Source organism: Nicotiana tabacum, chromosome 20 (assembly GCF_000715075.1).
Source record: "Nicotiana tabacum cultivar K326 chromosome 20, ASM71507v2, whole genome shotgun sequence".
NCBI lineage: Eukaryota > Viridiplantae > Streptophyta > Magnoliopsida > Solanales > Solanaceae > Nicotiana > Nicotiana tabacum.
The window spans coordinates 68,434,845-68,506,933 of NC_134099.1; the positions used below are offsets into that span (position 1 = coordinate 68,434,845).

Below are 72,089 nucleotides of genomic sequence, written 5' to 3' on the forward strand. Positions count from 1 at the left end.
TCCTATGGGTAGAACTCTAAAATTAACTTAGGAGGAAATGCATCTCTTATGGGTAAAAACTAACTTAGGAGGAAATGCGTCTCCTATGGATAAAACTAAACTTAGGAGGAAATGCGTCTCCTATGGGTGAAACTAAACTTTTAGGAGGAAATGCATCTCCTATGGGTAAAACTTAGGAAGTGCGTCTCCTATTGGTAAAACTTGACCTAGGAAGTGCGTCTCCTATTGGTAAAGGCATGGAATGTATCCCCTTGTTATACAGGTGGGCACCTAAAATATGCAATGGACAGACAAGAAAAGTATTCCTCTCGTTATTTAGGTGGGCGCCTGGTTTCAACAACAACTTTGAAAATAAAATCCTATTCGAGGGCGGATGAACCCAAAATATCCTATTCGAGGGCGGATGAACCCAAAATATCCTATTCGAGGGAGGACGAACCCAATTCGAGGGCGGACGAACCCAAAAGATCCTATTCGAGGGCGGACGAACCCAAAAGATCCTATTCGAGGGAGGACGAACCCAAAAGATCCTATTCGAGGGCGGATGAACCCAAAATATCCTATTCGAGGGCGGATGAACCCAAAATATCCTATTCGAGGGCGGATGAACCCAAAATATCCTATTCGAGGGCGGATGAACCCAAAATATCCTATTCGAGGGCGGACGAACCCAAAATATCCTATTCGAGGGCGGACGAACCCAAAATATCCTATTCGAGGGCGGACGAACCCAAAAGATCCTATTCGAGGGCGGACGAACCCAAAAGATCCTATTCGAGGGCGGACGAACCCAAAAGATCCTATTCGAGGGCGGACGAACGAACCCAAAAGATCCTATTCGAGGGCGGACGAACCCAAAAGATCCTATTCGAGGGCGGACGAACCCAAAAGATCCTATTCGAGGGCGGACGAACCCAAAATATCCTATTCGAGGGCGGACGAACCCAAAAGATCCTATTCGAGGGCGGACGAACCCAAAATATCCTATTCGAGGGCAGATGAACCCAAAATATCCTATTCGAGGGCGGATGAACCCAAAAGATCCTATTTGAGGGCGGATGAACCCAAAATATCCTTAAGACTTGAAAATATCTTATCTCGAATACTTGCTGGGGATTATTTTGCTTGGGATGAATTTTCCCTTTCTACCTTCCCCAAAAAAAAAATTTAATTTTTTTTTTATTATTATTAGCTTCTTTCTTTGAAGACTAACTCCCTTGAGACTCGTTTTGCCTTTCCCCGAAAGGAACCGCTGAGGATACCGATTTTCACCAAACTCGTGTTGGACTCCTCGAAACTGCTAGGGATAACACTGTTGGGGAATTATTTACTTACCTGTTGGGGGTAAAATGTTATCAGCTGGGGATAACGCTGTCGTGGATAACACTGCTGGGGGATTTTGATTCCTTTGATGGGGAACAACTTCCTCCATTGAAACTTATTATGTTGGGGCAACACTGGTTCTAAGACCACTTCCCTTGAGACTGGTGTTATATTTATTTTTTCCCGCATGGGTACCTGACTTACAGAAAATTTTCTAAATGGAAGGAAAATTTTCTGCCCCAGTTTGGTAATATCCCTTGTGGCATGCATTTCTGGCGTCAATGCCCATTCCTTTACCTGTTTCAAATCAAACAAAATTTGTTAGTTTAAAACATGGTGGTTGGTTGTGATACTCCTACTGGGATGGTTTTCCCTTTCTCCTTCCTTGCTTTGCGCTCCACAACTTGTTGGGGATGATATTATTTGCTGGGGATAATTCCTTTCTGGGGATATCCCTCTTCTTTTGTGGCATAGCTCGGAAACTGGCATTTCCCCGACCTTTTAGTCTAGTATGAATTTCCCAAATCATGCTCATTGCTCTCCTTGATTTGCCCACGGGCTTTGGCCTTGAGGTTTATAACCTTTGATAAAGGCAATGGTATCCCTCTTGACACTTGTCAGTCCTTCTGTCAATTCCCTTCTGTTGGGGATATCTTTTGACACTGGCCTCGCGTTTGTTCCTTGCTGACTATACCACTTGGATGTACTAGTCAGATCTCATTTTGGAAAGCTGATGGCCTATTTTGAAGTCAGTTCACACTTGTTCTGACCAAACAGACTCTATTGGGGATTTTTCTATGAAAGGAAAAAGATAAAAGGGAACAGAATAAAGACAAAAGAAAAGATGACTCTTTAACAAAAGAAACTATAAATGAAAATCTATCAAATGGAGATACCAGCTCTAATGGTCATGACATGCACATGTGGCCTATCCTCTACCGTCAATCATCTTTCAAGATCTTCAATTGGCGATTCCCCATCTGATTCTCAATCTTATTCGACTTGTAGTGCCCGAAGGGTTTTCACTATCAAGTCTCTCTCATTTTTGGTTTTCTCTCAGCTTTCATCGCCTTATGGTGCCTGTGAAGGTTTTCACCGATAAGACTCTCTCATTTGTATCACTTTCTAGCTGGGGATTTGGAGTGTCGCCGGTATGACTCTTTCTGCTGGGGATTAGAGTCCTTTCTGCTGTGGAACAGAATGTTATGCTCACCGGGGAGACTCTCATTTGTCTGACTTGGCATCTTTTGAAGACTGATCAGAAGGTCTTTCTTTGGACCGTAATGTGGGTTTTGGATAGGGCTAGAAAAAAAGGTATTAAAGGCTCAAAAAATGCATTAATTTTGGGTTATTAGTTACAACCTTCGGAATTAGATTTATTTACAACAAACACAACTTTTGCCCCAGTTTCTTGCTTGGGGATATTTTAATTGATTTTTCTTTATATTTTTTTTTTTCAAAACTATGACCGAGCCGTAAAGCGCCTACGTATCCTCTTTGAGGAATCAGGTCAAACGTAGTTCCCAATTCCTCTTTTTCATTTGACTTTCTTTTGTTTTTTTTTTGTTTTTTTTGTTATCATTTTTCTTTTTTCTTTTTTTTTTCTTTTCTCCCTTTTTTTTTGTTGTGTTGTTTTCTTTTCTTTCTCCTTTTTTTTCTTTTGTTTACCTACCGCGCTTGCGTTTTCTATTCATTGCTACTAATTCCGAACGAGGGGTATGAAGGAAAATAAATAAGGCTCAAAAGGGGTAACGAAGGGTAAAGTGTTTAGGTAGCAGAACAAACTGCCTTCGTCATTCCAGTCTTCAAAACATGCCAAGTGCAAACAACACAATAAAGATTTATAGTCTCTTCCGATGATGCTGGACTTGACAATTATATTCACGCGTTTGCTTTTTCATTTGCCATTTCTAAAGCACCATTGGGCGACACTCTTACTTCTCATTATCATGAAGACCCTTATGTCAATTTGGCAAATCTTGCCTTTAACGGTTTTCTTTATGTTTTACTTTCCCCAGTTCCACATGACTCGAGCTCCGAATAATCTCAAACCGTTCTTATTTCCTTTAAATGTTCTGATCATCTTTTCGGGGTTTTATGATTAACTTTAAAGATTAGGCCCAAACTGTGTGCGCATGTCATGTCACTAGAATCGGCGCTGAACAAAATGATAAAAAAACTAAACAAAAAGATGAATGGAAATAATAAAAGACTGGATTTTGTGCTAGACTACCGGTGAAATGGTTTGAATAACAAAACAAACGAAATAAAATCCTAAACAACCTGGACAAAACTTAAACAAACCGCTATGACAAAACGGAAAGATAAGCGGAAAGATATTGACACAAAACAAAATCCGAATTACAATCCTAATAATCCGAACAAACAGAAATGACAACAAAATAAGCCACCAACTGCTTCTTTCTTGTTAACCAAGGAACGGAGCGTCCTCCCACTTAGCGAAACTGGCATCTTAGCCATTTTGCTTTGCAATCAGTATTGCCAGACCGTTGCCAACTTCAATATCATCACCCGTCAACAAGTTCCCAATAGGATTCTTCGCGATGTTCTGGGTGTCATTGTTCGGCTTACCACAAACCAACCACCTTAACTTTGTGATTCAAAACAAAACAGGTTAGAATGGACTCAGTCGGTCCTCATTATTGACAACATCTTTTTTTTCTTTTCTTTTTTTCTTCAAATTTTTTCATTTTTCTTTTTTTTCTATTTTTCATTTTTCATTTTTTCATTTTTTTTTTCGTTTTTTTTTCATTCTCTTTTTTCTGTCTTTTTTTTCATTTTTTTTTGTTTTGGTCGAATCTTATGGAGATTGCCTACGTATCATGACCCCGCATGAATCAGACCTTGCGTAGTTCGGACAAAATGAAAGGTAAAAGCAATGAAACATTTTTTCTTTATCAATTTTCATAATAAAACAAATTGGGTTTCGAAGGTTTAAAGATGACCTACAAACTTGAAAATCAAACAACCCGCATATTCTAATCAAAAGATTTACAAAAACAACGGCCAGCTTCCTTTCCCAGTTTGTCAAATGCAACCAAACGGTTATTTTTGCAAATGTGGCCCCTGTCAAACTTCACATGAATTTTGAGGCTGGGGAGGATTATTTTGACACTTTACCAACTTGTCCATTCTTTTACGAAAACAACCTTTCGACAACTGAAAGATACTCTAAGGCTATTTCGGCAAGAACGGTTTAAGACGCGGCCGAAGCTGGCTCGGCTTATTATGACAAAATTCAAACGGTATTCACCTGACCGCCGACTCTTTGTTTTTTTTTCAAATTATAATAAAAACCTGATGTTGCAAACACGGCCCTTCAGCACCTCGGGGACGAAGATTTTTAAGGCTGTGTGGGTCCATATCTCAAAATGACCCAAAGGTGGCTGTTTATGCCAGGTCAGCCTTCCGGCGTCCCTTTCGGGAACATTCGGCTATTTATGACAAAACAGCATCACCTGACTTATTTATAACTCTTTTTATCGTTTTTCAAATTAGAAAAGTCAATATTGCAAACACGGCCTTTCAACGTCTCGGGGACGAAGATTTTTAGGCTGTGGGGGTCAACTGGACCAAGTCTTAAAAAATGACCCAAAGGTGGTTGTTTATGCAAAGTCAGCCTTCCGGCGTCCCATTCGGGAACATTCGGCTATTTATGACAAAACAACATCACCAAAATTAAAATTTGACATATATTTTTTGTTATTTATTTATTTTTGGCTTTTTTAGCAAAAGGTGGGGTTGGACCCGATGAGGGTTGCCTACGTATCTCACATCCGGTGAGAATCAAACCCGCGTAGTTCGGGCAATCAAGAATAAGTAGATGAACTAACTTCCTTTTTTGAATTTGTGAAAGAACTACTTTAAAAGGAGAAAGGAAATATTTTTGATTGATTTTCTTTTTAAAAGAAAGACTTCTAAGATATATATATGTTTTTTTTAATTTCCATTTGTTTTTTTTTTATTCTAAAGGAAGAAGAAAATATTTTTCGGAATTTTACCTTTAATAAAAGAAATGCTTCTAAAAAATATTTTTTTTTTGAATTTTGAATTTTCTTTTCAATTTTGAAAGAAGAAAAATATTTTCGGATTTTTTTCTATCTTATTATACATTTTTTTTAAAAAAAATAGTTAAAAGACTTTCTAAAGAAGTTAATAATGGAAAATATTTTTGGATTTTTTTTTGTTTTTGAAAATTGGGGGTCTAAAAACCTTTCTAGACTTTTTGGCAAAACAAATATTTTTGCAACAAATAAAGACATATATATATATTTTGGAAATAAAAACTTTTGGATATATATATATATATACATGTATATATTTGTGACAAATAATGAAAGACTCTTTTTTTATTATTATATGTATATATTTGTGACAAATAATGAAAGACTCTTTATTATTATTATTATTATTATTATTATTATTTTTTGAATTTTCATAAAAACCCCATTTTAAAAAAGTAAGACTCTTTTTAATTTTTATTTTTATGACAAGACAAACTATATATTTTTTTGAAAAACAAAACAAAACAACGATTTTTTTTTCTATTTTTCCTTTGCTTTTAATAAAACAAACTAATAAGACGTTTTTTTTCTTTCCAAAATTTCGGCAGAGTTTTGACAGTATTTGGGTATTGGGTTTTTTCAAAAATAAACAATCAATTCCCTAACCGCTATTTCCTTTTTTCAATTTCACAATATTCATAATATTCAAACACCGGTCAGCATGCGGGCACGAGACAAATAAATGCACGAAAAACAAATAGGATGCATCAGGATGGCCTTTTCATATCAGGTTGCTAGTCCTAGACGGACCCAACCCCTGTGTTGAGTCCCCTAAGTCAAATGCAACGTGATGCAAATAAGCGTTCCTACTAGGGATTCGGCATGAAGTCACGTTATTCTATGTTCAAAACCTGGGTCGGTGTTCTAGACAGTGTACCCGAGCGGACCACTCGAGTTGAGGAAGGAGCTCCTGTCCGGGAACCAAAAGGCCAGCCGGCTTAGAAACTTTCCGAGCCTCTTTTATTTAGGGTATGACACTAATAGAATAGGGAGTCTTAACCAGTAAGCACATCCCTGGAGGTAAGAAGAGTAGGTTTCGGCACAGTTTATATACAGTTCAAATAATATCAAAGCGGTAAAGGCAACATTTAGCACATTAGGCTCAAAACATGTAAAAATCAGATAAAGCCAAACATAACAATTTATCTAAGCTCGAATTTCTAACCCAGAACCAGTGGTTCTGGGTCAAAGTATTCCCCAGCAGAGTCGCTAGAGCTGTCACACCTCCTTTTTCCGCACCCGCGATGGTGCAAGGGAGTTTTTTCCAATTAAAGGACAATCGAGACGGGATTGGTTTATTTATTTCAGAGTCGCCACTTGGGAGATTTAGGGTGTCCCAAGTCACCAATTTTAATCCCGAATCGAGGAAAAGAATGACTCCATATTACAGTCTGCGTACCAGAAATCCGGATAAGGAATTCTGTTAACCCGGAGAAGGTGTTAGGCATTCCCGAGTTCCGTGGTTCTAGCACGGTCGCTCAACTATTATATTCGGCTTGATTATCTGATTTTATACAAATATGAACTTATGTGCAAATGTTATCTTTTAACCGCTTTATTATTAATGTTTTTAAAAGAAATGTGAACATCGCTTAAAACACGTCTTTGGACTGCGTCACATGAAATGCACCCACAATCCGGAACACGTTTTATTTGATGTTTTGGGATTTGGATTCGGGTCGCATGAAATGCACACCCAGGCTTAAGAAAGTAAAATATTAAACACGCGCCTAAAGAGACTATCGCGTTATTATTTGGGGGAAGACCGTGAAATTCGCTAAACGGTTCTTCCGAATTCTAATTAAACCATACATTTTGTGAGGGCCCCGCAATCTATACGTTTTATTTGGCTAGGCTCGTCCCATTTTTATTTTTAAAGGATAAACCTACAATGACTATATTTTCTATTAAATTCATCTCTAAAATAAAAGAAAATCTCTTAATTATTTACATGCTGAAAAACGTAACTTATTAGTTATTAGTTTACGGCTAATGCGAATGGAAAATTGCGATCGAGTTTGTACAAAGAAAAACTGCTTTCATTTTATATTCTGTTATTCAATAATACTAGAACATGAGATTGACCATAATATCAAAACAGATTAATTATTCTCCGATTAATTTAAACTAACATTATTAGATGAAGAAAGTATACATATGCAACCTCATTATCCATTAATCATTCAACTACATCTTTATACGAAGAAAGAAAAATTATATTCAACCACAAATCTAAACAGGAGGAATTCAACAGGAACAAAGCATGATTAATATTTCATTTTTTGCTTCAAGCCGAGATTGTACAAATGTATACCTGGAAACAGCAGTACAAGAACAAAAGAAGGAGAAGTCAGCAGCAGTAATAACACAGCAACAGCAGATTCAGCAACACCGCAAACCAGTACAGTAGGAATAGCAGAAAACCCAGGAGACTATAAACGACTCCAAGTATAGAGAAGAAGTAAAAGGCAGGAAGGTTTTGACTATTTCAGATCTTAAGCGAGGCAATGAAGCAGTAACTATTCTTTTTCAACTTCAAAACTCTCCAAAATGAATTCTGCCCCTGTATATTCAGTGTATCCAGAATGTATATCGGGTGTATACTTCTCACTCCGCCCCCTCTTTTTTCTTCTCTCTATCTAGTTTTTCCTCTTTTTTCCACCCCTTCTTCCTAATTTTCTCTTCTATTTATAGCAAAATTTTCGAAATTTTCAGATTTGTTTTTTTATTATTTTATAATTATTTTAATTAAAAGAAATCCCACTTAAAAATTGTTTTTATTTTTTTAGAAAAAGAAATCCCACCTTTATTTACTTTTATTTTTAAAATTCCAACTTTAATTACTTTATCTTATTTAAAATCCCACTTTTTATTTTTTTAAAAGAGAATCTCACTTTATTTAACTTTTCTTTAAAAAACAAACCACTATCTTTTCTTTTTCTTTTAAAAATGCTACTTTCAATTACTTTAAATTTTTTTAAATTTTCAGATACCTTTATATTTATTTTTTAATTCCAACCTTATTTTACTTTTAAATTTTTTAAAACTTTTTACTTTTTATAAATTTTCTACATTCTTTTACTCTTTTTTATTTTTTTATTTTTTTTATTTTTTTAAAATCATTTCCGAAATTACTATATATATATATTTTTTAAAATAAAAATAATAAATAAAATAAAATATTTTCGGATTTTTTTTATATATATAAAAAACAAAAAATAAAACTATTAATAGTGATAATTCACTTTTTATTTTTTATTTTTTTGGTTTTGTTTTTGTGTTGGACAAAAATGAAGAAGGGGTGTTGGGTTAATGGAGTGGACCGGATCGACCCGGTTTGAAACGGACCGGGTCATGGGGAAAGTTGGGCAATTATTTGGGCCTGTGGTTTGAAATTGAAGAAGTGGCCCAATCCGATTTTTCTTTGTATTTTTGTTCTCTTTTCTTCTTTTATTTTTCTAAAACTAAATTATAAAAGTACTTAAATTATTATTAAGAACTAAATTAAGTTATAAAAGCGCAAATTAACTTCCAATAACAATTAACGCACAATTAAGTAATAATTAAGCATAAAATTGTTCATTTGGACATTAAATGCTAAAAATGCAAAAGATGCCTATTTTTGTATTTTTTATTAATTTAACAAATAAACATGCATAGACAAACATACAAATAGTTACACAAAATATCACAAAAATTGCACACCAAGAAAAATTATTTTATTTTTCTGAATTTTTTGGGAGTAATTCTCATATAGGGCAAAAATCACGTGCTTACACCTATTACAATAGAATAGAATATTTAGCTATAAAGTAACATTTTATTTATAATACTCCTTACATATCTATTTAATAGATAGTAATATGTTTAGTTAAAATTTTAACTAAAATAAAATTTAATGAGAAAAAATTTTAGTGAAGACAAAAGAATACACATATTTAAAAATACACTTTAAAACTATATAAAGAAAAAAGAGTACAATGTGTATTAATTTTTCTCATGCATCATCTTCAAAATATCATTAGTAGAGATTTATCATTCTTGATAGATGTATTGTCTTCATATGATCTTGTTGGAAACGTCATTTCAATATCTTCACATAGGGGTAAAACTCTTGCTATCATATTATCATGCTTATAGTTATAGCACTTCAGGACCAAGAATTATATATGGTTTAAGCATTTTAAATGGTTCATGGATTGTCATATAAGTATAGTCAAATAAGTCATATAAATAAACTTTAGATTTGTCATATAAGTTAAAATAGAATTTAGATGCATATCAAGTTTTCATGTCATGCTAGACATATAAGATAGATAATTACACACTCTGTTAACTTTATACTTTCAAGCATTTGAACTGCAGATCCAAAACTACATGTATTTTATATAAAACCAATTCTATTTAAATTATTTTTCCATACTTCATATCCTCATATATATTTAGTGTATCATAGATGTAGTCGACGAACATTTTATATCAGCTCCAACCTCCATTTTTCATAAACACATAACATAGAGATCTTTTCATTCATATTTTCAGGTACCTGAACTTCTCTGAGATTTTATGATGTGTTATGTCATGTGATCTTCTAGATCACTTACCTCATTATTATGATCATTTGCTCATCTTATTTATCAAGAATTTTATTTAAAATCGATTTGTCTATACGCGTTAAGTGTACCATAGACGTTGTCCTTCTAGGACTTATTCTAATAGGAGTATTTGCAGTGAGAATATAGTTACTTTCTTTAGGGCATCAAATGCGTCTAGCATGCTTTGCAATATATTGCAGATGAATTATATTTTTATGAACTTCAAGTTCATATTATCTTATTCAAAGATCTAGATGTACAAATGACAATTCATTCTATGTAACTTTTTCTCAATTGTTTATCTTGCCCCCCCCCCTCATGTTAGAAAAACTAACTTGCTTCCTCAACTTTGGAAACTCATCTTTGTGCATTATGATGTTAATCAATATAAAACGCACATCAATAATAATAAGATGGAATTATTTGGTTCCCGACTCTGAACCACTTGTGAGGGGAGAATGTAATATATTTTCGTATATAACGTGTATCAAACTGATATAGATAATTTTGTTCTCATAAGCAATAGTTTAACTATTAAGTGGAGGTACTCAATAAATCATGTTGCTAAACCAACTGTGATGTAAACCAACTATCAAGATGAAATGTCTTGAATAGAAAATCATAAAATTATGCTCTAAATTAAATTATTGAGTAAGTTACCTCGCAAACACTAGGTTGCAGGTTAAGAATAAACGCACATGTAATCATTTTATAAATGCATCTTATGTGATATACATGACAGGTTAATGAGCTCATATTCACCTTTGATATTTTCAGCAGTCATGGGTTCAATCCCAGTTTTAGTGGTCTATTAATTAATGAGAACAAGCAACATAAGAGAACTCGTAACGAACTTTCTAATTCTTTAATATTTACCCATGTGAATTCTCTTTTATTTTTGCATATCATACTTAAATTAACACGGCTAAACTAATTATGTCAACTGGATAAATTATCAATATTGATAAACTTTAGGTTTATGCCATGGCATGTGCAATTATCAATAAACTCAAAGTTTATTATGAATATGATTGGGGTTTTTATATCAATAAACTTATACTTTATTGTAGAATTTTATTATTTATGTAGTACAAACTGGAGAATAAAGCGATAGTTTTTTACATACATATTATCCCGCTAAATGATATAGTAATAGAAGGTATTAAATATTTCTTTTATTTATAGTCTCAATATAACCAGCCGCTTTCGAAAATACTTTAGAAACTCAATAAGTTTCTTTGAGATTCACTACGACACAATAACTTATTGATATAATTTTATTTCTCCAAAAATAGTATAATTGGCTCCTCCAGAGCTCTCGGTTAATTGTGTACTACCACATATTCATCAGCATCCATATGGTGAACATCTCGTTGAAGGAGAAAGTTATACCATTATGGTCATGGTCAAAATCATTATAGGCAAGATATGTTGCTTCCATTACTTTAGCCCTGTAATAATCACATTACCATAATATTTTGGCATAATCACAATAGGTACATGATCAATGACCATTCATGCCATAAATAAAATTATTTTCTTATTTCATCTCAAACCTCTTTCTAGAGGTGAGTGTGACATATTCATTACCATTAGCGCGATTATATTCATAAATAATTTCCTTGACTTCTAAGAATGAATATGTATTCATAATGATTATCCCATTGTTTCCGTATTCACTTCAAGAATGAAATATAATAATCTATAAGTTCTTTATAATTGACTGCTTTCCCGTATTTGTTTCTGCTATTGTGAGTTGCTGGGAGGATTTTTTTGTGTTTCGGAGCGTTTTGGGACACTTAGTCCATAAATGAGAGATTACGCTTTAGAACTTAGACCGTAGTTGGAGCAGTGTGAAGATGGCCGCGGAATGGAATTTCGTCGATTTCTTAGCTCCGTTGGGTGATTTTGGGCTTAGGGGCGTATTCAGATTGTGTTTTGGAGGTTCGTAGCTTATTTATGCTTGAAATGCCGAAAGTTAAATTTTTAAAGTTTCCGAATCGAAAGTGAAATTTTTATATTGGGGTCGGAATCCGATTCTGAAATTTGGAATAGCTCTACAGTGTTGACTGTGACTTGTATGCAAAATTTGGGATCAATCGAACTTGGTTTGGTTGGTTTCGGCATCGGTTGTAGGATGCTTGAAATTTCAAGTTCTTTAGGCTTGGATTGGAGGGTGATTCGTGGTTTTAGTGTTATTTGATGTGATTTGAGGGTTGGACTAAGTTCGTATGATATTTCAGGATTGGTTGGCATGTTTAGTTGAGGTCCCGGGGGCCTTGGGTGAGTTTCAGATGCTTAACGGATTGGAATTTGGGCTAAGGCAAAAGTTGAGGCTGCTAAACCTGTCATAACCGCACATGCATGTGTGGGACCGCAGGTGCGCACCGCAGAAATGGTTTGGGAACCGCAGGTGCGGTCTAAGGCTTGAGTAGAGTTGGTCGTAGATGCGGCCCAAGGACCGCAAAAGCGGACCGCATCTGCGAGTAAGTGGGCGCAGGTGCGGGTTTTGGACGTTTAATGAAATATCATAGGTGCGGGTTATTTGCCGCAGAAACGGGATAGCAAGCGCGGTCCCATGATCGCAGAAGCGGAAATCGCTGGGCAGAAAAAGAGAAAAATCGAGGGTTTGAGTTTATAAGTTGGAAAATCGATTTGGAGCTCGGTAGAGGGCGATTTCTGGAGGGATTTTGAAGGAGGAAGATCGGGTAATGAATCCTAACTCTAATTTGGTTCTAATACATTAATCTATTGTTAGTTTTATCGTTTAATTTCGGATTTGGATGAAAAATTAGGAAAAATTGAGAAAAGTTCTTAGGCCTAATTTTGGAATTTTGATTGAGGCTTTGGTATCGGATTCGAGTGATTTTGGTATGGTTAGACTTGCGAGTGAGTGGGTGTTCATAATTTGTGATTTTTACCCGATTCCGAAGCGTGGGCACGGGGAGGATTTTTTGGCGTTTTTTCTATTTTCTTATCCTAGCTTAGATTCTCTTAGCTAAATTCGTTGGTTGTAGTTATATTTACATTATGAGATCGATTTGATTAGATTTAGGCCACTTGAAGTTGAATACTCGTGGCAAGAGCGTGATTTCAGATTGAGTTTGAGCTGGTTCGAGGTAAGTGGTTTGCCTAACCTTGTGTGGGGGAACTCCCCTTAGAATTTTGGTACTGATATTATATGAGTGTCGTGTACGTGAGGTGATGAGTGCGTACACATGCTAATTGTTGAAAAACTCCATTTTAATTTAATAAATATATGTGTTTTTCTTGTAATTGAGCAATAATTGTACTTGAAGCCTCTTGTTTAGTTTAGGAAAAGTATGCTTATATGATTTAATTGTCTCACCTACTTAAATGCTTACTTGTACTCTGCGCAGCGTGTTAGGGTAGAATTTCCTGTTTAATTCTAGAATAAAACTATAAGTTCTTTCTGAGATTGTTGTGTGTTTACTTTGGGACTACGAGACGATATCCCGGGAGATCCCCATGCGTGTTTAATTTGGGACTACGGATCGGTATTCCGGGAGATCCCCCTGCATTTTTACATTTGGGACTACGGGACGACACCCGGGAGATTCCCCGGTACTGGATATTTACTTTGTTACTACGGATTGGTATTCCGGGAGCTTCCCCTGCATATTTATGATTTGGACTATGTGACGATATCTCGGGAGATCTCTGTACATTTACGTTTGGGACTACGGGACGATATCCTGGGAGATCCCCTGTTGCTATCTCTGTGTACTGAGTTACATTCTTTCTATGATTTTGTTCTCTTTTAACTGTTAGTGCTGTAATTATAATGTCACATTTCGTACTGTTTTACCTTGTTTTATGCATATAACCAGTAAGGCTCTGACCTTTCTCGTCACTACTCGACCGAGGTTAGGCTTGACACTTACTGAGTACCGCTGTGGTGTACTCATGCCCTTTCCTGCACATGTTTTTCATGCGCAGATTCAGGTTCTTCGACTCAGTCATACTATCAATGAGGCGAGGCGATTCTCAGAGACTTCGATGTATATCTGCCGCGTCCGCAAACCGAGAAGTCCCTCTCTATTCTCTCTCTATGCTATAGACCTTCTGTAATTACTTTGTTTAGACTTCCGGAGTTAGACATTATGTATTTCCTCTAGTTTTTGATTCATGAGATTCCGGGTTTTGAGTGTTAGTATTGATCGAGAGTGATGTTATTGTATATGCCAAGCAACATCTTAAACTTTTCTATTATATTACCCGTAAATTTCTAGTTTCGTATCTTTGTTTCCTTTTTCCGCAAATTGTTAGGCTTACCTAGTTTTAGAGACTAGGTGCCGTCACGACAGTTCACGGAGGGAGAACTTGGGTCATGACAAGTTGGTATAAGAGCTCTAGGTTCATAGGATTCATGAATCACAAGCCAGTTTATTAGAGTCTTGCGGATCGGTATGAAGACGTGTGTACTTATCTACGAGAGGCTATGTAACTGTTAGGAAAATTCCACTTCATTTGATTTCTTTGTCGTGCGAGATTTTTGCTATCGAAACTCTTAAACTTTTGTCTTCTATTCTCTCACAAATAATGAGGACACGTGCTACCGTAGATGACAAGGCACATGCGCCCCCTACTAGAGCTGTCAGAGGTTGGGGCCGGGGTAGAGGCCGAGGACGCGCACGTGGTGCAAACAGAGCACCCGCTCAAGCTGCTACCGAGGAGCCACCAGTAGCTCCAACCGAAGCCCAGGCACCTGATACGCCTACTGCTACTACAATTCCAGCTCTTTAGGAAACCCTTGCACAGTTCGTGAGCATGTACATCACTCTAGCTCAGGCAGGGTTTATTCCCCTTACTACAGCCACATCCCAGTCCAGGGGAGGAGCACAGACTCCCGCCGCCCGCACTCCTGAGCAGCGAGTGCATGTTGATCAGTCCCAGAGATTATTCCTGTATAGCCTGCATCCCCAAATCAGCCCCGAGGATAGGGCAGCGGCTTCCGAGGATGAGCAGTGGAGGCTTGAGAGGTTCAAGAAGTACAAGCCTCCTATATTCAGTGGTCTAGCATCAGATGATGCTCTAGGATTTCTGGAGGAGTGTTACAGTATGCTCCACACTATGGGTATATCAGGATCGAGTGAGGTTTCTTTCACTGCATTCCAGCTTCGAGGAGCAGCCTATCAGTGGTAGCGCACTTTTGAGTTGGACAGTCCAGCTGAGGCAGCATCCCTTACTTGGACCCAGTTTTCAGATATGTTTTTGAGGGAGTATGTTCCTCAGAGCCTCAGGGACGCATGGCGCGTGGAGTTTGAGCATTTGCGCCAGGGTACTATGACTGTTTCGGAGTATGATGTCCGTTTAACTGACTTGGCTAGGCATGCACCAGCCTTGGTTTCTACAGTTCGTGAGAGAGTTCGTCGGTTTATTGAGGAGCTCATTCCCAGCATTAGGTCTAGCATTGCTCGGGAGTTGAAGATGGATATTTCTATCAGCAGGTGGTGAGCATTGCTAGGAGTTAAGGGTATGCATGCTCGGGATAGAGATGAGATAGAGGCCAAGAGGTCTCGAGAATTGGGCCATTATTCTGGTGCCCGTGCTCCAGCTAGCCATGGTAGGGGTTATATGAGTCACCCCGTTCATTCAGCTCTTCCAGCAACCAGTGGTATTCTAGCTCCTCCTAGACCTTAGGAACCTTATTATGCACCTCCAGTATCTAGTGCGCCTCCTGCATGGGGTCCTTTCAATGGTCAGTCCAGCAGACCTAGCCCGAGCCAGCCACAGCCGCCACATCCTCCCAGAGCTTGTTTTGAGTATGGTGACACACGCCATATGGTGAGGGATTGCCCCAAACTTAGGAGGGGTGCACCTCCTCAGACTTCTCAGCCACAGCGTGCCCCGCAGAGTTCTCAGGCTATGGTTACGGCATCAATGGCTACCCCACCTGCTCAGCCAGCTAGAGGTTGAGTTCGGGGAGGTAGAGGCCGCCCTAGAGGGGGAGGCCAGGCCAGATATTATGCCCTTCCTGCTCGTACTGAGGCTGTCATCTCTGATTCTGCCATCACAGGTATTGTCCTAGTTTGTCATAGAGATGCATCGGTTTTATTCGATCCAAGCTCCACTTATTCTTATGTGTCTTTTTATTTTGCCCCGTATTTGGGTGTATCTCGGGATTCTTTGAGTTTCCCTATTTATGTTTCTACTCCTGTGGGAGATTCTCTTGTCGTGGACTGCATTTACCAGTCGTGTTTGGTTGCTCTTAGTGGTTTTAAGACCAGAGTCGATTTATTATTGCTCAGCATGGTAGATTTCGATGTTATCATGGGCATGGACTGGTTGTTGCCCCATTATGCTATTCTTGATTGTCACTCCAAAACCGTGACGCTGGCTATGCCAGGTGCACCGCGAGTAGAGTGGAGGGGTACTTTAGATCACACTCCCAGTAGAGTTATTTCTTTCCTTAAGGCTCAGCGAATGGTTGAGAAGGGGTGTGACGCGTATCTAGCCTATGTGAGAGATGTCAGTATTGATACCCCTACAGTTGATTCAGTCCCAGTAGCACGGTATTTCCCTGATGTGTTTCCAGCTAATCTTCTGGGTATGCCACCCGATAGAGATTGATTTCGGCATTGACTTGTTGTCGGGCACTCAGCCCATTTATGTTCCTCCGTATCGTATGGCCCCTCTTGATTTGAAGGATTTGAAGGATCAGTTATAGGAATTGCTTGATAAGGGTTTTATTCGGCCCAGTGTATCACCTTGGGGTGCTCCTATCTCATTTGTGAAGAAAAAAGATGGTTCTATGTGTATGTGCATTGATTATTGCCAGTTGAACAAAGTTACGGTGAAGAACTGGTATCCTTTGCCTCGTATTGATGATCTGTTTGACCAGTTACAGGGTGCACGAGTGTTTTCTAGATTGACATGCGTTCAGGTTACCGTCAGTTAAATATTCGGGAGCTAGATATCCCGAAGACTGATTTCAGGACTCGGTATGGTCATTACAAGTTCCTTGTTATGTCATTTGGGCTGACCAATGCCCCAATAGCCTTCATACATTTGATGCACAGTATGTTCCGGCCATATCTTGACTCATTCGTCATTGTCTTTATTGATGACATTCTGGTATACTCCCGGAGTCGGGAAGATCATGAGCAACACCTGAGGATAGTGCTACAGACTTTGAGAGAAAAGAAATTATATGCAAAGTTCTCAAAATGTGAGTTTTGGTTGGATTTTGTGGCATTCTTGGGTCACGTGGTATCGAGTGAGGGGATAAAGGTGGATCCGAAGAAAGTGAAAGCAGTGCAGAGTTGGCCCAGACCCTCCTCAGCAACAGAGATCCGTAGTTTTTTTGGCTTGGCAGGTTATTACCGTCGATTTGTTGAGGGATTTTCATCTATTACAGCACCTATGACCAGGCTGACCTAGAAGGGTGCTCCGTTCCAGTAGACGGAAGAGTGTGAGAAGAGCTTCCAGAAGCTCAAGATAGTTTTGACTACAACCTCAGTTTTGATATTGCCTTCAGGTTCAGGGTCTTATATTATCTATTGTAATGCCTCGAGGATTAGCCTTGGAGTGGTATTGATGCAGGACAGTAGGGTGAATGCCTACGTATCCAGACAGTTGAAGGTACATGAGAAGAATTATCTTGTCCATGATCTCAAGTTAGTTACTATTGTTCATGCCTTGAAGATCTGGCGTCATTATTTGTATGGTGTTCCTTGTGAGATCTATACAGATCACCGGAGTTTGCAGCATCTGTTCAAGCAGAAGGACCTTAATTTGCACCAGAGGAGGTGGTTAGAGCTGCTGAAGGACTATGATATCACTATCTTGTATCACTCAGGCAAGGCCAATGTGGTGGCTGATGCTTTGAGTCATCGGGGGAGAGTTTGGGGAGTTTGGCTTATTTACCAGCAGCGGAGAGGCCCATGGCGATGGATGTTCAGGCCTTAGCCAGCCAGTTTGTGAGATTGAATCTTTCAGAGCCCAGTCGGGTTCTAGCTTGCGTGATTTCTCGGTCTTCCTTGTTTGATCATATCAGAGAGCATCAATATGATGACCCTCATTTGCTCATCCTCAAGGACAAGGTTCTGCATGGTGATTGATGTGACTATTGGTGATGACGGGGTATTGAAGATGCAAGGTTGAGTATGTGTGCCCAATGTTGGTATTCCATTCATCCGGGTGCCCTGAAGATGTACCAGGATTTGAACAGCACTATTCGTGAAGGCGTATGAAGAAAGATATAGTTGGGTTTGTAGTTCAGTGCCTCAATTGTCAGTAGGTAAAGTATGAGCACCAGAGGCCGGGTGGTCTGCTTCGGCAGATAGAGATGTCGAAGTGAAAGTGGGATCGGATCACCATGGACTTCGTAGTTGGACTCCCACGAACTTTGAGGAAGTTCGACGCCATTTGGGCGATTGTGGATCGGCTGACCAAGTCTGCGCATTTCATTCATGTGTGTACTACCTATTCTTCGGAGCGGTTGGCAAAGATTTATATCTGGGAGATTGTTCGTCTGCATGGTATTCCAGTTTCCATCATTTCAGATAGAGGTACACAGTTCATATCACGGTTTCGGAGGGCCGTACAGCATGAGTTGGGTACTCGGGTGGAGTTGAGCACAACATTTCACCCCCAGACGGACGGACAGTCCGAGCACAATATTCAGATTCTTGAGGATATGCTCCGTGCGTGTCTGATGCAGTTTGGAGGTTCTTGGGATCAGTTCTTGCCATTGGCAGAGTTTGCCTACAAAAATAGTTATTAGTCCAGCATTCAAATGGCACCGTATAAGGACTTGTATGGTAGGCGGTGTAGATCCCCAATGGGTTGGTTTGAGCCGGGTGAGGCTAGATTATTGGGCACAGACTTGGTTCAGGACGCCTTGGAGAAGGTTAAGGTGATTCAGGATAGACTTCACACAGCCCAGTCCAGACAGAAGAGTTATGCGGACCGGAAGGTTCGTGATGTTTCCTATATGGTTGGAGAGTAGGTCTTGCTTCGGGTTTCGCCTATGAAGGGAATTATGAGATTTAGGAAGAAGGGGGAAATTGAGTCCGAGGTTTAATGGTCCTTTTAAGGTATTGAGGCGCGTTGGGGAGGTTGCCTATGAGCTTGCCTTACCTCCCAGCTTGGTAGGAGTTCATCCGGTATTTCATGTTTTGATGCTCCGGAAGTATCACGGTGACCCGTCGCATGTGTTGGATTTCAATTCAGTCCAGTTGGACAAAGATCTATCTTATGTTGAGGAGCCAGTGGCGATATTGGACAGGAAGGTTCGAAAGCTAAGGTTAAAGAACATTGCATCAGTGAAAGTTTAATGGCGGGGTCATCCGGTTGAGGAGGCGACCCGGGAGACCGAGCAGGATATGCGCAGTCGTTACCCTCATCTTTTCACTACTTCAAGTATGTCTCTATGCTCGTTCGAGGACGAACGAATATGTTAAGAGGGGGAGGAGTAACGACCCGGCCGATCATTTTAAGAATTTACACCTCGATCCCCTATTAACTGCTTTCCCTGTGTTTGTTTCTACTATTGTGAGTTGCTGGGAGGATTTTTTTTGAGTTTCGGAGCGTTTTAGGACACTTAGTCCCTAAATGGGAGCTTAAGCTTTAGAATTCGGACCGTAGTCGGAGCAGTGTGAAGACAGCCTCGAAATGGAATTCTGTCGATTCCGTTAGCTCCGTTTGATGATTTCGGGCTTAGGGGCGTGTTCGGATTATGTTTTGGAGGTTTGTAGCTTATTTAGGCTTGAAATGCCGAAAGTTGAATTTTTGAAGTTTCCGGATCGATAGTGAAATTTTGATATCGGGGTCGGAATCCGATTCTGAAAGTTGGAATATCTCCGCAGTATTGAATGTGACATGTGTGCAAAATTTGGGGTCAATCGAACTTGGTTTGGTTGGTTTTGGCATCGGTTGTAGTATTCTTGAAATTTCAAGTTCTTTAGGCTTGGATTAGAGGGTGATTCGTGGTTTTAGAGTTGTTTGATGTGATTTGAAGATTGGACTAAGTTCGTATGATGTTTTAGGATTGGTTGGCATGTTTAGTTGAGGTCCCGGGGGCCTCGGGTGAGTTTTGGATGCTTAACGGATTGGAATTTGGACTAAGGCAAAAGCTGAGGTTGTTGAACCTGTCATAACCGCACCTACGTGTGTGGGACCACAGGTGCGGCACCGCGGAATCGATTTGGGAACTGCAGGCGCGGCCTAAGGCTTGGGTAGAGTTGGTCGCAAATGCAGCCCAAGGACTGCAGAAGCGGACCGCATCTGCGAGTAAGTGGGCGCAGGTGCGGGGTTTTGGGCATTTAATAAAATATCGCAGGTGCGGGTTATTTGCCGCAGAAGCGGGACTGCAGGTGCGGTCCCATGATTGCAGAAGCGGAAATCGCTGAGCAGAAAAAGAGAAAAATCGAGGGTTTGAGTTCATAAGTTGGAAAATCAATTTGAAGCTCGATAGAGGGCGATTTCCGGAGGGATTTTGAAGGAGGAAGATCGGGTAATGAATCTGAACTCTAATTTGGTTTTAATACATTAATCTATTGTTAGTTTTATCGTTTAATTTCGGAATTTGAATGAAAAATTTGAGAAAAAGTTGAGAAACGTTCTTAGGACTAATTTTGGGATTTTGATCGAGGTTTTGGTATTGGATTCGAGTGATTTTGGTATGGTTAGACTCGTGAGTGAGTGGGTGTTCATAATTTATAATTTTTACCCGATTCCAAGGCATGGGTCCGGGGAGGATTTTTGGGCGTTTTTCTATTTTCTTACCTTAGCTTCGACTCCCTTAGCTAAATTCGTTGTTTATAGTTATATTACATTATGAAATTGATTTGATTAGATTTGGGCCACTCGGAGTTGGATACTCGTGGCAAGAGCGTGATTTCAGATTGAGTTTGAGCTGGTTCGAGGTAAGTGGTTTGCCTAACCTTGTGTGGGGGAACTCCCCTTAAGATTTTGGTATTGATGTTATATGAGTGTCGTGTACGTGAGGTGACGAGTGTGTACACGTCACCCCATTTTCATTTAATAAATATATGTGTTTTTCTTGTAATTGAGCAATAATTGTACTTGAAGCCTCTTGTTTAGTTTAGGAAAAGCATGCTTATGTGATTTAATTATCTCACCTACTTAAATTACTTACTTGTACTCTGTGCAACGTGTTAGGGTAGAATTTCCTATTTAATTCTCGAATAGAACTGTAAATTCTTTCTGAGATTGTTGTGTGTTTACTTTGGGACTACGGGACGATATCCCGGGAGATCCCCCTGCATGTTTAATTTTGGACTACAGATCGGTATTTCGGGAGATCTCCCTGCACTTTTACGTTTGGGACTACGGGACGACACCCGGGAGATTCCCATGTACTGGATATTTACTTGGGACTACGGATTGGTATTCCGGAAGCTTTCCCTGCATATTTATGATTCGGACTGCGGGACGATATCCCGGGAGATCCTCTGTACATTTACGTTTGGGAGTATGGGACGATATCCTGAGAGATCCCTTGTTGCTATCTCTGTATACTGAGTTACTTTCTTTCTATGATTTTGTTCTCTATTAACTGTTAGTGTTTTAATTATACTGTCACCTTTCGTACTGTTTTACTTTGTTTTATGTATATAACTAGTAGGGTCGTGACCTTCCTCGTCACTACTCGACCGAGGTTAGGCTTGGCACGTATTGGGTACCGTTGTGGTGTACTCATACCCTTTCCTGCACATGTTTTTCTTGTGCAGATCCAGGTTCTTCAACTCAATCATACTATTAGTGAGGCGAGGCGATTCTCAGAGATTTCGAGGTATATCTGCCGCGTATGCAGACCGAGGAGTCCCTCTCTATTCTCTCGTTTAGTTATAGACCTTTTGTAATTACTTTGTTTAGACTTCCGGAGTTAGACATTATGTATTTCCTCTAGTTTGTGATTCATGAGATTCCGGATTTTGGGAGTGTTAGTATTGATCGAGAGTGCTGTTATTGTATATGTCAAGCGGCATCTTAAACTTTTCTATTATATTACCCGTAAATTTCTAGTTTCGTATCTTTGTTTCTTTTTTCCGCAAATTGTTAGGCCTGCCTAGCTGTAAAGACTAGGTGCCGTCACGACAGTTCACGGAGGGAGAACTTGGATCGTGACGTTCTCATTACCACAATAATGACGATTATAATTTTGTCAATTTCCATGTCAACATCCATTTATACCTCAACGGTAATTATATTATGTTTTATTTCAGACTTATCACATACTGCTACCACATTTCTTTAAAGGAATTGAGCAAATTCAATGGGACGGATTTTTATTATTGGTGTTCACAATCATATATGAGTTTGCTCATGACAAGACATCAAAATTTTATCACTTCAGGTGGTGATAATTTCTTTCAAAATCTATTAGAGTACAAGCATATCTTTTAATACAAGAAATTTAGTTTATAAAATTATTGTAAAGTAAAATCAATAATCCAATTCGTAGCGACACTACAAAATAGCAACAGGATTTTCTGCATCAAAATCTTTCACATACCTTAAAAAACACCACACTGCTTGAGCTGGGTAATAAGGCAACAAGCAAGAAAATGCAAGTGGACCATTCCCAGCATCACTCTGAAGACATCAAGAAATATTCTCCTTGCGTGCCTACTGAACTTGTTCAGAGTTTAATGATTTTGAGGTTTGTATCAATTGACCATTGTTGTCTTGACAAAATTATCCCCGGCCTGTATCAATTTCATATTCATACTTCTTAATTTTGAAAGAACAAGACCTCAACTACACTTTGATCTTGAGTATTGCAAAGAAAAGTCGAGAGAGACAATTCCTATTGTTTTTAGGATGAATTACAGTAGAATAGAACTTCTCTATTTATAGAGAAAAAGTGATATATTTACTGTATCCTTGTGTGAAAGAAAGTAAACTTCGACCCTGACTTCAATTCCCAGTTCCACAGTCAGTCGTAGGAATGAATTTTTTTTTTCTTTTTTACCTTTTTTTGGGGGGGAGGCACGAGTGGAAAAAGAGTGAGTTGCACCAGTAATATTTAAGATTACTGCAATGTATGGCCTTACAGGCAAATGCAGTTGAAGCTGTACGGTCAATTCAAGGGAGAAATGTCCAACAAAAAGAAAAAGGAAATGACTGACTAGCACGTTAGAATGCTGAAAATTAAATATTTGCGAGGATTATCAGTCTTTTTGTTGCTAAAAATTGAATAAAGTTATGATTCAATAACTCATTTGGAAGGTAAGTGACAAAGCAATTTTACTGAATTGTGACATGGTCTTCATGAGCACATAAGGTTGGATGTGATTTTGCTTTATCTATTTTTTGTCAACTTGAGGTACTTTATAGAATTAGTGAAAATTATGCAAGAACTAAGATTCCAATCGACTGTAAGCGACATGCTGCCGAGTTAATATTTATTTAAGGAACGGACTGCACAAGATCATTCAACTTAATCACATGAAGAAAGACGAATGAAGCAATTAATATTTTACAGAAAAATGTGGAACAGTATATAGATGCATATTTTATACCTTGAATATGGAGATGTGACACATTTTTTTATGAGCGAGAAATCTGTTTGGAGCCGACCCTTTGGGCCAACCGCAGCCTTTTAAACTCAGAGATGATGGGTCCGCTCCGCTGCTCTACTCTTCTTCACTTAAAAACCAGAGTTATTTCGCTTGGCGCAGGGCTCAAACCTGTGAGCTAAGACATGTATCCCTCAACCTTTGCCAATTGAGCTAACCCTTGGGAGCGAGGATGTGACATAGTCATGCGCGATTAGTTAGGCTGGCGTTTGGAATATATGTAAGAGGGCAAGGATGCCCTTGAAGGAGTTGGCTTCCTTCCTGGCATAGGCAGCTTAATTTGACTCCTATAAACAATCAATAGAAGGCATAAAAGTAGAAGAAATAGAGCAACTGAAGAAGAGAGCATCTTGCTATGTTTTAGGTAGAAAATGCCATATTGGTATTTTGTAGTATCAGACCATAGGTATTGCCCTTCAATTAGAGCAGCTCCTAATGTCCAAGAAACATCTCCAGGACCAAATACGATCTCGTGCTTACCCAGACACAGAGCATCTTGAATCAGTGATATCATGTACAGAACCCGGAAACAATATGCTCCTCCAATACCTTGGTGATCTTCCCATGATTGGGAACATAACTGTTGACCCGCCTCCCACATTCTCGTCAAGTTTGCTCTTGGACTCAAATTTAACGTCTGGTAGACAGCGAAAAATCCAGACAATGCATGATAACGAGTAACTGAGCTTGCATTTAACATCAAATTGAGCAATTCATTGCCTGCAGAAACCAAAAGGCAAAAGGAAGATATATAAAACCTGCATAAGCTCAAACACACTTTTAGTTTGAAGGGTAAAATGCATGGTTACGAAAAAGTTATAGAAGAAAGCTAAATTCTGCATGTAATATCTTGCTTATGAATCTTTCGACTAGATTTTACATGCCAAACAGCCTAAATACACTATTTTAAAGACAAATTACGCGTTGTAGACATCCCCTCTTTTTTAAGGAAACCGGAAATTGCCATGTACTTGTATTGGAAAACAAAGGAAAACACTGCTAGCTTATAAAGAATGTGTGAGGAAAAGCAAGTTATGAAGCTATAAAGCTCTTTATACCAAGATACAAAGGGTCCTGTGCGGAAAAGACAAGGGTCATCCACACTTTTGACCACATGGAAGTATGACCCGAGGGGGGCAAAGCAACCAAAGGGCAATCACAGCTCTTCTCAAAATATAGATCCTAGCTAAGGAGTGTTAATTGAAATTCAAAACATTTTAATCCATAAAAAGAGTGAAAGAAAAGCAATATGCCAAAGTGATAGTCAATTACTATATCTCATCGTAGTTTAATGTACTGACATGGAAGAAGCCAAAAAAGACCAAGATTAAGGTTACAACTGTCGCTATGTGAAAATAGCAATAAAGAAGAGGATGTGGAGGGGAGGGAGGGTGAGAGAGAGAGAGAGAGAGTATCATCTACAAAAATCCAACAGAGGGTCATATTCAAGTTGCGCTTGCAATTAATCAAATATCTGGGAATCACAAAGAGAGGCCAATCTAGTCCAATTCCAGCTGGGAAGAATCAGACAGCCCACTTGCTTCCTTGGGAAATATGCTCAATATATTTGATTCAATAGTTGATGCAGTCCTTGTTGTTTGAAGAAACCCTCCACTGCAATTGGTATTTTTTTCAAAATGCAGGCATAAGATAAGAATTCAGTGTTCTAGAACTTCGAATAGGTCTCAAATTCAAGTTCATCCTATTTCAACTCTTCCTTGAAAAAAGGTACAAACAATTCCGAATCATAGTCCTTGTAGTTCATCCCTATAATATACAAAAAAGAGGCGATACTCCAAGAATCCACTGTAACTCTAGCCAGAGGCTTCTGATATGCTTCCATAAAGCAATACCATTTGGAGAACTAGGAGCAGTAAACTTCCATTAGGAGCCTTAAACTTCTATCAAGAGCCTTCAGACTTTTCAACCCCAAGCGGCCTCTTTTTTTGTCTTTCGATATGATGCACAAATTTACTAATGACTTTTCTTCCTTCCAGAGTTGCCACCCAACAGAAAGTCATTCCTCAACTTGTTTAGCTATTTTTCCATCAATGGTGGCAGAGGAAGCAAGGACATCCAGTATTTAGGGATTCCATCCAAGACACGTTAATCAGTGTCAGTCTCCCATCAAATGACAGGTACTACTTTCCAAAGGGCCAACTTGACACCTTGCCATACTCCAACATCCTTTAGTTCCCCAAAGGCAATCCTAAATAAACTGTTGGGAATTTATCTACCTTGCACCCAAGATCACAGCCGAACCAGAACTACATGATTTACATTCACTAAATATATGCTGTTCTTAGCTAAGTTGATGGGAAAACCTGATATAGCCTCAAAAGTTAAGAGTATTACTTTTAGATGCAGCAGCCGCTCCTTACTGCCACCAAATCTATTATTTGTGTGTAGTAAATATTATTAAAAAGAATATGCACAAAAAATTTGCCACAATTTAGTAAGTTAATATTACTGATGAAAATCCACTGTTTATATAGGTGTCTATCAGGATGATATATCATGGTTAGTACAACAACCATTACCTTACCCACTTAGACTTGCTTTGCTTTCTTACCTTGCCATATTCCATATCATGCACAAAGATTGTATGCTAACTTTGGCACCTTTAACAACTTTCTAATCTAAAGTTCGAATGTTGATTATACACTTTGGATAATTCGGAGATATAATAAGAACCCACTTGTGCATAGTTAACAAAGTTAATTATTTATGACATGATGATAAAAACTTGAGGATTAGAACAATTACCAATTCCGGAAAGCAGACTAGTCCACGGTCTTAATTGGTAAGAGGCCTTCATCTCTACTCTACTTCAGGTAACAACCATATCTTAATCCCAAACTAGTCGGTGTCACCTACATATATCCTCAATCCATTAGGGCCTTTCCATTCCAACACTCATACTTGATAACAGCAAATATCTTTTGGACGGGACACTGGTGCAATTGCAGAATACAAAACCTTTTACAAGAGAAACTAAACACATTATTTTAACTTCTTTGATTCCATTCCTTTCTTTTTTAGTTAATCACTTGTCAAATTTAGTGTACATTATGATTTTTATATGATAAGGAGCAGAAGTACATCCAACACAACAACAACGGCAAAAAAGAGGGAAAGAAAAAAGTGGGAATTTCGACATCCATGTGCCACACTTTCAATGATAAATAACATTTCACAAGTTCAAGCAGACTGTAAAATACATCATAGAAGTTGACTCACCGCCATATGAACGCAAGCCAGTGCAACTTGCGTGATCATGGACTAAAGACCAATCACCTCTACTCGAATTTGTGGCAACTGCCCTTGTAAGTGATTTGCACATCTCCCAGTTAGGTTCTCCAAGTAGAAGTATAGCATTTGCATTGATGTGACTTCCTAAATCTGAACTTATAGGCTCTCTCTGAAAGCAACTAAGGCATGTATAGTTTTGCACAAAACCAGAATTAAGACACGGATGTCTCACTTTAAAGGCGCCGCCAGGACTTTCTTTAAGTGCTTGTGTATGACTAAGCATAACAATCGTCCTGTCAAATGCTTCATTCAAACCGAATGCTGGTAACGAGTATCGTACTATCTGATGCTCAGGTGAACCGATCTTTGAATTAAAGACATGATTATCAATTTTCAATTCATCAACTTCAACCACTAGCTGCAATGAAGAACCCCCTAAATCAAGAAGACCCAATGTGTGTGATCCTAACAAATTACCCAACACCCCCATCTTGTAATTTAGAGCAATCCAACCATAATACGCCTCTTCCTTCCCGCTCAACACCCTAATCCAATCTTTCTTATATAAAAAACCAAAATCCTTTAGAACATCAGCGACGTCTTCCAAAACCACTCTAGCATCCTCAACTGGTAATTTCCTCATTCCAGCAGTAGCCAGAACAAAAATGGGAGTGAATTCCCGTCTTTCCCGTGGCACCAACCGCTCCGCCCAACGAAGCAAAGGATCCAATGATGATCTAACGCCCAAAGCATTTCCAACAAATTTGTCCAAACCCGGCTCAGTTTGCATACAATGGTATTGACAACCATCACTCTTTGTCAAGTTCCCTGGATAAGTATTCAGCAAAATTGGCAAATCTCCATTATTATTCAATCTACCTTGTAATTTCCACTCATAAATATTAACTCTTGTACCAGAGCTTCCACAATCCACTACAACTGTAAAGTATGAACTACTACTTTTCTCAACATTATAAACCAAACTAGGACTAAACACAAAACACCCACCAATCAATACAAAGATAAAAACAATAGACACTGCTATTATGCCAATTTTTTGCATTTTTCGATTGTGATCAGCTCCAGATACATAAGGCTTTGATTTTGATGGCCATCTGGGGTCCATTTAAAAACGAATACATGAAGAAAGTATGGGTTTTAACGTATTACACTTTACCAAGATGAGATTGAAGCATAACAGTTATAGTTCAGTTAAATGCCATAAGGTTGTACTTTTTATATAATCCACAGTAAGATTCGTCTCCTTCCAAAAAGATAGATTGATAAATATAATCCCACATCGAAGAGAGACAAAATTGGGGTGGGATACCCTTGTGGGGTGGGTGGGGTGGGTGGGGGTGCTGGAGAAGCGATGAATCAAGATTCAAGAGCTACAGTGAGGAGCTGAGGATGTGGAAAGAGAGAAGCGGTGAAGACGATGTACTTAAGTTAATTGCATTTTGTGTCTAATGTTTTGCATAAAGTATGATTAGTACCCAAAAGTTCCAATTGTGTTAGTAGCATCTCAAATCTGTTATCACTTGCTTTGAAATAGTCCCTGGCCTTATGGCCTTAACCACGCGATTAATTTTTGGCCCCATAGTCTTTCTTTGGTGGGGAATTTTTTTTTTTGGCAGTGAGAGATACATTAAACTAAGGGGTCGTTTGGTGGCGTGTATAAGAATAGTGCGGAATAAGGTGTATTAGTATTGCAGGAATTCGTAATACATGGGTTAGTAATACAAACATTAATTATGCAAATATTATTTCTTATCTACTGTTTGGTGTGGTGTATTAAAAATTATAATGCATTGCATATTTTTAAGAAAAATAGTTGTTTACAAAAATACCCTCCATATTCTCTAGCTTTAAGAGACTTTAAGGATAATTTTGTCTTTAACCATACTAATGCATGCATTAATATCCTTGGACCTTGGTATTACTAATGTCATGGTTTTCTATGCATTACTTATACACAGGATAATACCAAGTATAATGTATAACTAATACAAATATTAAGTACATCAATGAGTTAAAAAGGAAAACAACTTTTTCTCTCCGTACAATTACTAACATTGGCCCTTAACGGTAACATATTTGACGTGTCAACCCTACGCTCTGCCTCATGGCACCGTCGGACGGTGTCCTAAGGGCGCGTACTGACAGCCAAAATGAACCTCCAGTTACGACGACTCCAACTACTGAAGCAATTGCTGGAAAATTAACTTATGCCACCACTGTAACTAACGCAACAGTTACTCCAACGACCACCGTCCAACACCCTCGAGAATCAGTGATTGCTCGACAAACTACTCACAATGGGATATCGGCGGTGATTTTTAAAGCTAAAGACTATTACAAAATCATGGCTGAAGAATGCAAATTAACTATTGTTAGTAGGTTTCTGAAGCCTCGCCCTCAAATCGAAAGGATCAGGTCCAGTTTCAGTGAGTTTTTTTCAATTAAAGGTGATGCCAAGATTGGAGTCTATAATAACTATAATGTTTTAATAGATTTCTCCTATGAAAGATGACTTCAAACTGTATGGTACAGGAGGGTGATCGAAATTGAAAGATTACAAATGTGGCTACAAAAATGGTCACCGAATTTTAAGACGGATGAAGACATTTCAGTTGTCCTGGTATGGGTACTTCTTCCATGTATACCATTAAATATACATACATGACATTATGTTAAACAAATTGGCAGTACTCCGTTGGCCTTAGATGTTGCTACTTATGGTAGAATAAGGCCTAGTATGGCTAAGATAAGGGTAGAAATAGACTTAATGAAACCCATACCTAGTAGTGGGTGGGCTCCGAAGATGAGAAGACACCTCTGAAAGGGTATACGTAAAAAATTGAATACGAAAATATTCCTAAGTATTGCAAGCATTATAGGAAAATTGGGCATAATATGATGAATTGTAAAGTTCTTGAGAAAATAAGAATCGTAGAAGTCAATGAAGGGGAAACAAATGCTGAAAATATGATTCTATTGCAAACGGAAGAAGAAAGTAGTAAAAAACATAAGGAGAATAGTGTAGGCAATGGAGGCCAAAAGAAGGATATGACAAAGCAGAATGTTACAAAAGTTGATAAGGGTGTGGCAAAACAGAATGCTAATATTACTATATGTTAGAAATGGGAGTTTGTATGGACGAACACATGATTGTCATGGGCATTTTTGTATTTTTACGCCAATTTCAGCCTTTTCATTTTCTTCAATATCCTGACATGTGTGTGCTCTTTGTAAATTGTTACTATATATAATTGGTACACGGTAGTGTATACTGTACAGTAAAATTGGGCTTATTTCTCACCTGTGAATAAACACGCGGTTTGCAACTGTCATTAACCAAACCACGTGTACCACTACTTAGATAGACAGACTATACAACATCTATCTTTGTAATTTTCTTTCTCCTTCGCTGCTCCTCCTATGCTCTCTGCAATTCTGCAATCTATCTTTTCAGTAAGTTTTTCAACTTTTTCTTGCACTGCTCTTTCTTCTTCGGTTTTTCAGTGCCGGTTCTATATGTTTCAGTGAGTTGCTTCTCTATATTCCACACTCTTTTAAAGTGTGAGTTGTTTCTGTTGATGATCTTTGATTGGGTGAAAATGGTAGTTATCAGATTCTTCACTTCCAATTTTTGCAACGAAAGCTATGCATGTGTTCGTTTTGGTTGGATTTCTTATACTGAGTTTTGCTCACTCTGGGTTTTATGCTAATTTGAGATCTCTTTGTTGAACTTCGTATTCACTTCTTTTACTTATTTAGGAAAGTACGTATACTGGTAGATACGCAAATTGCATAACACTTTACCATTATTTTAATTTTTTTTGGCTGTTTACTTGGGAATTGCATCTGCATTTGAATGGAAGTTAGCTTCGAGGTTGTAGGGAAAAACCCCTTTTACATACAGTGAAGTCAGAACTTTTAGGAAGTCAGGACTTTTAGAAGGTCTGAGAGAGCCCAAACAGAGAACTGAGACTCTGTGTTCCTCTCCTGAACCATTGGGTCGCCTTGAAAAGTATCTAATGTTGTGTTGAAGATAAAGGGTACTACAAAAAGGGAATCTTTAATAGAGACCCAGTGTAGTAATCGTCAGCCAATTGGTTAATGAATTAGACATCGATTATTTTATCAACTTTAATTCTTACATGGTTTTCTATTACTGTTAGGAAAGTTTAATTTCAGAATAATGAAAATAACAAAAAAGTAGGTGATTCGAGGGCGGACTTAATGTTGCCCTTTTAGCTATATGTTTTTCATCTTACTCCTGCTCAACTATGGTTGCACTCATTGCCTGATAGGAGAATAAAAGTAATTGTAAATACCCAATATATGGTCATTCTCGATTTTGTTCATCAATCCTTCTTTCAAATTGTGGAACAATATTCAATCAAGAGCGAATTTTAGAGAGGGTATAGTTAGCATATTCTGTTAGTCATGGATAAACAATCACTAAAGTTTTTACAGAAAGCAGAAAAGAACCATCTTATCTTCTATCTCTGTGATAATGGATAAATTGTACTATCTAAAATCCTTAAGTCTTAAATTTTTCTAATTATGTCGTACACATTTGAATTTATGCAATTAATGAGCTGCAAATGCCCAAAAATGTGTTATCGTGTTTTTCTTTGTCTCTCTTTTTTTTGGGTTTGTGAGGGCGGAGCATAAGGTTCAGTTAAGGGAGATTTAATTTTTTTTTATATTTGATCCTTTTCTTATGGTTATCCCTTTCTTTTCTGCAGTTGAGATGCCATATAATACAGTTGCTTAATGAAGAGCTTGGAAGGAACTATATGGAAATGTTGTCAGTTTATCCAGGGGGCTTGAGATGAACACATGCGTATTCCAACAATATCCTCGAGATATAGCCAATCCCTTAAAAGAAAATAGTGAACTTGGGTGTAGGTACAACTTATTCAAAATACTTTTATTAGCTATTTTTTTTTTTGCAGTCCATCATGTGTGTTTCTTTACAGCTTGTTTGGATGGTTGTTATCCATTGTATCGTATCGTATTGTTACTTTAAATACAATGTTTGTTTTGATTGTTACTTAAATTTTATTGTATCGTATCGTTAAATCCATCGTTACATAACGATGAAATGTGCCACTTCATGTAACGACCGATTTGGTGTGGTCGCGTCGTTACCTTGTCTTTTTCTCTCAATCTCACCCTTTATTTAGAAGACAATGTTTCCTTCATGATTTTTTTAATTTTATTTAATGTTAAAGGTAATATATTAATTTCAGCAGAAAGTGCTTTAAAATTATATACAATCGTAGGCTTACATTATGAATTGTATAATGAGCTCAAGAGTTCAACCATAGCCTTAATGTCATTTGCAATGGCCATGTTGCACCAAATATATATATATATACACACATCTTATTTAACACTAATTACAGATTGTAGTTTGCTCTAAAAAAAATCTTGCATTTCTTTCTTTCCAAATTATCCACCAAATCACTGAAGGGATTGTGTTCCAGGTTTCCCTTTTGCCTTTTCTAAACCTTAAGATGCCACCTCTGTAATAACTCCTTTGTTTTCATTGGCATTGTCCGGGTGATCCTCAGGTTTTCTTCATGATTGAAGCATACTGCTGCAAGTTCATCACAAAAGATTGACTATTTAGAGATTATGTTGGTATATCTTGTGCCTTTACCACCTTAATTTCTTTCTTCTTGGGCTGTCCATCTTTATCAAAGCTATTTGGACTTGAATTATAGTTTGATTGGTCCTTGTGATTGCTGGTAGTTTAATGTCTGGTGCATCTCTTGAATTCAATGTCTATCTCAACACTAAAATAGAAACTTTGGTGCACTATTTTTGCCCCTCTCCTCCTCCTCTTCCATAAAAAAAGGAGAAGAAAAAGGCTATGCTTATATAGAAAGTACGAGAGAGAGAATGGGAAACATGTGTCTAAAAGTTGAGAAACAAGTGAACAGATTCTTTTTGCCTTTAATGCTGTATAGATTGATCCATGACTCCATATGAGCACAATTTACATTTCACTATGATTATATGATTTGAAAGTGAAAGCCCTACTTTTTCTATCAATGAATGTTATTGTAGGATTTTTTACCTGTATTATATGAATAAAAATGTTTATCAACAATTTTCATAAGTTGAAACATCTCAGTGGTGACATGTTAAATTATCAACTTTTTCATTGAAGGTTGAATGTTGGAGACAGGAAAGAAATACTTCTTTAAGTGCAACAATCGTGTATGCTAATGTATATTTGTCAGGAGAAGAAATAGATTTTGGGAGATGAATCTTCAAAATTAATTGTTGCATCTTATTTGTTGGTAGTCTGGATTCTATACTTCGATTTAGATCTGGAGTTAAGCTTTTTTTTTTTTTTTTTTTTGCGTTATATCTACTGCCATTGTTATTTCAACATGACCATAATTTCAAACTTATTCCAAAGTCATGTTATTTTTTCACAAGCTCAAACAAGTATCCTGCAGTGTTGGGTCCGTGCTCAGCACGGGCATCCCTGTCTAGTTAATGTTAAGAAACGAGAGGAGCCTACCAACAAAGAAGTTGTTCAATCGTCAAAAAAAAGTTACTGAGGAAAAAAGTGAGGCAACTAGTTCTATGGTAAATGGGAATAAAAATGGTAAAGTTAAAGCCAATAAGAAGCAGGGTCATGGGAACCAACAAAGAGCTGAGATAGCACAAGCTAACACTAACAATGTGACTATATTTTCAGCAAGACCTACAGTTACAGAGAGATTAAGCAAGAGGAAGCAAAAAAAAAAAAAAAGTGAAGAAAATGCCAAAAAAAAAAAATAAAAAAATAGCAAAGTAATATTCAAACCAGTTCAACTACATGAAAATAGTAAAAGAAGGTAGCAAAAGCCATCAAGTATATTCAAAGTGAACAGTCCCTATGAGAGATCAAAGAGAGTATCCAAAGTTAGAGTGATCAGGGAAAACAGAGTCACCAACAGCAGGTACAAACAATTATATAAATAATAAACCTACTGCAGATATTGTAGAAGCTCCAAACATTTCTAAAGAAGATACAAGGCATGATAAGGGTAAGTTCAGGGGATATTGACAAAACCACAAGGGTTGATCAAGAACATCAGCTAGAATTTAAGGGTGCTAATATGGTCATTGATAGCTCTAGTTCATCCATTTTACCATCGGATATTATTAATCAACACGGACTGAATTTGTTTGTTGAACTGAATATTCCCAAATTTATCTATCTGACTAAGAATGATGATGAGGTTACTAGTGATCTTCTTAGACAGACAACTTCTAAATACCGCAAAGAAATAAAATCAAATACTCAGGATACTAACAAAAGTCTTCTAAGACAAGATGAACAACAAATATCAAACAGGTACCACCGAGGAAGGAGAAAGAATGCAAACTAGGTAAATGAAAGAAGGCACATGAACAAAGTTGCTCCTTTACAGAAAAGGAAACAACAAGAGGATCTATCCCCAACTAATTCTAATGATTAGTACATTTTTTTTGAACATTAGAGGGATGAGATAAAAAAATCTATTCATAGGCTTAAACACTTGATCAACATAAACAAGACACAATTTGTGGCTATCTTTGAGCCTTTTGTGAATAATGAAAAGCTTGATGGTTACAGAAAGTTTCTTGTATTTCAACATTGTATCTCCAACTGCAATGGTCAAATTTGGTGCTTCTGGAACATCAACTGTCACTCTGTATTGATAGTTGAGGATGAGCAACATATTACCATAAAGTTTGAAGATGGTATTAACAACCACATTTCTTATATTTCAGCAGTTTATGCAAAATGCACTTCAACTGAAAGAAAAGACCTTTGAGATAGTCTTGAACAAAACAATCTTAACGTTGATGGTCCTTGGTGTATTGGAGGAGACTTCAATGTCATTACCAATTCATATGAAAAGCTAGGAGGAAGGCCTCATAGGGTTCATAGAAGCTTGGATTTTATTAACTACATGGACAATTGTGGAGTGACTGATGTTGGTTTTTCTGGTTCTAAGTTTACATGGTACAATAATAGAAGGCCTAGCAAGAGAATTTGGAAAAGACTTGATAGGATTTTTATTAATGAGATGTAGGCTTAGAAGTTCCAGACCACTATTGTGAGACACTTGGTGAGAACTGGCTCTGATTATAGGTCGTTACTCATAAAGTGCTTTAACACTAACCAAAACAACGTCAGTTACTTCGAGTTTCTTAATTTATGGGTTAATCAAGAGGGATTCCTAGACAATTTTAAAGAAATCTGGGAGTCCAGTATAGTTGGCTATCACATATGGATCTTACAATCTAAATTGAAGCTTCTTAGCAGGAAATTGATCCAGTGGTCTAGAGAAGAGATTAGGGACATCAATGATCTGATTATAAAATGGGAGGGAAAAGTCCAAATATTTGAGGATATGGATGTTGTTACCATCTCTGATAACAATAGGGAAGAATCGAATAAAGCATATGCTGAATATATTAAATGGTTGAGTATGCAAGAGTCTCTCCTTAAACAGAAAACTCAAACTAGATGGTTTGACGAGGGAGATATCAATACCAGGCACTTCCATAGCCTTCTTAGGGAAAGGAGAAGGAAACAGCAGTTGAACATGATTAAGAACCATAGAGGGAAATGGATTAAGAAAGAGAAGAAAGATATAACTTCTCTGAATTATGGATAGAGTTAGTCCAGAACTGTATCTCTTGGGTTTGGTACTCTATAATTATTAATGGCTCTAGAAATGGCTTCACTTCTTCTCAACGGTTAAAGCAAGGGGATCCTTTTTTTCCCTCTCTTTTTATTGTTGCGGCTGAATTTTTATCTAGATCCCTAAATAATCTCAATCGGAACAACAACTTCATTCCTTTCTCTATACCTTCTAGAGGTCCTACTATTAATCATCTAGCTTATGCTGCTGATGATGTTATCTTTAGCAGTGGAAGTAGCATTTCTATTAAAATGATCATGAAGGTGATAATGGATTATGAGGAGAGCTATGGTCAGCTTGTTAATAGGGATAAGAGCTTCTTCCTAACTATAACGACCCAGCCGGTCGTTTCATGATTCACAACCCCGTTTTCCCCATTTCTAGTTCTTTATGTGTTGTACAACTATATTTTATCGTATCGTATTGGTTGGTTTAGGTTCGGAGTGGTCTTGGAGTGGAATGAGACACTTAGTCTCTAATTTAGGAGCTTAATTAGAAAAGTCAAGTGGATGTTGACTTATGCGTATAAGGTCTTGGATGTGAATTCTAATGGTTCGGATAGCTCCGTTAGGCGATTTTGGACTTAGGAGCATGTTTGGAATGTAATTTGGAGATCTATGGTAGAATTAGACTTGAATGGGTGAAATTGGAAATTTGGATTTTTCGGTCGGCAGTGAAAATCTTGATATCGGGGTCAGAATGGAATACCAGAAATTGGAGTAGGTCCGTAGTGTCATTTATGATGTGTGTGCAAAATTTCAGGTCATTCAGAGATGATTTGATAGGTTTTGGCGTCGTTTGTGGAATTTGAAAGTTTCTAAATTCTTAGGCTTGAATCCTAAGATGATTTGGTGTTTTGATGTTGTTTGGAGTGATTTGAAGATTCGACTAAGTTTGAATGATATTATTTGGTTGAGGTCCTGCGGGCCTCGGGTGTATTTCGGATGCTCAACGGGTCATTTTTGGACTTGAAAGGTTAGCAGATTTTACTGGTATTTCTGTTGCAGAAGATCCTTCTTTGTGATCGCGTAGAGCATTTTTTGGGAACAGTCAAGTTGTCCATCACGTTCGCGGAGTAAGGGGTGTGATCGCGTAGGTTGGTCATGTGAAACATCACGAACGCGTGGGTTGAGTCGCGTTCGTGTAGGGTTATGTGGATCAAAGTTGGGGCCACGCATTTGTTCATTGCGAACGCGATCAGTTGTCCGTGATCGCGTAGGAGAGAGAGAGGCAGAGCATCGCGTTCGCGTGGTGATTAACGTGTTCGCATAGAGCTAATTCAGGAGCCAGCAAAGTTGTTCTTCGCGATCACGAGGGTGTTTCCGCGATCGCGATTAAGGAAGCACCTGGGCAGAATGTTTAAGTTCGAAAATGAGGGTTTTGGCCCATAATTTCAAAATTCATTAGAGAGCTCGGAAGAAGGCGATTTTGGAGGGAATTTTCATAGCAGTGATTGGGGTAAGTTTTCTTCACTCAAATTTAGTTAAATTCCATGATTATGTCTTGATTTTTATCATTTAATTTGGGAATTTGGGTTGAAAATTGGGGAAAATAGAAGAAAATTTGGAGAGTTAATTTTGGGATTTGGATGGTGGCCATTTGTTGTCAGATTTTGGTGAATTTGATATGGGTAGACTCATGAGCGAATGGGTTTTCTAGTTTTGTGATTTTTATCGGATTCTGAGACGTGGGACCGGGGGCCAGGTTTGAGCCAAATTTGGGATTTTTGTTCTAAATTGATAATTTTCGTATGAGTTTCATTCCTTTAGCGTATATTGATGATAATATACTATTTTTGGTTAGATTCGGAGCATTTTGAGGCCAAATCGAGAGGCAAGGGCATCGCGGGCTAGAGTTTTGGCTTGGTTTGAGGTAAGTAACGTTTCCAAACTTGGTAGAACTTGTTTGTGTGTTTAGAAGGGGTCTCAGGGGCCTCAGGTGTGATTCGAACGAGTTTCAGATGTTTTGCATAGTTTTGAGCGTGTTTGATTTTTGGTATTTTCGCACCTGCGACCTTGGAGCGTAGGTGCGGCTCCGCTTCTGCGTGCGTCTGATCGCATCTGTGATCTTTGAGGCCCAGAAGCTAGCTCTCTTCTGCGAGTGCTGGAACGCAGGTGCGTAACCGCTTCTGCGGTTGATGCATCGCATCTGCGAAGGAGCCCCGCTTATGCTCTCCTATTATCACTTCTGCGGCGCCGCTGATGCGGCTAATTATCTGCAGATGCGGAAGACCTGGCAGAATCATATAAATCGATGGTTGGCCATTTTCTTCATATTTTGAGTTCTAAACTTCGGATTTGGGAGCTTCTTTTGGGGTTTTTCAAGCAAATCGATTGGGTAAGTATTCTTCACCTAGAATCTAACATATCCCATGAATCTATCTTCATTTTTATCTTTTAATTTGTGTTTTGGGTTAAGGGAAATGTGGGTTTTTGAAGAAATTTCCTAAAATGAAAAATCATGATTTGAGGGACCAAATGGTATCGAAATTTGATAATTTTGTTTGGTTGAACTCATATTGGGATGGATTTTCTGTCACGACCCTAAAATCGACCTGGTCGTGATGGCGCCTATTGTGAAACTAGGCCAGACAACACAACTCCTGAATTAACCATTAATCAATAAAAATCATATTTTTAAGCCTTTAATTAATCAAATATCTCATAATGTAAGTCTAAATAAACAGTGCGGAATAAATATACAAGCCCGACCTCGGGGTGTCACAAGTCACGAGCATCTCCTAAGGTCTGAAAATATACTAAAAACAATCTAAGGAATACAAGAGGGAGACGAGCAGGGCTGCGAACGTCGGGCAACTACCTTGCTAACTCCAATGACTCTGCCACTGAGCAATCAACACCCGCTACCGGGTTCAGAAATACCTGAATATGCACACAAGGTGTAGGGAGTAATGTGAGTACGCCAACTCAGTAAGTAATAAGAGTAAATAAAAGTTGAGCAGTAAGAAAACACGTAAGCCACGTCATAATGCTACAGCAAATGCAGTACATTTCCAAAACAATACAGAAATCATTTACTTCGTAAATCAAGCTCAGTTTCAGTAAAACCTTTTAAAACAACTTTCAATAGTTTTAAACGAGTGATGAAAATAGTGAGTAAAGAATAGAAATGTAAACAGCCCATCGGGCAAAACATGTAACATAAACCGCCTCTCGAGCATAATATCAACAAACCAGCCTATCGGGCTACCTCACAATCACTCGTAATTAGCCCATCGGGCATAACATGAATCAAGAATCGCCCCTCGGGCAAAACATGGATCAAGAACAGCCCCTCAGGCTATATCATATCACTCACACTAGGTACCCGCGCTCACTAGGGGTGTACAGACTCCTGGAGGGGCTTCTACAGCCCAAGCTCTATAACAAGCCATCTCGTGGCATAATCAAACTAGCCCTCGGCCTCAAAACAAGCCACCTCGTGGCGTAACAAATCAGGCCATCGGCCTCAAAATCATGAATCAGTACCACACTGCTGCGGCGCGCAGCCCGATCCCATAATATCCTCACAACACAGGCCCTCGGCCTCACTCAGTCAGAAAAAAAGTAGAATGCAACATGACTGAGTACAAATATGAAGTCAAAACAGTGAGGAATAGTAGTAAAAATCCCCGGAGGGTCCAAAATAGTTGGCACGAGGCCCAAATATGGCATTCAACCCAAAACATGGTAATAATTTCCAAAACACAATGATATCAAACAAGTTTTAATCAAATATGCGACTTAACAGTCATACGGGACGGACTAAGTCACAATTCCCAACGGTGCACGACCCCATGCTTGTCATCTAGCGTGTGCGTCATATCAAAGTAGCACAACGATGTGAAATCTGGGGTTTCATACCCTCAGGACAAACATTTACAATCATTACTTACATCAATCTGGTCCAAACTCTAGCTCGCGATGCCTTTGCCTTACGACTCGGCCTCCGAATGCTCCAAATCTAACCAAAACCAGATTCATACCGTCAAAATATTCTAAGGGAACAAAGCCCACTCGAAAATAATCAATTTACACCAAAAATTCCGAAATTGGCCAAACCCGACCCCCGAGCCTACGTCTCGAAATTTGATAAAAAACACAAAACTAGAATTCTTATTCTCTCACGAGTATACCCATATCAAATTCATCAAAATTCGACCTCAATTGCTCATTCAAATCCCTAAAAGAATTCTCAAACTTTTCTTCCATTTTCCCCTAATTTCCACTCTAATTTCTCAAATTAAAGGATGAAATTCAAGACTAAATCATAGAATTAAACCAAATATGAGTGAAGAATACTTAACCCAATTGTTCCACTGAAAATCTCCTCAAACTTCACCTTCTCCCGAGCTCTCTAATGGTTTTTGTGATATTGGACTTAAACCCTCGATTTCCAAATATATCTACCTGCCCAGATATTTTCTTCATCGCGAATGCGGCAGCACCCTCGCGTTCGCGAAGCACAAAGATTCATTGACCAAAATTCCTTCTACGCGAACACGAGGTCCCTCTCGCGAATGCGATGCACAACTGAATCACCTCTTAGCGAACACGTAGGACAAATGCCTTGGGGTCCCAGCTATTCCACTTCCTCTATGCTAACACGATACCAATCACGCGTTCGCGATGCACCAATGTACAGACCTTCGTGATCGCGGATCCTACTTCACGAACGCGAAGCACTAATCCTTTCTTGCCTCCAGTTCCCCTTCGCAAACGCAAAACTCCCCTCGCGAACGCGAAGAAGGGAAACCAGCAACTGAACACCAGATTTTTTTGCAATTCCAACAAGTCCAAAACTAGTCCGTTAACCATCCAAAAATCACCTGAGGCCCTCGGGACCTCAACCAAATATGCCAACATATCTCATAACATCATTCAAACTTGTTCCAACCTCCGGAACACTCAAAACAACATCAAATCATTATAGGATTCAAGCCTATGAATTCCAAAAACTTCCAAATTCCGAATTCGATCAAAAAGTCTATCAAACCTCGTCTGAATGACCCGAAATTTTGCACACACATCAAAAATGACACAACGGATCTACTCCGATTTCCGTAATTTCATTCCGACCCCTATATCAAAATCTCACCTATCAACCGGAAAACGCCAAAATTCCAATTTCGCTAATTCAAGCCTAAATCTACCATGGACCTCCAAAATACATTTTGGATGCACTCGCAAGTCCAAAATCACCTAACAGAGCTAATAAAATCATAAAAATCCAAATCCGAGATCAAATACTAAAAAGTCAAAACTTGGTCAAACCTTTCAAATTTTAAGCTTCAAACTGAGAATTATTCTTCCAAATCCATTCCGATTACCCTGAAAACCAAAATCGATGATTTATATAAGTCATAATACATCATACGGGGTTAGTCGTGCTTGAGAATTGGCGAGCAAAATGAAAATCTCAAAATGACCGGGCGGGTCGTTACATATTCGGATTTTGTAAAATTTGTCGGGTTATGAGATGCAGGTCCAGGGGTCGACTTTTGGACCGATTTTTGGATTTTGTTAAAATTTGAGATTTTATGATCCGGAATAGTTTCTTATGTACTTTGTTTGTGCTTTGAAGTTAATTTGGTTAGATTTGAGCCGTCCGGAGGTCTTTTCACCCGAGAAGTGCATTTTTGAGTATCGATGTGTCGTCTTTGAGGTAAGTATCTCGCCTAACCTTATGTGGGGGACTTTCCCTTAGGATTTGAGTCTTTTGTGTTGATTGTAGTTCGTGTACACGAGGTGACGAGTGCGTACTCGGACTTATTTGTGGGGAATTGGCCTTTTAGGGTTCTTAGGTTCTTATATTTACTATGTATGGAGTTATTGTTGATATGACAGAGTTCCTGCTTATTAGTTTCGTCTGTACATGCTTAATTAGAATTAATTGCTTCATGATTCACTCTTATTTCCTAATTGTCATTCTATTTGATTAATTGAAAAATTTAGTCTCTCTTATTGTCATGCTACCTTTTCATAACTGCTTGTGTTATTGAGATTTATTATCATCCCTCCTATAATCGCCTAGTCTTAAGTGAAGCTAAGATCACCTTTCCTTAATTGAATTGTCGAATATTCTCGTAACTTCCCAACCATAAAAGGAGTTTAGATAGCCTATATTTTTGTTGACTTGCCTTTATTTGGGACTACTAGACTCGTGTTGATTTTCTTGTTATTGACTTTTATATTGTGGGATCGTTACTACATGTTAGTTTTCCCTTTCGTTGAATTGTTCCTTTTATGCCTTTCATTTTCTTACTGTGGTTATTCTTGTGAACTGGTTATACCGTTTCCTTGTGATTTGAAGTTTTGGAGTGGATTCACTCGCTGTATTTTGTATTACTATCATGGTTGTTGTTGTGGGGTTGCATGAAGTTTCTGTCGTGCTATTGTTATTATTGATATATTGCACATGCGGCGTGACAAGGCGGGATATGTATATATGCTTATATGTGGGTTGCACATGTGGCGAGACAAGGTGGGAACATTATGATGCACGTATGGCAAAACAAGGCGGACACTTATTATGTTATTATTTGCACACGTGGCGAGACAAGGTGGGCCATGTCAGGGATTGATTGTGATGATTTGTGATGGCCTGTGGTCATTCTTGCTGTTTGATATTGTGTTGTGGTACACTTACTTGTATGAGTTTTATCTCGTGGAAGTTGTGAAAAAACTTCTCACGTGCTATCCGTTCTTTTCCTTATGCTTATTAGCTTGTAGGAACTATGTTAGAGAACTTACACAAGCATAAATGTAGTTGAACACTCCCTTTGGATATGAAGTTCCCCTGATATTGCTGAGTATAAATGTACACCCTTGTTTACTTGTCATATATGTGAGAGTAGTTCTAGTTAGCAAGTGGCGAGACCATGAGGTGTGATGGGGGCACAGGATGCCAAGTGTTAGGGTTCAGGTATTGGGACCCGTGAGCTGTAAGTTTGTTCGAGGATCGGTACTTCGTGGAGTTTGTTGGCTAAGACCTGATGTGAACGCTGTCGTAGGTCCTGAGTTATTGCTTACCTTTGCTGCATTTGTGATTTAGGATTTGGGTTTGTGATTTCGCTCGCTCTTCTATGTTATTATTATGGTATTTCTGTTGTTACTTGTTTTCTTCTTCCCTTATTGTGATTGTTGTATTGTTAGCTATATTGTGTAGTCTTTATATATACATCATGTTCCGTTGTTCCTATGCTTATATTTGTACAGTTTATTAGACCGGTAGGTGTCTTGACTATTCCTCGTCACTACTCCACCGAGGTTAGTCTTAATACTTACTAGGCACCGCCGTGGTGTGCTCATGCTACTCTTCTGCACATTTTTGTTGTGAAGATTCCAGGTATCAATCGTTAGTAGCTGTGTGGATCATTGCTGAGGAGACTCAAGGAAAACCTGTTGTTGCGTTCGCAGGCTTCGGAGTCACCTTCTTACTTGTATTCAACCGTTTTCACTCTTTTCCAAACAGTTTATATAGAAGTGGTAGTTAACTCTGTAGAGCTTATGACTTGTATTACCGGATTTTGGAAATATGTTCACTGTATAAAGGATTCATTCTAGAAAAAAAATTGATATTATTTATTATTGTTGTTCTTCCGTAAATATTAGGTTTACCTAGTCCTGAAGACTAGGTGCCGTCACGAAACCCAACGGGGTGGTAATTGGGTCATGACACATCTGCTAGACTATTTGGAAAGAAAGATGCTCATATAAATATGGCAACCAAAAAAAGTTTAACTTATTCAAAATGGGCCAACAAGTTTGATGGATAGTTGGAGCAGCTATATTCAAAGCCTTTCCAAACTGCAAACTCTCTCTTCCCTGGAATAATCTCTATGACAATCTATTAAAGCTACATCCTATCCCAAGGATCACCATAGTTCTCTGGAACAAACCTGGAGTAGGCACTTTCAAGCTAAATACTGATGGCAGCTTCCTAAAGTCGAATAACATGGTTGGAATGGGAGGGATTCTAAGGAATGATGATGGTGACATAGTTATGGCTTTCTCATTCCCTACTCAGTGCAGTAGCAACAACTATGTAGAAGCTCAGGCAGCTTGGTTTGGAGTAAATTGGTGTATTGAACATGGTTACACAAATTTTACTCTAGAATTAGACTCCATGATTGTGACTAATATGCTGAAGGAGAAGAGAGCTTATAACTACAAGATGAACAATATTATAGAGTACACTTCTCAGATGTTGGAGCAGGCTAATGTTGATAGTATACATTGCTATAGGGAGGCTTATCAAGTTGCGGATTCCCTTGCTAAACTTGCTGCTACATCAACAGAGGAATTCTATTACTTCTCCTTCCAACAGCTTCCAAAAAATGTCAAAGGACCATATCAATTAAACAAATACCAAATGCCTAGTATCGGAACTAAGTATGATAAGGCAAATTTTTTGGTTAGTTAGGATCTTTATTTTGGACTGGGTAAGAGATGTACAAAATCCCCCTTCCCGGTTTTCTGAAGGATAACTTTTTATCCTTGTTAAACCAGTAAAAGAAGATTAGAAATTGAGGTTCGTTAACGGAGGTTGAAGGTTTTCTAGAAAGTTCTTCATCACAGAAACATATAGGAAAGAGATGATGAAAATAACCGGCCAACTTTTAACAGTTGTGGCCTCCTTGTATTTATAATCTGTCCATACAATGTAAAAAATGGCTAATTACTAAATAAATAACCACTATGCTATGTTAATAGAATAAAGGCTAACTAGTACAAAAGGCTACAAAAGGCTAAGTATAAAATAAATATTTGGGCCAACTTAAGTATGCTACTTTGGGCCTGAAGTAGTGCAAGCTGGAGCCCAACACCCCCCTTCAAGTTGGAGAGGGAAACAACCTTCAACTTGCCAAGAAAGGAGTGATGGAGGACACCTGTTAGTGGCTTGGTGAATACATCTGCCAGCTGCTCAGAGGTAGGAACATGTGACAACTGGATGAACCCTTCAGTCAACTTACTCCGGATGAAGTGACAGTCCACTTCAATATGTTTAGTGCGCTCGTGGAAGATAGGATTTTTGGCAATGTGAATGGCTGCCATATTGTCACAAAAAATAGAAATGGGGAAGGAAACATCAATAGTAAGATCATGCAACAACCTGGACAGCCAAACCAATTCAGCAACAGCCTTACTAATAGCCCTATACTCAGCTTCAGCAGAAGAAAGAGAAATCACAGGCTGTTTCTTCGATTTCCAGCCAATAAGGCTATCACCCAAGAAAATACAAAAACCAGAAACAGATTTGCGAATGTCAGGGCAAGCAGCCCAATCACTGTCAGAATAAGCCTTGATAGAGAAATCATTAGAGTTAAAGTAAAAAAGACCAAGGTCAGGAGTACCCTTGAGGTACCTTAGCAAATGAAGAGCAGCAATCATGTGAGGAACCCAGGGAGTCTGCATAAACTGGCTCAGATGTTGGACACTAAAGCAAATATCAGGTCGGGTGCGAGTCAAGAACAATAGCTTCCCCACAAGGCTTCTGTACTTCTCAGGACTAGGAAGGAGATCCCCAACATCAGCCTTAAGCTTCTGGTTCAAATCCAATGGGCTAACAACAGAATAAACATCCATGCAATCATACTCTTTAAGTAAATCAGAAGTGAACTTCCTCTGATTTAATACAACTCCATCAGGTAAGGCATTGACCTCAATACCCAAAACATAATGAAGAGAGCCCAAGTCTTTTATCTTAAACTCAGAATCTAGAAAGTGTTTCAAAGCTGAAATCTCATGTAAATCATCACCAGTAAGGATGATATCATCAACATAACATCTAGGATGACAAGATGACCTGGGGACCCTTTGATAAAAAGAGAGTAATCATTGAGTGAATGATGAAAACCTTTAGAATATAAAGCTTGAGACAATTTGGCATACCATTGCCTCAAAGCTTGTCTAAGACCATAAAGGGACTTTTTCAATTTGCAAGCCAAAGGAGCAGAAGAAGAAGGAGATGAAACAGAAAGGCCAGGAGGTAATTTCATATAGACCTCCTCATCTAACTCACCATGAAGAAATGCATTGTTAACATCAAGCTGAAATAAAGACCAATTCTTCTTAATAGCAACAACAATCAAACACTTGACAATAGACATCTTCACTACAGGAGAGAATGTCTCATTGAAATCCACCCCCTCAACCTGAGTGTCCCCTCTAATAACAAGTCTAGCCTTGTATCTTTGTACTTCATCATTACCTTTGTATTTTAATTTTATAAATCCACTTGCAGCCAATAGGCTTCTTACCTAGGGGTAACTCAACTATATCCCAAGTGTTATTGGTTTCTAGGGATTCAAACTCTTTTCTCATAGCTTTCTGCCAAGCTGGAATAGGGGCTGCCTGAGAATAAATATATGGCTCAAACTCTACAGGATGGACAACAGAACAGGAAAGGGAATTAGGTAGTTTATAAAGATAGTCCTTTAGATAAGAGGGATGGGTATGTGTTCTAGCAGATTTTCTGAGTGGTGCAACAGATGTGGAAGGAGAAGAAGTAGATGGAATAGAGTCAAATAGAGCATCAGTAATGTGAGGAGAAGGTGAAACATCAGAAGATGAAGCATCACAAGGTGAATGGTGGTTGTCAGAAGCATTAGGGAAGGATGGATCATCAGAAGGGAAAGGAACTGAAAGAGGAGTAGAAGAAGTGGTAGCATCAAGAGGCATACCAGATTCAAACCAATAGGTTGGAACTGATAATGAGGTGGTTGACAATGGGGACTTTGACACAACTGGAAGGGAAAAATCTGAAGAGAAAGGGAAGAGTTGTTCATGAAAAATGACATCTCTAGAGACAAAATACTGTTTTGACTAAAGGTTATACAATTTATAACCTTTCTTTGCAAAAGGGTCGACAAGAAAGACACATGGAATAGCTCTAGGTTTCAGTTTGTCTCTTTGAGAAATGGGAACAGTACCAAAATAGAGGCAACCAAAAGTTCTTAGGCGTGAATAGATGGGTGTCTTGCCCAACAACAATTCATAAGGTGATTTATTTTGTAGTAGTCTAGAGGGGAGTCTATTAATGATATATGTGGTTGTGAGAAGGCAATCTCCCCAAAACCTGATTGGTACTTTGGATTGGAAAAGCAAAGCCCTGGAAGCTTCTAGGAGGGTTCTATGTTTCCTCTCCACTACACCATTTTATTGAGGTTTGTGTGGACAACTAGTTTGATGAATGATTTCATTTTCAGAAAAGAAGGAAACTACAGCATTGCTATTTCCTAATTCTAGAGCATTATCTAATTGAGTTTGAACCATCAATACAAAAGCCTTCAAGAGGGGAAAGGCATTACTTTTTTACCCCATTAGATTAGCCCAAGTGCATCTAGAGAAATCATCAACAATGATAAGGAAATATTTGGAGCCTGAATATGTAGAAGTGTGATATGGTCCCCAAGTGTCAACATGAACAAGTTGAAAGGGCTTAGAACTATGAATAGAACTATCAGGAAATGGCAATCTAGTTTGTCTAGCCATAGGACAAATAGTACATGGAAAAGACTGTGTAGAAGAAATATGAGAAGAAATTTCAGAGATACTTTTCATCTTAATAAAGGGAATATGTGCTAGTCTATTATGCCAAACAATGTCCATCTTATCCATAGCATCTTTATTACAAGAGGCAGAAACAGTATTACAATACAAGGAAGATGGTCAGAAACAGATAAAGATGACAAGCTGCTGTAGGCATTTGACACAGTAACTTGAGGTTGAGAAGTCTTTTCCTACACAAATTTGTACAGTCCACTGTCCAGTTTACCAAGATCTAGAGACTTCTTCAGAGAAGGGCCCTGTATGAGACATGAAAGTCTAGTAAACTGAACTATACAATCAAATTGATCTGTGAGTTTATGTACAGAGATGAGATTGTGCTTAAGGAAGGTAGATGAAGGACATTTTGAAGAATTATAGACTCAGTCAAAACAAAGGAACCTGTGCAAGTAACTTTTACTTTATAACCATTCGGAAGGGACACTAGAAAAGGAATAGGTAAAGGTGTGATATTAATGATATATTCTTTATTAGTAGTTATATGGTCAGAAGCACTAGAGTCAACTATCCAAGTTAAGGAATCAGATTGATTTAGCAAAGTAGAGTTGAAACTACATACTACATTCTTAGGCAATAAAGTACCTGCAAAATTGGCAGAACTCATGATATTGAGTTGAGGACCAGGATCAGAAACATGAGATTGTTGCAATAGAGAGAGCAGTTGAGAGTATTGTTGCTTTGTCAGCCCAGGCACCACAGAAGCATTTTTAGCAACATGCACAATAGAAGTCTGATTGAAAGAGGTGCACTCAGAAGCAGAGAATTCAGAATATGTCACCATATTAGCAACTGCCTTTCTACCCTTAGTAAACTTGAAGTTAGTAGAAAAGCCATGAAGCTTGTAACACTTATTAATTAAGTGTCCAGGCTTCTTGCAATACTTGCAAAAGAGATTAGAGGTCATGGACTGATTATCAAAGTCACTCTTTGAGTAAACTGTCTCTGCTGCCCCTGGAATTGCATATTCAGTTGAGGTTGAGCAGTTTTATTAAGGGAATTCACATTAAAGGAGGTCGCTTCAGTGGTGAATTGAGAAGGCGGGTTGACTTATCTTTGCTTTTCATCTTGAAGAAGAATGTTATAGACATTATCGAGGTATGGCAGAGGTTGTATTATCAATAGATTGCTTCTCACACCAACATAAACCTCATTTAATCCCATAAGGAACTGATGGATCTTGTCCTCCCTTTTCTCCTTTTGGAGACCCTCTTTAGCAGCACAATTGCAAGAATTTGCATGACTACTGCACATTATTCCCAATTCATCCCAGATTCTCTTAAGTTTTGTAAAATATGAAGCAATATCAAGGGATCCTTGATAGGTAGAGGCAAGTTCCCTTTTTAGTTCAAAAACTTTAGTCCCATTTACACTACCATACCTATTATTTAATTGTTTCCATATACTTTTGGTTGTCTCAGAGTATTGAACACTTTCAGCTATATCCGATGATAATGAACTTGTTAACCAAGACATCACCATATTATTATAACGGTCCCATTGTTTATAATCAGGGGAAGTTGCAACAGGTTTAGGGCACGAACCATCTATAAATGCTATTTTGTTCCTAACAGACAATGACATTATCATACTATGTTTCTAACCTCCAAATCCACTCCCCGAAAATGGTACAGGAACCAGGGACACACCAGGCACATCAGACGACAGAAGAAATAGAGAGGATGTAGGGTCAGGAGTATACGTAGAAGAGGAAGTAGAACCAGTCATGGTTAGAACAACTAAATCACCAACAAACACTGTAGACTGAAATCAAAATCCAACACATGCAAAAGAGAGATACAAATACCAGCCTTCTTCGCAACTTGAAGAAGTAAGGCCTTGATATAGTAGAACAACTTCAACGAACCAATGAAAATGGAGGAAACCCTAGCTCCGAAAAATCGAGGAAAACCTTAGCTTGAACAAAACTCAGATTCCAGCGGCCACACCATAGAGATTCAGTACGATCTACCATAAAATGAACTCAAACGCAAAGGAAACAAAGTGTTTTTGCCGGAAAATCAAAAAAATCACGAAGTGCCGACGAAGGCAAATCTCGATGAAAATTGGATAAAAACAGATAGGGATAACACCATTCTACGTAGATAAGAAAGATCCAACGAATTCCTGCTTTGATACCATGTCAAACCAGTAAAAGAAGATCAGAAATTGAGGTTCGTTAATGGAGGTTGAAGGTTTTCTAGAAAGTTCTTCATCGCAGAAACATAGAGGAAAGAGATGATGAAAATAATTGGCCAACCTTTAACAGTTGTGGCCTCCTTGTATTTATAATCTGTCCATACAATGTAAAGAATAGCTAACTACTAAATAAATAACCACTATGCTATGTTAACAAAGAATAAAGGCTAACTAGTACAAAAGGCTACAAAAGGCTAAGTATAAAATAAATATCTTGGCCAACTTAAGTATGCTACTTTGGGCCTGAAGTAGTGCAAGCTGGAGGCCCAACAATCCTTGTGTTGTATTTTGGAGGTCAAGGATATATCCCCCTTTTGTATTCCTTGCTTTATTGAAATACAACTCCCCGGCCGACCTGGGAAATTTTATAAATAAATAAATAATTATATACAGGTTGAAAAAATATACCAAACAAAGTATTAGCAATGCACAGAGCTAATACTTGCATTGTTTTTTCTAATACTTCCTACCAAATAACCTCTAATAAGAGTCATTAGATAGAGAGACTAGCGTGGCGACATAGTGCCTATTTTATCTTGTTCAAAAGTAGAGACAACAAAACTAGGTGGTACATAAAATAACATCAAGCTTCCAAAAATGTTTGAGCTGCTTCCTTGACAGGGCAGACCCACATGCACGGTGTCAAGAGGATTGTTGATTGAAAAATATTGTCCATGTTGATAAATTACATTTAAGCAGATAATATTTATATAGAAAAAAATAAATTGAACCCACTTTGAACAAAGATACTCATTGTCGAGGTGGTCGAGTGGGTTCAAAATGTTTGGGGGATGCCAAGTTCGAATTCCATTTCTTCCATCTTTTGAATTAATTCTTTTAATCTGTATCCTGGGAGGGAGCGTATGCAACCAACAACCAAGATTGTGTTTAAGATTAACTAGAGTCCTTTTAATATTACTCTTATATCCACTCATATATCATTTTACTATGTTACTTTATCTTTCGTTTCTACCAGAACACAATAAAAATTATTCTAGCTTGGTATATAGCTCCAAAAGTTATTACTTGTATTAATTTAGTATTTATAGATTTATTCTCTCTGCTCCTCAGATAACAATCTCTTATTAGTAACAAAGAAAACTCTAGATTTATTTAAATATTTTAAGGTTAACAATTTTTTGTTAAATTGAATTTCTGGAAGTAAAATTTGTTAAATTACTAAATATATTTCTACAAGTAGAGATAATAAATTTGTTTGTACCTATTGAAAAATATTTTCAATTTTGTTAAAACTATAGAGTTCCAACTTTAGAATAACTATGAGATTGTGTTAAGAACAATAAGTAAATAAATAAATAAATAAATGATCAAATCTTGGTTGTCATATCAGACATCTTTTAGACTATTACTTGTGCTCATCTTTGACTGAAACCGCTTATGCAAAATACTAGATCCGCCACTATTCCTTGCTATTTCAGCTTGTCTGCGGCTTCATTTTCCTCCCAAAAGACTGCTTCAGTGGCGGATCCCCCAGATCCTGTGATAACCCGATGCAATCATCAACAAGGTTTTAATAATAATAATCACTGTTAGTCAGCATTTTAACTAAATCTTTGCAGTCGATTTCGATAACCAGTGGGTATAAACCTTTATTCTTTGCAAGTTTTTAATCCATGGAGTAAGGCTAGAGCTTCTATATAAATGTTAGTAGCGTGTGGAAGAGCCATATTAAATCCTAATACCCAGTTACTATTAGTATCCCTGAAGACTCTTCCAATACCACCCCTTCCTGGGTTACCCATGCAGGATCCATCTATGTTGAGTCCTAAGTTATTAGAATCTGGAGGTTCTCATTTAATGTACATAATGGATTTAGCAAGCTTTGGGTGGTGGGTTTCAGTCACGAACTTAAACTCCACTACTTTGTTAATGATGTGGCTAGCTTGAACAGTAGTGTTATTGTTTCTAAAAAGAAAATTATTTCTGGTTAACCAGAGGTGCCAGAGAATAAAGGAAAGGGTTTCCTTCCAGCTGATAAGCTCATTAAACATACTTTTGGAGTTAAGTTATTTTTTCAACCACATAAATGTATCATTATCTTCGTTATGCCTTTGGTGACCGTTGTGGTTGAAATTTATCCCCTCCCAGATTTGTTTTGAGTAAGTGCATCTAAAGAACATATGATTGATATCCTCTCTCACCTTCCAACAAATGTTACACATATCTGTTTCACTAATATTTCTTCTTGAGAGCATATGGGCAGTGGGTAGTCTATTATGAACTACTAACCATAAGAAGGCTTTAATCTTATTAAGAGTGGAAACTTTCCAAATCCAACTATAGTTTTTTTATATCTACAGGGTTTTGTGGAGAGATGAAATAAGCTCGTAAGCCGGCTTTCGTTAAGAAGGAATTATTATTGATGGTATTTCAATTACATTTATCCTTCGATGATAAACCTTACTTAATACAGGTTCTATGGATTTTGTGCTCTATGCTATTGTTAGATCGAAGAATAAGGAATTCAAGTTAATGGTACCATTACACAAGATTGTGGAAAGGGCTTGGTTTGATTCTTAAGGGTTCTGAGTGATTAATTCATTTATCCTCCCAAATGTTGATGGAATTTCCATCCCCTATTATCCTATGGAGGCTTTTGTCACAGATATTCTTTCCTTCTATAATGTTCTTCCAAATATGCGAGCTTGTTACTCTATTTTGGAGCCTGTTAGAAACTGTTTTCCTAATTCCTTATTTATTATGGAGAATTTGAGCCCATAGAGATTCCCTATCCTTCGAATATCTTCATGCTAAGGCTGCCTTGAAAGAAGAATTTATTCATTGGGATTTTGACAATCCTATCCCTCCCTCTCTTTTTGAGCTGTTGTCTTTATCCCAATTGATAAGGTGGCATTTTTTCCGATCATTACATCCCCCAAAACCTATACTCATTCCTGTTTCACTTGTGCGTTTACAACATCCATTGCTTCTGACTATGTCGATGAAATGGGACCGCGAAGACAACCCACCACTAGAGCTTGCTTTGCTCTCGCTCCGCTCGCTCCCACCTGTCTTCTTCCCACTATAGTGAAAGATCTTTCACTTCACCATAGCAGGAACCTCGCTAACCTTCTCGGCCAGTTAGTCTAACCACAGGGATCCCCTCCTGCTTACCCACCCACCGTAAACTCTTACTAACGGACTTGGAATACGAATGAGATCAATTCTATGGTTGATCATTGGGAAGCCAAGATATTTCCCAATGTTAGTTATTTGTTTCATGGACAGACTTTGGATAATATGTCTTTTGACATCTTGAGGGGTGTCTTCGGAGAACACGATCCAAGATTTGTTAAAATAAATAGTCTGACCAGATATGTTGTAAAACTTGTTCAAGGTGTCTTGTTACGACCCAAAATTTTCTCCACAAGAGTTCTGATTGCACTTAATTTCTAAAACTAGGTAAGTCTAACACTCAATATTTATTTAAAACAGTAAAAACATGATATAACGAAACAGTTTTATATAAATACGAAAATAAGAGTAATACAGGACAAAGCGACAATACCCAACATAACTTCCCAGAACTAGTTACTATGTAGTCACGAGCCCTAACTGAATATACGAGAATATCTCAAAAAAGTACTGTCTGAAATATATAAATAGTAGAAATGAAACAATTAGGGTGACTCCAAGGCCTCCGGGCGGATCATACAAGGATACCTTGAAGTTTCCAATATATGATATACTTCACTACCGATCAGTCCAGTCCGAAGTACCTGGATCTGCACAAAAATATGTAGAAGCATAATATGAGTACACCACAATAGGTACCCAATAAGTATCAAAACTAATCTCGGTGAAGTAATGACGAGGTCAAATCATGGGATACTCACCAGTCAAAATAACATATGAAAAGTCAAGACAGACAACAAAAATATAACCGAGAATAATAGCAGCAACCTCATCAGAATAAATGATAATAGCTCAAAACAAGTAGAAGCCCAGTTTCAACAACAAATCATCACAAAACTCACACAAATGGCATCTCGTGCCCACACTATCATCACAACAACAATAGCCACCGTATCACTCCGCCCTGACAATAATACAATAGTCACGTGTATCACTTTGCCCAGACAATATCACAATAGTCACTCGTATCACTCCGCCACGACAATATCACAATAGCCACCTGTATCACTCTGCCCAGACAATATCACAATAGCCACTCGTATCACTCCACTCAGACAATATTGCAATGGCCACCCGTATCACTCCGCCTAGAAAACATGATAGCCACTCATATCACTCCGCACAATCAACAACGAACCACATAATATGCCTACATGTGCCACAACATCCAAAGACAACAATACCAAAGTTTTATCACAGATATGAGATCATAATTTATTAACAAGGGTCACACAGACATGGAAATAGTAAAATACGGATGGGTTTTTAACAAATAAAGTATAACAACGGCTAAAACATGTGTAATGATCTCTTTCACATATCCACAAAGTGATGGAGCATGATCCACATATAATTCATCCCCACGATAAGGCATATTAATAGCCTAAGATCTATTCTGGTCAGCAACGATACATAGCACCCATGTACACGCTCTTAACCTCGAGTACACATTATTTATCACACAACACAAATAAACAATTAAGGCCAAATCCTAATGAGTTTTCCCCACACAAGGTTAGGCAATATACTTACCTAAAAACAATTCAAATCAATACTCTAAAAATTTATTCTTCAGTGAATCAACCTTCGGACGACTCGAATCTAGCCAAAACAACACAATAATATCAATAAAAGTCATAGAAAATAAGCTCAAATAATAAAGCTAAGATCTTGGCTCAATAATGCAAAGATAACCCGAAAAGTTAATCCTGAGTCCGTACCTCGAAACCCTACAAAACTCACAAATTCTGAATACTCATACCAATGTGAGTCCAAATATATGTGTTTTTAATCAAATTTCCACCTCGAATTGACCTTCAAATCATCAAATCTCACTCTCCAAAATTATAGTAAAAATTTTCCAAATCTCACCTTAAATTCATATAAATTAGTTGTAATCAAAACCTATGGGTAATCAATATCTAGTACCAAAATCAAGTAAGGATCACTTACCTCTTCAGTTGTGATGAAAAGCCCTTTAAAAATCGCCTCCAACCGAGCTCCACAACTCCAAATAATAAAATAAATGACAAAATCCTTTGAAATATAATGTCTGCCATTGATTTCGCATTTGCGTTCACTTATCGCATCTGCGATGCACCTTTTGCTGTAAAAACATACCATCTACAATTCCACTCTCAGCATCAACCTTGCGCTTCTACGGCTCAATATGCTCACCTGAGCTTCTGCTTCTGCGGACAATTCATCGAACCTGCGGTCCTTGCTCATCCAGCCCAAATTCGCTTCAGCAGAGGATACTTTGCTTTTGCACTTGCGCATATGCGCTTCATCATCCGCACCTGCCGACCCAACCTTCTCTAGCCAATCACCGCATTTATGGCCAACCACCTACTTCTGCGGCTTCACACCTGTGGCCCAACCATCGTAGGTGCGATATCACCAGAACTCAGCAAACTTCAGCAATGCACCAAGTCTCAAAATAGTCCGAAAACAATCCGAAATACATCTTGTGCCCCCAGTACCCCTTCCAATCACACCGATCAATCCAAAATAAAATACGAACTTACTTGAGGCCTCAAATCACACCAAACAATATCAAAACTATGAATCACACCTCAATTCAAGCCTAATGAACTTGCAACTTACAAAACTCATGTCAAACCATACCAAATCAACTCGGAATGACATCAAATTTTGCATACAAGTTTCAAATGATACAACGGACCTATACCAACTTCTGGAACCGCAATCCAAGCATGATATCCATAAAGTCAACTCCCGGTCAAACCTATCAACCTTCCAAACCTTCAACTATCCAACTTTCGCCAATTCAAGCCAAAACAACCTAGGAACCTCCAAATCAAAATCCGAACATATGCCTAAGTCTAGCGAAACCATCAAAACTACGATCTGAGATCAAATATGAAAAATTCAAATTTGGTCTACTCTTCTAACTTAAAGCCTCCAAATTGAGAATCATCCCTCAAAATTAAGCTCGAGCCACTCGAGAACCAAAATCGACCATCCACACAAGTTATGATACATCATGTTTAGCTACTCAAGACCTCAAACCACTAACTAAATGCAATGCTCAAAATGACCGGTCGAGTCGCTATATATCTTTTAAGGTATTACAGTTTTTTGGTTGGCTTTCGTAAGTAGGATTAAGTCATTGGCAAAGAATATGTGAGAAATCAAAGGCCCATTCTTAGAAATTTTAATAAGGTCCCACCTACAATAGTCTATTTCATGGTTAATGAGTCTAGAGAGTATTTCCATGAATATTATGAATAGGTATGGGGATAAAGGGTCCCCTTGTCTAATGCCTCTAGATGGCAGGAAGAAATTAGTACATGAGCCGTTGATTAGGATAGAGGTTAAGTAGTTTGGTAGGGGATACGTAGAATTAGTACTTAATGATCTTTTACAGTGATTTAACGCTAATTTTGATGAGAATTTTAAATTCTTAAAAGAGACCTAAAGAAACAAAACTTACACGATGGCCCCAAATATAAAATATAGCCAAATTGTTATTACCCAACATCCAAATCCTGCTTCTTTCTTCACACCTGCCACCCCCCCAAATCTCTATACATCTCATCTCGTATTTGCTTGAATTATTACAAACATTGTATTTTGAGGTAGATATATAATTACATTTGTCATTGGTGTGTTTGACTTCCAGAGGGAAAAGAAGGCAAAGAAGAGGAAGATAGAACTTTTGGCGTGAGTAAATATTTGGCCAAATAGGTGTACGGCCCATTAAACTTGGCTCCAATTTTTATTTTAACATTTTAACTTAGCGTTTTTCCTATTGAACACTTTAACTATATTTTGGGATATACTATTTAAACACAACGCATGACCGGGCTGTTACGCTTTAAGACCTAATTTGAATCATTTAGTTGGTAATTTGCTAGATTCTATTAGTTCGGAGGCTTGTTTGAAAGGCAAAGCCATGGTTGAGCTTTGAATTGGTCCTTTGGAGCGAGTCACACCTCCTTTTTCACCCGCGCCCGCAGGGGCGTAGGGGGAGTTTTTTCAATTAAAGGACAATCGAAACGGGATTTATTTATTTATTTCAGAGTCCCCACTTAGGAGATTTATGGTGTCCCAAGTCACCGGTTGAATCCCGAATCGAGGAAAAAATTGACTCTGTATTACAGTCTGCATACCAGAAATCCGGATAAGGAATTCTGTTAACCCGGGAGAAGGTGTTAGGCATTCCCGAGTTCCGCGGTTCTAGCACGGTCGCTCAACTATCATATTCGGCTTATTTATCTGATTTTTATACATGTTGAACCTATGTGCAAATTTTAACTTTTTACCACTTTTATTATTATTATTATTATTTTAAAAAGAGAATTGCAACATTATTAAAACACGTTTTGAACCACGTCACATCAATGCACCCATGATTTTGGACACGTTTTAACATCGTTGAGATTTGGATTTGGGTCGCATAAATGCGCACCCGAGTTTAGGGAAGTAATGTTATTAAAAGCGCGCCTGTAGTGACTAACGCGTTATTATTTTGGGGAAGGCTGTGAAATTTGCTAAACGGCCCATCCCGAATTCTATGTGTTCATTATAACCAGTTATTGAGGGCCCCGCAGCTTGTGCGTTTTATTTGGCGAGTCTAGTCTCATTTTTATTTAAAAGGGTAAGCCTAAAGCAACTATAATTTAGCTATTTTTATTGTCTCTAAAGTAAAAGAAGAAGTCCTAATTAATTTGTTTTAAGAGCTACTTCCTCATTTAAGAAAAGAACTTATAATTAATCCGCATCGGGCGTCCAAGGCTTACCCGTGGGACAACCGGCTTTCATCTCCAAATCCAAGCACAAGTTTCCTGATCAATTAACTAATTAACAATGATTACAATTATTAGCTTAATAACACATTACCATTAATTTTCAATCTCGTTTTAACTATTGACAATAGTCTATTACAATCAGATTGAAAATATATACCACAACATTATTATTACAACTAAAATATATTACTTGTCTAAACTACAACACTCACTAATGACAACATTGTCTAAAACTTACATAGATATACGCATTATAAAATATATAAAAGAGAATTTTATAAGAATACATAGATACAAGTTTGATTCTTAACAAAATATGAATAACGAATGCACTCTTAATAAATTACCACATTTAAACCCATACTTACTGATTTCAGCTCAATTTTATTAGTACAAGTGAAATTCATGAATTCCAAAAAAAAAACACTTTCCTGTTTCAGCTTGCAGCTTGCTTCTAATTTCGAAAATCATACTACAAAAACAAAACTAAACCCATCCGACTATTACAGAATCACATTCCAAAGTCCAAACTGTCCCAGAATCAAACAGCCCAAACAACTTATAAATAGTCCTAATTATACAGTCGTCTATTATTCATGTAACAGGAAACACATAACTAATATCAAATAGAGTACAAGCATTATATAGTTTGAACAATAAATCCTCTGGCCATTTTATTTCAGCTTCAATGAGCATACACCAAGATGATTCAAAGTAGTGTACCTGAAATCGAGAATAACAGAAGAAAAAGAAGAAGAAAGGCAGGTCAGCAGCAGCAGTAGTATACAATACAGCAACACCACAGCAAAGAACAGAGCAACAACCAGCAGAAATAACACCCAGCACAAGCAGTCCAAAACCCAGGAGTGAAACCAGAAAATACCAAGCAATTCACGGACAGGAACCGAATGTATTCAGAAATGAGACAGGAGAGTAGATTTTCTGACTTCTGTTCTTCAGATTCTCACATAAAGACACTCAGAACCTCAATTAAACAATAATAAACAGATTCTGATTTTCAATAGTAAATAAGACCTCACTTTTTCAGTATTTAACTCTTAACCTATTGAACTTTTTAGGGTAAAAACTTAGCTTGTATCTCCCTCTTAAACTCTGAATTTTTCATGTCAAAATCCAGCCTAACCTTCTGAAAAAACTGAAAGAGAAACTGATTTTTTTTCTCCCAAAAAACCCAGCCCCTTTTCTGTTTTGAATGACCCTATTTATAACCCAAACCTCAGCCCCTTTCCAGCTCTAAGGAGCACTTAGCTCATTAGGAAAGTATTTCTGCCCACTACTACATGTTTTGTTCTCCTTTTATTTCACTTGTTCCCCACTAGAGTATGTCTTTTCCCATTATACCTTGTCTTTTCCTTATTTAATTGTTCAAACAGGTATGAGCAACATATTTTAATCAATCTCTTTTAAGCTTTTCATACCATTATGTTTTGTTCCTCATTACCAAATGTCTTGTCCCCCACTATGTATTAAACAAAGCCTTATTTTAATATTATTAGTGCTTAGTGGACAGAGCACTCAAATTAATCATTTTTTAAAACTTTAAATCCCAAAATACCTCTGAAATTACTGAAATTACCATTCTACCCCATCAGTTATATCCAATCCTCCTAATCAATTAACCAAACTATAGCAGCTATAACCAATCTTAAGTGAGAAATCCTAACAATTGACTAATTAAACACATGAAACTAACTCCCAATCAACAATATTAGGACAATTCAACAAGGCCAGATTCATATCAGAACAAACTTAATAGAACAAATAAGTATATCCAAATCACTAAACACAATCATCAATTGAACTCAAAACAGTAGGAAAGTCGTCAAAACGTATACACATATAATTTCAACGAATATGCAGTAGGATACTTCACGCGCAAACTTATCAAAATGAACCCATTTTAAAACGAAACCACAAATAGGTCCGAGAATAACATAGATTCAAGGTAAGAGATATGACCTTTACTACTGCACTTTCTTGCTCCGTTACGCATAGTGGAAATGAAACTCCAAAGAAAAAGCAAAAAATCCGTGAACGAGCTATGGCTGACCTTTATGCTAACGATCCGATGTCGAACAATGCTGAACTTCCGATGAAACACAGCTTCATCCACAATACTGTTTCGACGCTTGACTAACAAACACGGACTCAAACGGAACCTCAACGCACTGCCTCAACGTACGACTGAGCACGACCTCGGATGGCTGGTCTCGTTTTGGACTGGAGGGTGGTTATGGAGAAGGTGAGTCGATGGGTTGGGGGTCGTTTTGTTCGTTGGTCATTCGTCTGTGGTCTAAGAATTGATGGAGTCGACGGTGGTCGTTGGTAGTAGGGCTGGCATGAAGGGAGGTGGTCGTTTAGACGAAGCTGGTGGCGGCTGCTGGACGTGGTCGTGGTGGACGTGAGGAGGGCTATTTCTGTTGGTGGCGTTGGATGTCGATGGAGAAGGCTGGAGCTCGCGACTGGAGGGTCGTTGGGCTGTAGGTTGTCGACGGAAGCTTGGAGATGGTAGTGGGGTGGTGGCTACGGGGTCAGCTAGTGTGAAGGGAGGTGGTCGTTTGGACGAAGCTGGTGGTCGTTGGTTCGAAGAAGAAGAAGGAGGGCAGCCATGGATGTCGAGGGAGAAGGAGAGGTCGTTTGGAGAAGATGAAGAGAAGGAGGGGTCGTTTAGAAAAGATGAAGAGAAGAGAGGGCGGGTGGTTTAGGGTTTTTTTTGTTGGAAATGAAAATGAAAATGGAAAAAATGGGGGGTGGTCATTTAGGCTATGGGGCAGACCGGGTCGGGGATGGGGTATGGGCTGGGTATCTGGGCAGTCTTGGACGGGTTTCAATTTCAAGGGGAAGAAAATTGTTTGGGATGATGGATTTTAAATTGATTTGGCCCAAATATGACTTAACACTCTTTTATTTTGCTTTTCTTTTTCTGAAACTAATAAAACTAAAAAATTCCAAAAATCCTAAATTAATCTAGTCCTAAATTAACCTAGTCCTAATCTAGTCCAAAAATCCTAAATTAACTTATAGGACTAGATTAATTTATAAAAGTACTAATTAAATTTTTAATAACAATTAACACACACAATTAAATAAAATCACATAACTTGGACATGAAATGCTAAAAATGCAAAAATACATTATTTTGTGATTTTCTTTCTCTTAAAATAAAACATGGTTCAATTAATTCCTAAGTGCACAATTAAATCTTAAATGTGCATGCAACATATATTTTTGTATTTTTAATTAATTAAAACAAGATAAACATTCACAGACAAAAATACAAACAATTATCCACAGATGCCACGCAAATTCTTAAAATTGTACAGCACGGAAATTTGTTTTATTTTTGATTTCTTTTGGAGTAGTTTTCGTGAAGAAAAAATCACGTGCTCACAGCTGCCCCTCTTTATCCGAAAACACGAAGGGTTTTCGCGCAAAGATAAAGTGAGCGGATACGAGCAATTTTTGCCCGTTGGAATACTCCGTGTGAAGCATTTTTGAAAAGATTTAACCGAACCTTTGCTTCACATGTTTCCTACATATCCCTGGCTAAAAGGGAATCAGGTTAATGTAGTTCGGGAAGTTTTGGTAGTTGGGACTACCATGGGACTGCATTTTTGCTGTTACTGCTGCTGCATGCTGTTGCTACTGCTTTTCGATCTCCTCATTACGCCGTGCCAAAAGAAAACAAGAAGCTAGACTTAAACTAGGAATTACAAAATCTTATCTATCGCCGACTTGTTCTTGTAGTCTTCTTTCTGATTTCTGCGATGGGATTCATGCTGGGGGTATTTGTTGTAACCCTCCGCATTACTGACCTCTGATTTGATCTTGAAATGTATTCCTCTGTTCTGCAGGCGGGCTCCTGACTTTAACAGCAACTTTAAAATAAACACCTCCATTCTCCAGGCGGGTTCCTGACTTCAACTTTAACTTGAAATGACAACAACCTCCATTCTCCAGGCAGGCTCCTGACTTCAACTATTTTTTTTAAAATATAATACCTCCATTCTCCAAGTGGGCTCCTGACTTCAACTACAACTCAAAATGTAATACCTCCATTCTCCAGGCGGGTTCCTGGCTTCAACTTCAACTAGAAATGACAACAACCTCCATTCTCCAGGCGGGCTCCTGACTTCAACTATTTCGTAAAATATAATACCTCCATTCTCCAGGCGGGCTCCTGACTTCATCAACTTCTTGAAAATACAACACCTCCATTCTCCAGGCGGGCTCCTGACTTCAACAACTTCCTAAAAATATAACACCTCTATTCTACAGGCGGGTTCCTGACCTCAACAATTTCTTAAAATATAACAACCTCCGTTCTAACAGACGGGCTCCTAACTTCGACTACTTCTTAAAAATATAACACATCCATTCTCCAGGCGGGCTCCTAACTTCAACTATTTCGTAAAATATAATACCTTCATTCTCCAGGCGGGATCCTGACTTCAATAAACAATTTAAAGATAATACCTCCATTCTCCAGGCGGGCTCCTGACTTCAATAAACAATTTAAAGATAATACCTCCATTCTCCAGGCGGGCTCTTGACTTCCAACACGACTTAAAAATATAACACCTCCATTTTCCAGGCGGGCTCCTGACTTCAGCAACTTCTTGAATTATAACACCTCTATTCTCCAGGCGGGCTCCTGACTTCGACTACAACTTGAAAATATAACACCTCCATTTTTCAGGCGGGCTCCTGACTTCACTAATTCCCAAAACATAATACCTCCATTCTCCAGGCGGGCTCCTGACTTCAACTACTTCTTAAAAATGCGTTTTATTTGCTGTTGTTCCTTCTTGCCTCCTGAACCATTTTCCTTCTAACTTGAAATTATCTTCTTTCAGAACTACTTCCCTCAAAACTGGTGTTTCATCCCTCTAAAAACTACTGGGGATAATACCGGTGTTTTATTCAAAAATATGTTATTTTCCTCCTTCAAAGACTATTTCCCTTAAAGTTGGTGTTTTCCTTCCACTGGAACTACTTCCCTTAAGACTTGTGTTATCTTTCTTCCGAAATTGTTTCCTTTAAAACTTGTTTGGCCTTCTTCCGAAAACTGCTGGGGATACTATCTTTCCCCAAACTTGTGTTATCTTGCTTCTTCCCCAAGTGGGTACCGGACTTCCAGAAAATTTTTAAAATGAAAGAAAACTTTCTGCCCCAGTTTAACAATCTTTCTTGTTATCATGATGTTTTTTCATCATCTATAACATTTCCTGTCCCTGCTTCAAATCAAAGGAAAATTTTGTTAGTTTAAAACGTGGCGAATGGTCGTGCCACTCCTGCTGGGGATGGTTTTCTCTTTCTCCTTTCCCAGCTTTGTGTTCCATTACATTACCAAAACTTGCTGGGGATGAGGTTATTTGTTGGGGATGATATTTCTTCCGGCGATCATATTCCTGCTGGGGATGGTTTTCCCCCTCTTCTTTCCCTGCTCTGTGTTGTCCGATTCTCTTGGAACTTGGTCGATAATCTGCCAGGGATGCTCTTGTTTCTTAACGATTCTTTATTCACCAATTGTTGCTTCCCACTTTTCTCCATACTCTCCCCGAAATCCTAGACCAATCCGTCGTTTGGTCTTGCAACGAACGTCTTTCTCGTTCCATTGCATTATCTTTGGCATGTCCTATCCATATTGTGTTTTTGCACCATCTTGGAAACTGATAATAAGCTCTGAAAATCCTTTTTTTTTTAAAACAAACTGCTGGGGGGATAAAGTCTTTAAACCAAGAAATGAAAATTTGATGATTTCAAAAGATAAAAAAAGAAGAAGTCTTTCTGAACAAATGCTGGGGAAAAGAAAAGAACTTACCTGAATGATATAATCGATCCCAACGATCATGTCGTGCAGCCCGGATTAATCAACCCAGTCTATTTGTATCAATCAATCTTTCGAACGGCCTCATCTTGCTGGGGATAAACAGACACTCAACTCTTTGCCAAATGCGGATCCTTTCCGCCAATCTTGTCTTGTCGCCTCATAGTGCCCTTCGAGGGGTTTTCACTAATAAGACTCTCTCATTTCTCTCAACTCCCGTCGCCTTATGGTGCCTGTGAAGGTTTTCACTGATAAGACTCTCTCGTTTTATTTCTCTCAACTTACGTCGCCTTATGGTGCCTGTGGAGGTTTTCACCAATAAGACTCTCTCATTTTATTTTATTTTTTTTCAGCTGGGGATTGGAGTGTTACCGATATGACTCTCTCTGCTGGGGATTCTTCCGGCTATCAATTTATTTCTAGCTTATGATCCTCTTCTCTGCTGGGGATCAAAGTGTTATTCCCGACTTCCATTTACATGACTTGGCACTTCTCGGATACTGATCGGGAGGTCTTTTTGGACACCAATGTGGGTTTTTGTGTATGGCTAAAAGAAAAGGGGTATCAAAAGGTTCAAAATAATTTTGATGGGTAAAACATTACAACTCTTGGAATCAAACTTCCTTCCCAAAATTACAAACACAACTTCTGCCCCAGTTTCTTGCTTGGGGATTTTTATTTTTTGTTACACTATGACCGAGCCGTGAGGCGCCTACGTATCCTTCTTTGAGGAATCAGGTCAAACGTAGTTCCCAATTCCTTTGTTTTTCTTGTGACTTTCTTTTGTCTTTATTATCATTATTTTTCTCTTCTCTTTTTCTTTCATTTTCATTACTGATTCCAAAAGAGGGGTATGAAAGAATAAATAAGGCTCAAAAGGGGAAGCAAAGGTTGAAGTGTTTAGGTGGAAGAACAAATTGCCTCCGTCATTTCATTCTCCGATACCATGCCAAATGCAAACAAACAACAATTACAATCAAAAGAAATCATACATAATATCTCTTAACTGCGTCAGAATTGATAGCCATTCAACGCATTTCCCTTCGATATTTGTTAAACATAAAGCATTATTGGAAAACACTCTAGTTACAATGAATGGCCCTTGCCAATTCGGGGCGAACTTGCCCTTCGCCTCAGCCTAATGTGGGAAGATGCGTTTCAACACTTGCTGGCCCACTTCAAACTTCCGGGGATGTACCTTTTTGTTGTATGCTCTTGCCATTCTCCTTTGATATAACTGGCCATGACACACAACTGCCAATCTTTTTTCATCAATCAAGTTCAACTGCCCCGGACGAGTTTTGACCCACTCATCGTCATCAATCTCAGCTTCAGCGACAATCCGAAGGGACGGGATTTCAACTTCCGCCGGTATTACTGCTTTAGTTCCATATACCAACAAATAAGGAGTTGCCCCTACTGAAGTACGGATAGTAGTGCGATAACCCAGCAATGCAAATGGTAATTTTTCATGCCATTACCTCGAACCTTCTACCATTTTCTGAAGTATCTTCTTTATGTTTTTGTTGGCTGTCTCAACTGCTCCATTCACCTTAGGACGATATGGGGTGGAATTGCGGTGTGTAATCTTAAACTGTTGACATACCTCTTTCATCAAATTGCTGTTAAGATTAGCACCATTATCTGTGATGATCACCTTCGGGATTCCAAATCGACAGATGATATGTGAGTGAACAAAATCGACCACTGCTTCCTTGGTTACTGACTTGAAAGTTTTAGCTTCAACCCACTTAGTGAAATAATCGATGGTCACCAGAATGAACCTATGACCGTTGGTAGCTGCCGGCTCAATAGGTCTAATGACATCCATGCCCCAGGCAACAAATGGCCATGGTGCTGACATTGTATGCAATTCTGTCGGCGGAGAATGAATCAGATCTCCGTGTATCTGACACTGATGGCATTTCCGCACGAAACTGATACAATCACGCTCCATAGTGAGCCAATAGTACCCTGCTCGAAGAATCTTCTTCGCCAATACATATTCGCTCATATGTGACCCACAAACTCCAGCATGTACCTCTCTCACAACTGTCGTGGCTAGACTAGCATCTATACATCTCAGTAATCCCAAATCTGGTGTTCTTTTGTACAACACTCCTCCACTGAGGAAAAATCCATTTGCCAATCGCCGAATGACTCTCTTTTGATCTCCGGTGGCCTGCTCCGGGTATATCCCCATCCTGAGGTATTCCTTGACATCATAAAACCATGGCTCGCCATCCATTTCTTCCTCTATCATGTTGCAATAAGCATGTTGATCACGAACCTAGACATGCAATGGGTCAACATGAATTTTATCTGGGTGGTGCAACATTGATGCTAAGGTGGCCAAAGCATCGACAATCTTATGATGAACTCTTGGGATGTGTCTGAACTCCACTGATCGAAATCGTTTGCTCAGATCATGCAAACATTGTCGATATGGTATGAGCTTCAAATCCCTTGTTTCCCATTCACCCTGAATCTGATGCACCAGGAGGTCTGAGTCTCCCAAGACCAAGACGTCCTGGACATCCATGTCTGCAGCTAGTCATAGACCCAAAATGCATGCCTCATACTCAGCCATGTTGTTGGTACAGTAGAAACGCAGCTGAGCCGTAACAGGATAATGACGTCCTGTTTCAGAAATAAGTACCGCTCCTATTACAACTCTCTTCGCATTTGCGGCTCCATCGAAAAAAAGCTTCCATCCTGGTTCCTTGGTCATTTCCAACTCATCTATATGCATCACTTCTTCATCAGGATAATACGTCCTCAAGGGCTCGTATTCTTCATCAACAGGATTCTCAGCCAATGCTTGGGCCTTCATGGCCGTCCTCGTTACATAGACGATGTCGAATTCTGTGAGTAATATCTGCCATTTCGCCAATCTCCCTGTGGGAATAGGCTTCTGGAAAATATACTTCAGTAGATCCAAGCGTGAAATGAGATAAGTAGTATATGATGACAGATAATGCTTCAATTTCTGGGCCACCCAAGTTAGGGCGCAACATGTCTTCTCGAGTTGAGTGTACTTAACCTCATAGCCTGTAAACTTCTTATTGAGATAATAGATGTCTTACTCCTTCCTTCCTGTAATGTCGTGTTGCCCCAGTACGTAGCCAAACGAATTCTCCAGGACCATTAGATAAAGAATTAACGGTCTTTTCGGCTCAAGTGGAACCAACACAGGTGGATTTGATAAATATCCTTTGATTTGGTCAAATGCTTCCTAACATTCTGCCGTCCATTCTACCGCAGCATCTTTCTCCAGTAGCCGAAAAATGGGTTCACAAGTTGCTGTGAGTTGAGCAATAAACCTGCTGATATAATTCAACCTTCCCAATAGACTCATTACTTCTGTCTTGCTCTTCGGCGGTGGCAAATCTTGGATAGATTTTATCTTTGACGGGTCCAACTCAATGCCTCGCCGACTGACGATGAATCCCAATAGCTTTCCAGATGGAACACCAAATGCACATTTGGCCGGGTTGAGCTTAATATCGTACCTTCAAAGTCTTTGGAAAAACTTCCTTAGGTCTGCTACATGGTCTTCCTGATGATTGGATTTTATGATCACATCGTCTACGTATACCTCAATCTCTTTGTGTATCATGTCATGAAACACAGTAGTCATTGCTCTCATGTACGTTGCCCCAACATTCTTCAAACCAAATGGCATTACCCGGTAGCAATCAGTCCCCCACGGCGTAAAGCCGTCTTTTCTGCTTCTTCTTCATCCATCAGAATATGATGATACCTAGCATAGCAATCCATAAAAGACCCGATCTCACGTCTGGCACAATTATCGATCAAGATATGGATGTTGGGTAATGGAAAGTTATCCTTTGGGCTTGCCCTATTCAGATTGCGGTAATCGACACATACCCTGATCTTCCCATCTTTCTTCGGCACTAGCACCACATTAGCCAACCAATCAGGATATCGAGTGACCCGAATGACTTTTGTTTGCAGCTGCTTGGTTACTTCCTCTTTAATCTTCACACTCATGTCTGTTTTGAACTTCCTCAATTTTTGCTTGACGGGAGGGCATACCGGGTTAATGGGCAATTTGTGAACCACTAAATCCGTGCTTAACCCCGGCATGTCATCATACAACCATGCAAAAACGTCTTTGAACTCAATAAGTGCTTTGATTAGTTCTTCCCTGATATTTGGTGCAATGTGGATGCTTATTTTAGTTTCCCTGATATCATCTGCATCCCCTAAATTGATGGCTTCTGTGTCATTTAAGTTGGGCTTGGATTTCTCTTCAAACTGGCTTAACTCTCTATTTATCTCTTCGAAGGCTTCATCATCATCGTATTCTGATTCATCATCATAATCAACCTCTTGTACAATTAGTTCAGAATCAGATTGATTTTTTAGACTGGGTTGATGATCCGTTGTGCATGCCATGTCATTAGAACCAATATAAAGAGAACTGTTCAGAAAGAGAAAAGAAGAAAACAAAATTAGAACAAAATAAGAAGAGAAAAGCTTTCACTTTATTAAAATACGGGATAACAGAGTTTCACACTTTGCCGAATACAAAACAACACTGGATTACAACCCTGGAATAATCCAAAAAACAAGAAAAAAATCCAGAGCCTACTACCAAGACTCCCCCCGGGTAGGAAGAGGAGTAGCTGTCCAATTGTTGATATTGGCCCTAGGCCCCACAAACTGTATATCTGCCCTACTAGAACCTTCTCCAGCTTCTATCACGTTGACGTCGGCGAACAGCCTTTCAAAGCCCTCATTCAAATCTCCATCTGGCCCAATCAGTGATCCGAGAACTTTTGGGACCGACAACTTTCTGATACCTGCTCTGACAAATGATCTAGACAGGCGCGAGATTGGCTTGGGAAGGACCTAGACTTTTTTCTTCAACTTGCGGGCCTGTCTCACATCCGCCGATGTATGCTTGAACCCCAACCCAAAGGTATCCAGATTTTTGGGCAAAGAAACCGGCTGAACAATACCATGAAGATCAGCCCCTAAACCTTTGCCTGGCACAAACCCGTTCTTCAACATCTCTGAGGCTACCATGACAGTTGCAACCGCTATTTTGGGAAGTGGGATGATTTCACCTTCAGGAACTTTATCCACTAAAACCGTATCGAAAACCTGGTAAACCCACGGTCCCTCATCATCATCAGTCTCTATGAAGGGCATGATGGCATCACTTACGGCGCTTGCATTGTCTTCCCCATGTACTACGATCTCTTGCCTATTCCACTCGAATTTGACCATCTGATGTAATGTAGAAGGCACTGCTTTGGCGGTATGGATCCAGGGTCGCCCCAACAGAAGATTATATGACACTGCCACGTCTAACACTTGAAACTCCATGGTGAACTCGACTGGACCAATTGTTAATTCAATTATGATGTCGCCCACTGTGTCTGTACCACCACCATCAAACCCTCACACATAGATGTTGTTCTTGTGAATCCTATCACTATCAACCTTCAGTTTGTTCAATGTGGCCAAAGGACAGATATTGGCACTGGACCCATTATCAACCAGTACTCGAGTGACTACCGAGTCTTCGCACTTCACGGTCAAATAAAGGGCTCTATTATGTTCTGTACCCTCTTCAGGCAACTCGTCGTCTGAAAAAGTGACCCTGTTGACCTCGAAAATCTTATTTGTTATTTTCTCCAGATGGTTCACAGACATCTTATCTGGCACATGGGCTTCGTTCAGAATTTTCATCAATATTCGGCGGTGCTCGTCTGAATGGATCAACAATGATAACAATGAGATCTGTGCCGGGGTCTTCCTCAACTGCTCCACAATGGAGTAATCTTGCGCCTTCATTTTCTTTAAAAATTCTTCCGCCTCTTCCTCGGTAACTGGATTCTTTGTCGCTACTGGATTGGCCCTTCTTAACTCTGCGGGAGCAAAACACCTTCCCGAACGAGTTAACCCTTGTACCTCACATATTTCCTCCACAACTTCCTTCCCCTTATGCATTACCATTACTTGACTGTAGCTCCATGGCACAGCTTTCTCGCTGATTATCGGCAACTGCATTACTAGCCTGATAACAACTGGTCCTGTGCATGCCCCCTTCACGACTACTGGCTTGCTTGATATCCCTTGCACCGTTACCTTGACCGGCTCTGAATTCTTGGCAACATCAGACGAACTCTTCCCCACCACCACCACTGACTTTCCTTCTACCCTTTCCGACTGTACTACCGCTTTTCCATTGATCGACTTTTCTTTCGGACTGGCACGGATCATCATTACCGTTTGTGAGGGCTTCTTGAGCTTCCCTCCTTCGTGCACTAGTTCGATCATATGGGCTTCATGGTGTGCCGACAACGGGTTCTGATTGATGTTAGGTGCCTCTGGCTCCTGGACCTTGATCCTATTTGTGTCAATAAGATCTTGTACGACAGTCTTCAACTTCCAACACTTCTCAGTATCATGCCCGGGAGCCCCCGAACAATATTTACATCTTACCGAGTGGTCCAGATTTTTGGGAAGGGAATTTGGCAATTTGGGCTCCACAGGACTCAATAGGCCTAACTGCCTCAATTTGTGGAACAAAGTAGTATAGTTTTCTCCCAGCGGAGTGAATGTTCTCTGCCTCTGCACCCTTTCATTCCTGAAAGTCTGATTCCCACGAAAACCTGGTCCCGAAGGATTCCTATAGGCCCTTGGTGGTGGATATGTGTTTTGTGGAGGTGGATATGTATTTTGTGGAGGTGGATATGTGTTGTGGAGGTGGATATGTATTCTGGGGAGCCAGTGCACGCCATTGCGGGCGAGCCGGAGGCTGGGTGTAAGTTTAGGTGTGATGGACAGAGAATTGTGGATCTTGTGGTGGGTAGTAGGGCTGTGGAGGGCCGTATGGAATGTGTGGGTAATTTGAGTGATGGGGTCTAGGTTGGTAGTGAGGGGGGGACCTCTGGATCTGGACCAAGTACCTGCCTCGACTGTTGCGAGATCTTCCCTTTTCTTCTTTCCGAGCGCACCTCCCGTGCCGCTCTAGATAGCCTGAGTGGTTGCTTTAATCACCGAATAGCTCAGGATTTTGTTGGACGTAAGTCCCTCTTCAATCATACCGCCCATTTTTACTACTTCGTTGAAAGATTTGCCAACTGATGTCACCAGGTGACCGAAGTAAGTTGGCTCCAGAGTCTGCAGAAAGTAGTCCACCATTTCCCCCTCTCTCCTCGGAGGATCAACTCTTACCGCCTGCTCTCTCCAGCGGAACCCAAATTCTCGGAAGCTTTCCCCGGGCTTATTCTCAAGTTTTAGCAATGTGAGACGGTTAGGGACGATCTCAAGGTTGTACTGGAAGTGGCCTGCAAAGGCTTGTGCCAGATCGTCCCAGGTGTACCACCTGCTAGGATCCTGTCTTGTGTACCATTCCAGTGCAGACCCACTTATACTTTGACCAAAATAAGCTATCAACAGCTCGTCTTTTCCCCCGGCCCCTCTCATCTTACTGCAAAAACCTTGCAGATGTGCCATTGGATCACCGTGCCCCTCGTATAGATCAAATTTTGGCATCATGAACCCTGCCAGCAATTGAATGTCGGGGAATGGGCACAGATCTTTGTAGGCCACACTGACTTGGTTGCCTAACCCATGGATATTCCTGAAGGACTGCTCCAGGCTTTTAAACTTTCGAAGCACTTCGTCTTGCTCTGGGCTCTTAGCCGGCTTTTCAGTCTCTACCGGGATCTCGAAGTAAGTATTATAAGTATGAGGCTCGGGTGCTTTGAAGGTTGGTTCAGGGGGTAATATTGGTTATCGTGAGCCTGAAACAACGACTCACTGGATGATCTTTGCAGCGTGGCTAGTGGGGGTGCCACGAAAACAGGAACATTTGGTGGAGGAGGGTTCTAATTGGGTTGTGAAGCTTGGGGATCATAGGCATTTCTTCCCTGATAGTATTGGTGACTGGGGAAGCTTGTCGAAGGGCCGGGGGGAGGGTATTCCGGCGTGTGTCCTGGTGGGAGAGTGGGAGTAACGGGAGGGCCAGGCACTTTTTGTACCCTAGCTAAGGCCAGCTGCATTTCTTTCATCTCCTGTCTCATCTTATCCATTTCCTCCTTCAGCATTTGATTCTCCGTCTTTTCATCCTCGACACTTTGGTCTGAACTAGTCATGCTTTTTAGTACGGGCCCTTTGGATCTTATTTGGTAATGGTAATCTGCCAGAACGTTCTAACAAACTAACTGGTTCGAAATCTCTGGATAAACAACAAACTTGTTAGCGTTAGAGTTTAACACATATTGCAATTTCACGTTGGGGGATGCAATGTTCCTAGGCAGTTTAACCATTTCTAACATGTCTTTTCTTCGACTGCATGCGTCATTCCGGCTTACTTTGTTTGTGCCTCGTTTAAGTGTTTCTGAAACTTTCTTTATCTCTCTTTTTATTTCTTTCTTTTCCTTTCTTTTATTCACTTTGCCTTTTCTCTTTTTCTTTTTAATGGTGGTCGAATCTTATGTGGATTGCCTACGTATCATGTCCCCGCATGAATCAGACCGCGTGTAGTTCTGGCACAAGTGCGGAGAATAAAGACACCATTTTTTGGATTTTTCAACTTTTACTAGCAAAACGTTTTATTACAAGGCAAAACATTTTTGAAGAAAATTGACAGACTTGATACAGACTACAGACTTTATGCCAAAAAAGGAAATACAAACTCCGACGGACAACAGACTCTGAAGACAAGGAAAATACAGACTCAAACTATGAATGTTTCAGAGTTTTGAATTTTGGCGCCCGCGGGACATCGTTCGGCCTCGCCGCGGGCTTTGGTGCAAGGCCCCTTTGCAGATCCTTCAAATCTTTTATGATCTGGTGGACATAAATCATTATTGAAGCAAAGAAGGTGGTACGGGACATATCCTCACAAGCTAGGCACTTTATGGTGATGTAGTGCCCGATATCGTCGATTCTTCCCTTGATTTTGTCCCTTTCCATAAGCAATCGCTCTATTTGTTGATTCCGCGTCCCCAGCATTTGA

The 72,089-nt window shown here is 38.9% G+C and overlaps 2 protein-coding genes and 1 long non-coding RNA gene across 4 annotated transcripts; 1 reads left to right on the plus strand and 2 right to left on the minus strand.

The window, feature by feature from the left end:
- Nucleotides 1–22,461: 22,461 nt before the first annotated feature.
- On the minus strand, nt 22,462–28,343 carry LOC107823154 (putative apyrase 7). Of its 2 annotated transcripts, XR_001656567.2 has the most exons (3): nt 26,815–28,318; nt 23,518–24,294; nt 22,462–22,701 (listed from the first exon to the last, which is right to left on the minus strand). XR_001656567.2 is itself a non-coding variant. In XM_016649751.2 (2 exons), the coding sequence occupies exons 1-2, from the start codon at nt 27,950–27,952 to the stop codon at nt 23,768–23,770; spliced, it is 1,665 nt and encodes a 554-aa protein (XP_016505237.1). In that variant the 5' UTR covers nt 27,953–28,343; the 3' UTR covers nt 23,427–23,767. The 2 variants fall into 2 exon arrangements, 1 of the variants encoding a protein (XP_016505237.1); XM_016649751.2 differs by lacking the exon at nt 22,462–22,701 and having other exon boundaries at nt 23,427–24,294; nt 26,815–28,343.
- Nucleotides 28,344–30,020: 1,677 nt separating this feature from the next.
- Nucleotides 30,021–31,897, plus strand: LOC142174787 (uncharacterized). Its single transcript, XR_012703846.1, has 2 exons — nt 30,021–30,300; nt 31,584–31,897. It is a non-coding gene; the product is annotated as an uncharacterized LOC142174787 (long non-coding RNA).
- Nucleotides 31,898–44,057: 12,160 nt separating this feature from the next.
- On the minus strand, nt 44,058–48,688 carry LOC142174402 (uncharacterized). Its single transcript, XM_075240190.1, has 8 exons — nt 48,244–48,688; nt 47,690–48,058; nt 47,385–47,530; nt 47,199–47,280; nt 45,799–46,299; nt 45,431–45,749; nt 44,329–45,353; nt 44,058–44,188 (listed from the first exon to the last, which is right to left on the minus strand). Exons 1-8 carry the CDS (start codon nt 48,686–48,688, stop codon nt 44,058–44,060), a joined length of 3,018 nt encoding a protein of 1,005 aa, XP_075096291.1.
- Nucleotides 48,689–72,089: the final 23,401 nt, after the last annotated feature.

Excerpts from the sequence above, each read along its gene's own strand:
- LOC107823154 (XM_016649751.2), bottom strand. The coding sequence starts at position 27,952 with ATGGACCCCAGATGGCCATCAAAATCAAAGCCTTATGTATCTGGAGCT. Across the intron at positions 24,295-26,814 it reads TGGCTTGCGTTCATATGGCG|GCAATGAATTGCTCAATTTG; the intron begins GTGAGTCAACTT and ends TGGTTTCTGCAG.
- LOC142174402 (XM_075240190.1), bottom strand. The coding sequence starts at position 48,688 with ATGTCATTGTCTGTTAGGAACAAAATAGCATTTATAGATGGTTCGTGC. Across the intron at positions 47,281-47,384 it reads ACTCACAGATCAATTTGATT|GAAAAGACTTCTCAACCTCA; the intron begins GTATAGTTCAGT and ends AAATTTGTGTAG. Across the intron at positions 45,750-45,798 it reads TATAGTTGAGTTACCCCTAG|GTAATGATGAAGTACAAAGA; the intron begins GTAAGAAGCCTA and ends TAAAATACAAAG.